Source organism: Sapajus apella, unplaced genomic scaffold (assembly GCF_009761245.1).
Source record: "Sapajus apella isolate SASKATOON/1434 unplaced genomic scaffold, GSC_monkey_1.0 scaffold8, whole genome shotgun sequence".
In the NCBI taxonomy this organism is placed as follows: Eukaryota; Metazoa; Chordata; class Mammalia; order Primates; family Cebidae; genus Sapajus; species Sapajus apella.
This window is the reverse complement of record NW_022436948.1, coordinates 4,296,761-4,368,272: the sequence shown is the minus strand read 5'-3', so window position 1 is coordinate 4,368,272 and position 71,512 is coordinate 4,296,761. Positions and strand designations below refer to the sequence as shown.

At 47.0% G+C, this 71,512-nt stretch overlaps 1 protein-coding gene and 2 pseudogenes across 3 annotated transcripts; all 3 read right to left on the bottom strand.

Moving 5' to 3' along the window:
* LOC116551036 overlaps positions 1-9,379 on the bottom strand; it is a 12,646-nt pseudogene extending 3,267 nt beyond the window's left edge.
* A 21,443-nt stretch (positions 9,380-30,822) lies between these two features.
* ZBTB21 (zinc finger and BTB domain containing 21) lies at positions 30,823-54,280 on the bottom strand. Of its 2 annotated transcripts, XM_032276807.1 has the most exons (3): positions 54,107-54,279; positions 36,461-38,076; positions 30,823-35,857 (listed from the first exon to the last, which is right to left on the bottom strand). In XM_032276807.1, exons 2-3 carry the CDS (start codon positions 38,061-38,063, stop codon positions 34,863-34,865), a joined length of 2,598 nt encoding a protein of 865 aa, XP_032132698.1. In that variant the 5' UTR covers positions 38,064-38,076; positions 54,107-54,279; the 3' UTR covers positions 30,823-34,862. The 2 variants fall into 2 exon arrangements, with proteins under 2 accessions (XP_032132698.1, XP_032132697.1); XM_032276806.1 differs by having other exon boundaries at positions 30,823-38,076; positions 54,107-54,280.
* A 5,519-nt stretch (positions 54,281-59,799) lies between these two features.
* On the bottom strand, positions 59,800-64,965 carry LOC116551035 (annotated as a pseudogene). The gene is made up of 2 exons (XR_004268677.1): positions 64,920-64,965; positions 59,800-61,019 (listed from the first exon to the last, which is right to left on the bottom strand). The product of XR_004268677.1 is annotated as a glyceraldehyde-3-phosphate dehydrogenase pseudogene (transcript).
* Between the last annotated feature and the right edge of the window lie 6,547 nt (positions 64,966-71,512).

Here is a 71,512-nt window from a genome sequence, read left to right as displayed (position 1 = left end):
TTTCTTTCATAAAGGTCAAGACAAACAAACTCCCCCCGCCAAAAAAGGAGAAGATGTTAAAAGCCGGAAGTAGAGCCTCCATTTCCAACATCCATGCACAAAGATCTGCCTAAAGAATTGTCTTTTGTGTTCTGAAGTCTGGGAGGCAGGGACTGTCAAACCCAGAGGGGAAGTTCACTCATGGACCTTCTGTGACGTCCCAAGTCCTTTCTGGGAAAGACATGAGAGGAATCCAGCCCTGACATTTGCCATGATCAGTGACTCTGCACAGTAGGGCCTCCCAGGACGTCCACCACTCACCCTAAGAGTGAACAGCAGATACGCTGCTTCTTCAAATCCCACCCTGGTGATGGCTCGTCAGGGAGCCTGAGTCATGCCGTGATGCTGGGAGGTGGCGGGCAGCATCAGAGGCAATGCCTGCCAGCCTGCTGCGGGCCAGCCAGGCCTGCCAAGAGTCTGCCCGGGGCAACCCCGATGACGTGTCGTGCGAGTCTGTGCCCACGCCGGGCAGGTGAAGGAATGTGACCCAGATGGCTGCCCTGCCTCTGCTAGGTGGTTCAGTGAGGCCTCCCTTGGGAATGCCCAGGAGCAAGATGACTTGACATTTTTGCCTGTACCCAAGGCTGAGACCAACTTAATGAATGAAAATATTTAACCTCGATTCTTTTTTTTGTAGAGGCAGGGTCTCACTGTGTTGCCCAGTCTGGTCTTGAACTCCTGGGCTCAAGAGATCCTCCTGCCCCCTGTTTTTAAATATATTTCCAAGGAGGCAATTGCCTAAATTGCATGTTTTCTCCAACTCCAAAGAATGCTGATCCCCCACCTATGCTCTGATAACCAAAATCATGCTTTCAGAAGAATTTACCTCCTGATGGGTTCCGGGGCCAGGCTCCTGTAATCGCAGCACTTTGGAAGGAGGCCGAGGCAGGAGGATGACTTGAGCTCAGGTGATCAAGACCAGCCTGGGTAACAAAGTGTGACTCCTTCTCTATGAAAAAAAGTAAAAATCAGCCAGGTGTGGTGGCTTATGCCTGTGGTCCCAGCTACATAGGAGGCTGAGGCAGGAGGATCATTTGAGCCCAAGAGGCTGAGGCTGCAGCAAGCCATGTTTGCACCATTGCACTCCAGCCTGGGCAACAGAGCAAAGACCTTGTGAAAAAAAACAAAATGTGTTCATCAAGTAGAAATTGAGTTTGTAGGGATGTGTGAGGTGACAGCAGGCGCCTGGAGGGAGGGTGCGCTGAGGAAGAGAGAGATGACCCTGTGGGAGTGAGATGACCCCTCCCCGCTGAGACTCTCAATGGATGTCAGTGCAGGTGCCAGCGCAGGTGCCAGCTAGGGGGGCCACAGGAGGGCCTTGTCGCTGGGGACAGCCCCTGGGCGGCAGGACCGGAGCTGCTCCTAGCGTCTCAGAACCTGTGGGATCCGCTTCTGTGGCTCTAACAATGTGGCCATTCCCAGCACTGACTCTGGAATAACCCTTGATCTATAGGCAGCTCCATTAGAAAAGAGAGGGGGGAACCAGAGGGGTCCCCCCTTACCCAACACAGGACACAGAGGAGCTGCTCTTATTCCCAGCAAGGCAAGGCACATTCCTTGTAATTAGCGCTTTGCCTGTGTTCTGGACTACAGTTTTCCTTTCTGCTGTTGTTTTTATTAAACACAGTGAGTAGAATCAACTAAATATCTGGAGGGATATTTAGTATCTTTAAGAGTTGAAGGAAATCCTATTAAAGGGCTTCTAGAAACAACCGAGGAGCATGTATTTATCTACACATCACTAAATACTAATTACAAATAATTATTATCTATTCCAGTGGTTCCCCAAATACTGCAATAAAGACAAAGGGAATAATTTTGCTGCTTCAGGAAACACTCATGCCCTGTTTGCCTAGCACTTTGTAAGAAATCCTATAACAAGTAAGAGACAGGAATTATCACCCCCATCGTGCGAATGAGGGGTGGAAGCTTAGAGGCGCTGAGCGGCTCGCCAGGGTCAACACCAACGTGGATAGGGTTAGGGTTAGAGGCGGAGCTAGACCTGGATGCCAGGTGTTCGCTGCATGATCCCTCACGCCGCACCAAGCAAGTCTACACGGCGCTCCCGTGGAATTAGAGGAGAGCAACTCGTCGACACAGGTTATTGCAATGCGTCATTTCCCCTGATTTTGATGGGTCATCATCTCCTCAAGCTGCTCCTCAGAGCATGGAACTGGGACTGCACCTGTGAGCACGTGAAGTCGTTGTGTGTATTCTCTTGGTGTGTCATTTCCCCATGGAGTCACCTTCGGGAGCTCTGCCAGCTCCCACTCACAGGGCCCAGGGGAGGGATTGGCCCTGCAGAGTGGGCAGTTACCACACCGGGGGCATCCATGCTGCCTGCAAGGCCAGCGCTGCCCCAGCTTGTTCTCCCGTCCAGTCAGCTAAGGTGGCAACGAAGAGGAAGCCTGGGACCCTCAGGAAGGAAGAAGCCCGGCTCCTCCTGCAGGCTGTCCTCTTGTTAGTATTATGGCAACAACTGTGATGGCATTTGCACCAACCTATAGTAGTCCCAGGTGACAGGGAGAGGGACACTAGTAGGTCCCAGTGGGAGAGAGAAGAGAGCCTGCAGGCCTTTCTCTTTCTGTCTGGGAAGCGCATCACAGCCTTCCTCACACGTGGGTGAGGCATGGCCATCCTCATATCCTCACAACTGCGTGTCAACCAACTACCTCTGAGTCCAGCAAGGGACTGTCCTCCCCCCATCTCAGGGCGCTGCATGGAATCACAAAAGCAGCCTTCCAAATGCATGGCTGGGCTTGATTTTAAAAGGAGGAGACTCCAGTCTTTCCCCACAAATCCAGGAAAAGGGTGGTCAGGTTAGGCATGCTGGGTCCCTGATGCTCTGAAGCAGGGCAGCTTGGTGGCCTTTTTGGTGGCCTTTTGGGTGGCCTTCTGTCACTGAGGAGCAGGGGGTCTGGAGAAAGGAAAATCGCAGAAAAAGAAAACTGAAGGCCAGAACACAGGCTGGTGCTGAGCCGCTGGACGCAAGCCCCGCACGTTGAACAGGGCCCTTCGAAAGGGAACTGGAGAACGAAGGTTCCAAGACTAAAAGGTGAAGTCAGGGAAGCTGCGTGACCTCAGAAATCCATGCCAACACTCCTAGAAAGGAGGGCGTCTTAGCTCAGGCCACTACAACACAACACCATCCCGGCGGCTTGTAAACAGCATTCATTTCTCACACCCTGAAGGCTGGAAGTCTGAGATCAGGGTGCCAGCAGGGTCAGGTCCCGGTGAGGGGTTGCTGACTGCTGCCTTCTCCTCGTTTCTCCACATGGTGGGAAGACAGGGAGGGAGCTCTCTGGAGTCTCCTTTGCAATGGCACTAATCTCATTCATGGGGGCTCTGCCCTCATGACCTCAGTCACCTCCCAAAGGCTCCATCTCTTAACACCATCACATTGGAGGTGAGGACTTAACATGTGAATTTTGGGGGAACACCAAGGGTCCTTCCACTGCAGGGCATGTCAGGGCGGGAACAATCAGGGCACCTGGCAGAAGACTCTCTGCAGGGTAAGGCCCTTAGTCCATGCCCACTGACTCCTCGGCTACGCTGCTTCAAGGAACATAGATTCCAGGGAAAGTCCGCAGAAGCAACGGGGAGCCGCATTAAAGCACCTGCATCTCAGCCAGTGCGATGGACCCTGGGCTGTCAATCAGTGACTGACCAAAGACCCTTTAAAAGGAACTGAAAACATAAAAAAAGAAACTAGTTACTGCCACATTTGATTTTAGCCCTCATACAAATGGTATGAGGTAGATGCAACAGACATTATTTTATTTATTTATTTATTTATTTTTTACAAACCCTTGTGTCGAGTGCTGACTTTCAATAGATCGCAGTGAGGGAGCTGCTCTGCTGCGTACGAAACCCCGACCCAGAAGCAGGTCGTCTACGAATGGTTTAGCGCCGGGTTCCCCACGAACGTGCGTTGCATGACGGGCGAGGGAGCGGCTGCCTTGACGGGCGAGGGAGCGGCTGCCTTTCCGGCCGCACCCCGTTTCCCAGGACGAGGGGCACTCCACACCGGACCCCGGTCCCGGCGCGCGGCGAGGACGGCGGGGGACCGGCTATCCGAGGCCATCCGAGGCCAACCGAGGCTCCGAGGCCAACCGAGGCCCCGCGGCGCTGCCGTATCTTTCCGCCTGGGCAGGATTCTGACTTAGAGGCGTTCAGTCATAATCCCACAGATGGTAGCTTCGCCCCATTGGCTCCTCAGCCAAGCACATACACCAAAATGTCAGACATTATTATATCACTGTTCTGCAGGTGAGGAATCCAAAGTCCTTATCAAAGATGCTCCATTTATTACGAATTCAGCTGGGGCTGACGCAGTGTGTTTGCAGCTTGGACCCCTTTACTAGCTGAGAACACGCCTCTGTGAAGACATGACTGCAAAGCAGCGAAGCCTTGGTCCTGAGGGCATTTTTCTAAAATATCGGTTCCATCGGATGTGTCTTTGGGAATCATTTCATATTCAGCCCAAGTGTTAGAAAGAACCGGTTGGCACTATTTGCCCCAATAATAAATCTGTGCATGCTCATGTTCATCGGTGCTGCTCCATAGTCAGAAGCCAAAGTACCCAAGCCCAGCCTCCACGGCCCAAGATGACTGAAGAGTTTGTGCATCAACGTTCGTTCAGATGCAATAATCCATGATTCTTGGGAAGAACATGGTCTTTTTAAAAAAAAATTATTTTGTCTTTTTAAAAAATTGATCTACCTGGGCACGGTGGCTCACGCCTGTAATCCCAGCACTTTGGGAGGCCGAGGCGGGCAGATCACCTGAGGTCAGGAGTTCAAAACCAGCCTGACCAACATGGAGAAACCCCATCTCTACTAACAATACAAACTTAGCCAGGTATGGTGGCACACACCTGTAATCCCAGCTACTCAGGAGGCTGCGACAGGAGAATCACTTGAACCCAGGAGGATGGAGGTTGCAGTGAGCTGAGATCATACCGTTGTACTCCAGCCTGGGCAATGAGAGTGAAACTCCATCTCAGAAAAAAAAAAAAGACCTAACAAATTATGCAGAATTGAAGGAGCAACTGAGCAAAGTTCTCTTGTTGATAGAAGTGTGTTCAGTGTGCGAATGTGTCCTTTGCAGACTGGGCCAGCGTGTGGCCATCGCACAGTTCATGCACCCTTCCGCCTCGGGGCAGCCCTCCATCTGCCAGCCACAATGCACGAAGGCCTCCTGGACAGAGAGTGTCCAGTACTATGGACACGGTGGACACAGAAAATGCATCTTTTCTCTCGCAATCTCTCCAGGAGGGCTCCCTGGTGAGGACCAAGGGAGGTGATCGAGATAGCCATCTCCTCACCAGAGCCTCTCCTCCCCAACAAATGATGGAGAGAAAACGTGGAGATGCTTCCTGCTTGCAGGCTTATAAGATTCAAAGCTTCCGGTGAGAAGCAGAGACAAAAGGAGTATCCTTCTGTGTTGGGGAGAGCTGGACTGGCCACTGCTGATGCCATAGATGAGAGTCCCCTGTAGGAGCTGTCCCAGGAGGCCACAATAGGGGCTGTCCTGGTGCCTGCTGACCGTGGCAGTGCTGCGCTCCTGCTGGTCTGTCCCCAGGGTTTAATGAGCCCATCTTGAGATGATGCAGGGAAAGGGGGTGCAGGCAAAAGAAAGACTGTCCAATGTGCCAGGAGGCATCCGGCTTTCCTCCTCTAGCTCGGGACCAGCTGCAAGAAGTCCCTAACACACTGTGGCTTTATTATTAACAGATGCTAAAAGCACACTTCCCAGAACTGTGCTGAAGGTGGTGACCCAGAGGCAGCAGGGCACTACAGCTCCTTCCTCTGGGGCAGAAAGCAGGGTGCGTGGGAAGTTCAAGGACAGCAGTGGGGCGGCAGAGATCACAGCAACATTCTCAATGGCAGACAGTGGCAGGAGGGGCATGGGGCGTGGGCGAGTCCACGAGTCCAGTGACGCTGCATTCGATGCTGGATCTCGTCCCACCGCAGCATGAGCTGCAGCACCTTGAGGAGGGCACATTCCGGGTATTTCTGTTTGGTGGAGTCCTTGATGATGCTGTGCTCAGACACCTGGGAGCCAATGGCAAGGCGGCACTTGAGCTGCTTCTGGATGCAGCTCAGCTTCTCTTGGTTCTCCTGGCTGGTGAAGCCCTCCGCTCCTGACAGGGTACCGAATAAGGCAGCATCCAATGTGGGCACTTGGAAGAGCCGCTGGGCCTCCTCCACATCTGCCTCCGTGACGAAAGGCTGCAGCTTTGTCTTGCTGAGGGCACAATGGCCTGCAGCTGCTGCACAACGATGGGGATGCTGGAGCGGTGGTCACTGTCCCTCTCATGCTGACGGGCCCCGCTCTGCATGCTGATGTCGTGGTTCCTCACCTTCTCTGAGGTCTCTGCTGACAGCTGGGGGCCACGTTTCGCTAGCAGTAGGCAATAAACTTCTTCAGCTTGGCCAGGTCAATCTCACCCTCCTCGGCCCGTGTGTGCATTGGCACACTCATGTGCAGAGTGAGGACATGCTTGGCCAGCATCACGTTCCCCTCCTCACTGTGCTCGTCCTTGACAGTGAAGGTCATGTTGAAGCACGACAAGATGGTGGGCATGAAGTCAGGGTTGTCCTCCCGCTTTGTCTCATCCCAGCGACCAAATACTGAGTTGGCAGCAGCCGGGATGGAGCAGTGGGAGTTCAGGGTGGTGGTGATCCCAGCTTTGGCAATGGAGATGGTCTGCTGCTCCGTGGCTTCGCAGATGGCCACTGGGTCATCTTCTCACATCTTGTCAAACTCGTCAATACAGATGACCCCACCCCTGGCCAGGACCATGGCTCCACCCTCCATGACTAAATTCCTGGACAAAGGGTCCCTCATCACCAAGGCTGTCAGTCCGGCCGCACTGCTGCCTTTCCCAGACGTGTATACCCAAATGGGAGAACACTTCTCCACAGACTTCAGAAGCTAAGACTTGGCTGTCCCAGGGTCCCCTGGCATCAGCAGGTTGATGTCTCCTCAGCGAGTAAGTCCATCATAGAGCCCCTTTCAGGATCCTTTAAAGAGCAGGCAGGCAATGGCCTTCTTCATGTCCATGCCCCCAAAGATGCTCTTGGAGATGACCTCATTGACACTGGGGAGGGCGGCCAGGCAACGGAACTTCTCCTCCTGTGGGCTCACAGCCCCAGTAAACCTGCGGCCACTGCCATCTGTGTCCACCTGGACACCCAGGACATGGATGTAGGAGCTTTGGATGCCCACGCCCATCCTGTCACGGCCCCTGCTGGAAGTCAGGCCAAACTTCTTGATGGAGTAGATGCCCATGATGGTAACCCTGCTTCCAGGGACAACCTTGTCACACAGGTACCTGTCACAGTAGAGCTGCATGTGTCTGGGCATCTCACCGTGGGGGACTGCATCAGGCAGCTCCTGCAGCTTCAGGGTCTGCAAGTCCACACATTTGCATTTGTCAGGCATGATGAAGTAAGGGTCCGGTGGGCACTCAGGGCACCCGCCTGATCTGTGCTGCACTTCCTGGGCAGGGCAGAGCCCTCCAGGCCAGGGTGAATGGCAGTGTTGGTGAGAGTGCTGCAGCAGCTGCGGCCCTGGATAGGGATACGGTGGCCTTGGCACGGACCGGTGAGGCTGCGGTGATGATGCCGGGGAACTTCACCGACTCTGCCTCACATAGTTGTCATTTTGTGACAACTTTTTATTGTCAAACATTTTTGTCATGCCAGCCTTGAAATGAGCAGGGAGGCTCCAAAGTCCATCAGCGGATGAGTGAGCAGACAGAATGCAGTCTATCCATGTGATGGAACATTATTCAGCCATAAAAAGGAATCAAGCACTGACCCAGGCTATAATACCGGTGAACCTTGAAAACACGATGTTACGTGAAGGAAGCTGTGCACAAATGCCACACATGCATGATTCCATTTACATGAAATGCCCAGAATTCGTGAGTGGCAGGGGCAGAAAGAAGGTGAGTGGTTACCAGGGGCTGGGAGTGGGCCGACAGGGAGTGACTGCTGATGTGCACAGCATTTCTGTTCCGGAGATGAAAATGTTCTGGGAAACTAGACGGGTGACAGACAGACAGCATTTTGAGTGTGCTGAATACCATCAGATGATAAACTTTAAAAGGGTGGTAATGGTACATTTTATGTATGTGCATCTTACCACCATTTAAAACAGAGCTTGACCTGCTGGTTTAACAAATATTATGTGTGGCTTTTGTTATAGGCTGGATGTGGTGGTTCGTTCACTTTTTTGGTCACCGTTTTGGCAAGTATTTATTGAACAGCTGCTGTGTGTCAGGTGCTGGGTTAGGTGCTGGGGGTTTAGTGATGCGCTGAGTCAATTCTCATGGGGCCTGAACTCAGCAGAGGAGACAGAGAGACAGTTCCACAGGTAGTGGTGCAAAGTGCTTGGGTGGGGGTGGCAGTTGAGAGGAGACCGAGGAAAGCCCTGTGATGCCACCGGAGGGTGGGCAGGGGTTCAGGCAGGACTGTGATGAGCTTGTGGGTTTTGTTCCTACAGCAAAAGGAGTGGCTGACTTGGCAGAGAAGAGATGAGTTCGTATTTGCACTTGATCAAGATGGCCCTGGGAGACAGTAGGGGGAGGAGGTGGGTGACCGGGGAGGCTCACCTGGGATGGTGAGCCAGCCTCTCCACAGTGCACTTACAGGGGGTGGCAGGTGGGGCTGGGCTGTAGATGGTGCCATGCAGGGGTCTCCCTTAGGCAGCCTGGTGGGTGTGTGGGGCAGGACCTGTGAGGAGGGGCCACCCCAGCAAGGATAAAGTGATGCTCGTGGGAGTATCGCAATGGTCTGAGATGCAAGAAGAAATGAAGGAGAGGACCACGGAAGGGGCTAAGAAATTCTAAAGGCAAGAAACGGTCAGAGAAGAGAAAGGATTCCACGGTGGGGGTTGCAGGGGCCGAGTGCTGAGCCAGTGCTAGTTGCCCACCCCATGGGCACGTGTTATAAGGCAGCACCATGCAATGGAATGGCAAGGCTCCCAAATACAACAGACTCTAGAAACTGATGCCTGGGGGTGAACTTACTGCCTGATAGACTGAACATCACAAAACACACTGGGAAAGGATGTAATTAGTAAATTTTGGGACAGAATTATCAAATGGGAAGAGACTAATGAGGTCAACCAGAGGGGACCACCGTTCGATGGTACAGGTGAGGGAAGCTGGTGTCTTCCCAGCATGTGGGTTGCCCCCATCCTGCCTCCAGGGCTCAGGGCTCTGAGAGGACATGGGTGCCGCATGAAGGCCATGGGCTTTGCCTCCTCCACCATAGGGTGGGAGCCAGTCCGGCTGCAAAGAGCTGCCATAGGGCTGGGGGTAATGCATGTGCACAGACTTGGATGGTGCCTGGCCCACAGCGGGTGCTCCATATAGCATGGGAATAATGGCTGTTGTTACACGGAGCCAAAAATAGGAAGAATTCATTTAGCATGCCAAGCGTATTAACTTCAGATGAATATGCAGCAAAAACAAACTTTGAGTTTTGTTCCTACAGCAAAAGAAAGGAGTGGCTGACTTGGCAGAGAAGAGAGAGATCATATTTGCACTTGACCAGGATGGCCCCAGGAGACAGTAGAGGGAGGACGTGGGTGACCCTGGGGGCTCATCCGGATGGTGAGCCAGCCCCTCCACTGTTTAATTTAAACAACATTGAAAAGGAGTCAAAGGGAGAACAGAGGACTCTGCCCCTGGCTGGAGATGCTTCTTTTTGTTAAGTACGAGTGAAGAGAGTGTAGAGTCATTCATGTATTCCCTCATGCAGCACATCTGGACTGAGCACCCACTGTGTTACAGAGGCTATGTATAAATACCACTTTAAATGTTTATTCAGCAGCGAAGACCTTCCTACCTCCGACTTCTCCATCCAGGTCTCGGAATCCCACCTCTCACACGCACTCCCAGGAATCATCTCAAGCCAGTCTCCTTTTCTCTAACCCAGTCCCATCCCATCCGACCCTTCAGAAACCAAACCCCACCAGCCCTCTCTCTCTGATCAAACTGCAGCTTCTTTCTTCTGCCCCACTGGGCTCCATTTGCTGGCTCTCCAGCTGGAACCTTCTCGTCCACACCACCTCACACCCACCTGCCAGGACTTTGAAACAGACCTGGCCGTGGCTCCCCAGGTGCTTCCAAGCTGTGTGACCTTGGGCATGTTATCTCAGCTTCCTAGTGTTCATCTTCCCCATCGATAAGTCGAGCATGAGGCTGCCTAGCTCACGGGACCATGGGAGGATGGAAGATCACAGCAGCACGCGTGAAGCTCCTGTGTGGCGCCTGACACAGGTGAGAGGGCAGGTAAGGTTCCCGGGACCCACCTCACCCAAGTGTCGCCCATGGCTCCTCAGGAATCATTCCTGGCACTGGGGCTCCCCTGTGTTCCCTCCACATACACAATTAGTCAACTTCCATTCCCCATCCCCCAGACCTGTCCCCTGGGTCCTTGGCCAGTGCCCTTTGCCACGTATTATCTATATAATTTTTCTTTTTGTACTGCAAAGAGAAATTAGTACTGGGACAAAGGATCTCTCAGCAAAGCAATTCTTTTTACTTCCTGCAGAAAGGGTACTTCCACTGGCAGTCTTGCCATGAGAGTACAATGAACAAAGGAAAGCAGACATACTTATTTCTTACACATTTGGGGTTGTCCTTACTGCTGTGTCTGATCTCCATTGGCTGGAGTCAGACCTCACAATCTAAACTAAAACCCAATTGGCTAATAACTTGAAACTTTTCTAAACATGTAAAAGCAATGGAGAGCAAAAAGAAGGAAGTCCAAATAAGGAAGGGGCATAGGCTGCAAGCTGGGACATGCCTGTGAGCACGTCCAGCACAGGTATCTTGATTAACATACAAGAACATAGAATGCACTATGTACCTGTAAGCATGTCTAACAGCTACACAGGATAGAGCTTCTAGCAAGAAGGCAAGAAGGCTTTTAAAGAAAGTTCAAAACAAACTATTATTTCTTACACTTATGAATTTTTCTTAAACAAGAAAGGAAACTTTGAAGAGGAACTTTTCTACTTCCCACATTAGAGTTTCCCTTTCCTTGGGCTTCATCCTGCTGAGGACACTCCTGACCCGGCTGCTGCAGGGCCCTGCGCACCCACCCCTGCTGCTTCCTGAGCTCTCCTTAGGTGCTGTCTAGAGACGCCTCTTCTATCCCGTGGAATGTCATGGGGACCTGGATTGGGATTTAACATTCCGTGTGTGTGCCTACCACCCAAGCTGGACTCCGTTCCTTCAGGACTGGGACCAGGTCTTATACGGTCCTTTGAATTCCTCCTCCAAAATCTGCAGGTTTTCCAGAAATATCTCTTGCTTTCAGTTAGAGGTTTGTAGCTCGAGCACCGAAGTTAAGTTGGGTCTAGGGCTGCTGTTTGCAAGATGTGCTTACTAATCCAGGTGTGCACAGACCCTGCAGCGGCCAGGCCCCCGGTGCTGGCTAGGGCTGCCCTGCCCCTCCCCTCTGAGAGTCAGTTATCCCATGGAGGCCAGGTGTCTTTCTGGGGTGCAGAAGCGACCACTCACTCCCTGCCTTTGAGGCTTCAGGAGATCACAGGGAAGAGCTCAAACTCCTCAGCCTGGAAAACAATGCCGGGCTTCCCTTCTCTGATTATCCCTCTAATCCCTGTACCCCTGACCCTCCCCTGCACATCCAGCCTCCTGAGGGGCCTCCTTGAACCCCAGCCTGCCCAGTGGTTGGCATCATCCCTGCTGTTTTCTGCCTGCAGATCCCCTCCCTCCCCACTGAAAATCTCTCTCCTCCCTCCAAGAATCAGATCACAGTCACCCTTGGCAGATAAGAGATGAGATCATATTTGCACTTGACCAAGATGGCCCTGGGAGACAGTCGGCAGAGGAGGTGGTTGACCAGGGAGGCTCACCGGGGATGGTGAGCCAGCCCCTCCACAATGCACTTACAGGGGGTGGTGGGTGGGGGTGTGCCGTGGATGGTGCCATGCAGGGTGAAATGATCTGTAGGCAAAATGAGCAGTGTGAAAACAAACTCACCTGTACAAACCCAAAGAACAGACTCAGAGACCCAGAGTGAGACTTATTGATTTATTTATTTTGATTGAAAAGGAGTCTTGCCTTGTCGCCCAGGCTGGAGTCCAGTGGCGCAATCTCGGCTCATGGCAACCTCCGTCACCCGGGGTTCAAGTGATTCTCGTGCCTTAGCCTCCAGAATAGCTGGGATTACAGGCCCACGCCACCATGCCCCGCTGTTTTTTTTTTTTTTTTTTGTATTTTTAGTAGAAACGGGATTTCGACATGTTGGCCAGGCTGGTCTCAAACTCCTGACCTCAGGTGAGCCGCCTGCCTCAGCCTCCCAAAGTGCTGGGATTACAGGCCCGAGCCACTGTGCCCCGGTGAGAGTGAGGCTTTTAATGGCGGTCTTGCAAAATCGGATGTCCCAGGGGCAGGCACACCCAGCATGGTTTTAACAAGCAATTTATCCCTCCCCTGGTTCCTCATAGGCTGAGTACTGCAGCGTCACAATCTTCCCGGACATCACTTATTGGTTGTTGGGGAGGGGATTTAGGTGGTGGTGTTTTTTTTTAAGGGTTGTTTTACTGCATTTTGTGGCAGCTCACAGTGCATTGCAATCCTAGTCAGCTCAGGAGCTCTTCAAGCATTTGACTTAGGACCTAAGTAGCCGGGCAGGCTGATAAGAACAGATAAAGTGAGCTATTTTGCAGGTTAGTAAAGTTTCATCTTAGACTAAACTTCTTTGGTTTAGGTGAGGAAAACTAAGGGCGGGGGCAGCCAACAAGCAGGCGTTCACGATCCAAGCAGGGTCCTCGTATATCCTGTTTCTTCTGTAGTTTGCCGACCTAAGCCGATTCAAGGTACTTTGTCTTGGGAATGGACCACAGTGGACATTATTTCCGTCAGCAGGAAGTGTCACATGTGGATTAAGACCCCTGACTCCAGGTCCGACCGTTTGAGTTCAAATTCTGGCTACTGTGATTTTAGGCAAATCATTTCGCCTCTCTGCCCCTCGGTTCCCTCATCTGTAACGTGGGGGAATGAGAGTGCCCACTTCTTAGAGTCTCTGTGAGGACTGGAAAACTAATCAGCACATGTGCAAGCATCGGGCCTGGCACGAGGTCACTTCCATCAGCGCCTGGCGTGCAGCGGACGGTCACCCCACAACCAGGTCTGTCTCCTTCCCTCACTGTCTTGTTCAGCTTTGTATCTCAGCATGGGATGGGGAACTGGTCAGGTGGGGTAGCCTCAACAGATGGTTGTCAGATAATTGAAAGAACGGGTGAATGAATGAATGAGTGAATGAATGAAGGCAAGTGACAAAAACCAACGAGCAGGTTTTCAAGTGCAATTTTGTTTGGATTTCCAGAATTTAAAGTCACCCTGTGGTGTGAAATATGAACTTCCTCCTGCATCTTACTCAGGGCGGGGGTTAGAGCTGCAAAAACTGCTTCCAGTCTCCTGGCCAGTGCCTCTAAGAAGCAGCCCTTTTGTGAAGGGCAGAAAGGAGCATGCGTGGTTGTCAAAAATATTCAAGTGGAATCAAAGCTGAGATCACACGTGTAAATAGGCATGTGTGCCCACAGCCACCCTGGTATTGGCTGGTTCCAGCCTGTGTGCACGTGCACACACACACACACACACACACACACACACACACACAGTTGGTTGTCCCTCATTGCTGCTCTTCACTAGCATACCAGGGGGGCCCAGGGTCAACATCCTCATGGCCATTCCTCGTGGCTTTCACAGAGCAGAGATACAACAGCAATTGAGCCCTGGCAAGAGGTTTGCAGGGCAGAATTCCTCCACCCCCTGGAGCTGGGATGTTAGAATGTGTTCCCCAATTCAACATGTTACTATCTAAAATAAATACAATCTTGGCTTCAAAATCATGGGTCATGGCACTGCTGTGTCTGGGGGTCGGAAGCCTCTTCAGCACGGACAGTTTCAGGCTGTTCATCTTGCTAGTGTGGATAACACACATAAAAAGCAAAGTTCCACATATTACATTATTTTAAATCTATAAAGATGGAAAATGAGCAGAATAAAGGTGTCCACCTGTAGTTAGCTGTTTCTAGATATTCTTTTGTCCTTGGCTTGGAGGCGCCACAGTGGGAATCATTCTTCTTGCTCCATTTACTTTCTTGGAGTTAGGGGCTGTAGGTCTCCCACTCCAGATACCTGCTTCATGCCTTTTTGCACTGCACAGAGGTGGCGGCAGTGGCCCTGGAGGCTGCAGCCCCTTAGCTCTCATGACTGCTACCACCTTTGTGGTCAGTTGCTCAGGCCACTCCTTGCACAAGGACACCTGGAAGAGGGAGCCGTGGGGCTAGGGTGCCTCCTAGTGCCAGACTGCATCTGCCTGGAGGAAGGGGTGTCTTTCTAATGCAGGCAGAGGTGGCCCAGAACAGGGACTGCACCTGCGCTGAACATCAATGGTCGCCTGAAGCCTCAACAGATGGTTATTAGATAATTGAACGGGTGAGTGAATGAATGAGTGAGTGAATGAATGCAACTTACAAAAACCAACAAGCAGGTTTTCAAGTGCAATTTTGTTTGGTGTCCCAGAGTTTAGTCACCCTGTTGGTGCAAAATAGGAACTTCCTTCTGCATCTTACTCAGGGCAGGGGATTGGAGTGGCAAAAGCTGCTTTCAGTCTCCTCTGGGCCTCTGGGCCATACAATGGCCCAGGACATGCTGAGGGTCAGATGGACCCGAGGGTCTCAGCCGGCTGACCCTAACTTCCTGGGCTGTGCGGAAAGTCATTGTGCAGAGTCTTTTCTGGAAGTGGAGTCTGTTCTCTACCAAGTTATATTTTCTTTTTAACATAGGCCTTGCCCATGAGATACCTGATAGCCTTCCAGCTTTTATTTAATCTGACACTTTGATCAACTTTGATCAGTATAGAAGATGTCCATGGAGATGGGAAACCAGAGACGTTCACTGAGAGTCCGGCCAGTGGCAGCCCTGGCTCCCTCATCCTCTCCGGAGTACCGTGGCACTGCACGCAGGGCTTGTGAGGCTGCTGTGCTGGCTGTGAAGTCTCAGACCCCCCGCGATGCACAAGAAGCGAGGGCTGGGCAGTCTGTCGGCTGACCTCGGGGCAGCCGTGTTCAGGAAAGAAGGGCTTGGGAAAGTCATACTCTGTTCCATGCTGGGTAAAAGGAGCAGAGATAACCCGGGCAGGGTCGCAGATGGAGGCCATGGAGACAAACAAGGCAGAGGAAATGAGCTGGAGCCACCTCCAGCCGGAAACGCCGTGCAGAGGGGCACAGACCAAAGGTGCCTCCGTGCGCAGAAAGTCTCCCCAGGCCCTGCGAGGAGGACCAGGAGCCAATGCTGCCCTCTCCCTGCTGGGAGGAAGTGCCCGCCTGCCACCCGGGCGGGGTGGGGATTTGCTGCATTTTCCCAGGAGCAAATGCAGCACAGAATGGGGTCCCATAGGCTCCAGTCAGTGAATTCCACCCAGCATGTGGCGAGACCTCAGGAGCATTGTGGAGGACATTCGGCATCCGAGACAGGCACACGGGGACAAGGGCATTTCCAGGGACTCCGAGCAGTCTCTGCACTTGCATGAAGTTAGTTGATGAGGAGAAAAAACCCAAACCTTATTTCAGTGCTGTGTGGGAAGACTTTCCCTGAGTTGATATGAATGAAATAGCTTCTGCTTTTAATAAGGTCCAGTGTAGAGTTGATTTGTGTGAAGAATATTTTGATCTTAAAAGACTTTGTTATTTTACCAAGACCCCCTTTAGTTTAAAGTGTGGAATAAACTCCTCCTTTAATATCAGTCGGAGTTTAACCTAAGAGGTCACTGTGGTTGGCAGCCATTAGACAGTTTCCCCAGATGCCTCTTGATTCACAGCCGTTCTGCCTCAAGGGCCTGCTCCTGATTGGTTTTGATCAGTTCTTGGATTTTTATTTTTATTAATTTTTTTGAGTCAGGGTCTTTCTCTGTTGCCCAGGCTGGAGTGCGGTGGTGCCATCTAGGCTCACTGCAACCTCTGCCTCCCGAGTTCAAGTGATTCTCCTGCCTCAGCCTCCCAAGTAGCTGGGATCACAGGCGTGCACCAGCACCCCCAGCTACTTTTTGTATTTTTAGTAGAGACGGGGTTTCACTAAGTTGGACAGGCTGCTCTCAAACTCTTGGCCTCAGTGATCAGCCACTTCAGCCTCCCAAAGTGCTGGGATTACAGGCGTGAGCCACTGTGCCCAGCCAGTTCTTGGATTTTGAGTTGTTCTGGTTTATATTTGGTTTACTTTGATAAGGCTCCTGATAGAAAGACATGACATATAAACCAAAGCATCTGGATTATTACAGAAAATAAAATTAGGTAAGAGCCAAATGTTTGCTGAGAAAGGGAGTACCAGGAACCCTCCGGCTCTACAGATTGTGCCAGCGCCCCAGGGGTCACCGGCCGAGAGCTGGGCTGCACCCTGCTGCTCCTCCTGCTGCCTCTGGTCACTCCTGGCCTGCTGCATTCCTGCTCTTTCTCATCTCAGTTCAAGCGCGTTCCCGAGCCCAGCCTGCCCCCGCACCTGTGTGCCAAGACGTTGCTTCTCACACGCCTGGAAAGGTGTTTCATGTGCCTGAACACGCCGAGGGTCAGATGGACCCCACGGCCTCAGCCGGCAGACCCTAACTTCCCAGGCTGTGTGGAAAGTCATTGTGCAGAGTCTTTTCTGGAAGCAGAGCCTCTTCTCCAATAAGTTAGTGTTCCTTTTTAACTTAGACTTTGCCATGAGATAATTGATATTCTTCCAGCTTTTATCTGCCACTTTGATCAGCTTTGATCAGCATCAGCAGAACTTCAAAGTTTTTGTCAAGAAATAGACGTTGGCGTTGGACGAGGCATGGGAAAGATGAAGAGAGCTGGCTGGGAAGGTCGTGGTCCCCAGTCCCGTTCTTGAGGCCTGTTCTTTAGGGGCCGGGAGCTGCGGAGCTGAACGCCTCCTGCACGCGGCTTCGTCTGCCCACAAGTGCATCAGGACCCCGCTTGCTAAGCGACAATCATTTCCTGGGTTATCATTCTGGAAGCTGCAGCCGCAAAGAACAGGAGGCTATTTGCTTTTGCTCACACATTCATTCCTTCGTTCACTCGCCATTCCTTGGAGCGCAGCCAGCAGCCACGGGCGCAGGTGCAGTCCCTGTTCGGGGCCATGCCTGAGAAGGGCTGCAATCCTTGCTTCTTGTTGGAGGCTTTAGGCCCCACTTTGTGTCCTCCTGACCCACCTTTCTGCCTCAGCCCTGCTCTGGCACCCGGCATTGCCCAGGTGGGGCCTGGCAGCCCTGTTCCTCCACAGCCCCAGGTACATCCTGCTTCCTGCCTCGGGTTTCCCTACTGCCCCTGCGTGGGACTGGTGTCACCATTCTAGGGCACAGGTAGATCTTGAAATGATGAAACATTAATTCCCCTGGGCCAGCCTTGGCCAGTGAGTGACAGGAGATGAAGGACAAACACCTGTCGCTTGTATCTCCCTCCTCAGAGGCTTCTCCGTGGGTCCCCAGGGTCCCCAGCAGGAGGCAGCAGTGAGTCCCCTCCCTTCTCAGAGGCTTCTCTGTGGGTCCCCAGCAGGGGACAGTGAATCCCCCTCCCTTCTCAGAGGCTTCTCCGTGGGTCCCCAGGGTCCTCAGCAGGCAGCAGGGAATCCCCGCTGCCCACAGCCTAATAACCCAGTGCCAGTTCCCTTCTTCCCAGTTTCCCTCCTCCCAGCCCAGACCTGTTCCTGGAATCACTTCCCAGAACTCACCAAGCTCTTATTTGAGGAAAGTGGCTATTGCGGTCACAGGGAGCTCACAGTCCAGGGAGATGCAGCCAGGCACCCAGAACCATCTCAGCCCACGTGGTGAGGGCCACGAAGCATTTCCCAGAGCCTGTGTCATGGATGAAAGACAGCCCGGTCCCCTGGGGCAGGTCAGGGGAAGGTTGGACTGGATCTTGAAGAGGAAGTGGGGGAACCAGGGAGACAAACATTCTAGGTTGCAGGGGCAGTGAGTTCAAAGGCCAGGAAATGCCAGGAGGCTGGGCTCCGTAGAGGCTGGGCCGGTGCTTCTGGAGGATCTGACCGGATATCCAGCATGTCTGATTGGACCTGGTTGAGATAAGTTTGGAACTGAAGGCATTTCCTGGTCAAAGCACAAAGTGGCCTTGGAGAGAATTGTTTCACTCAGAGGGGATGGGGAACCCCTGCCCTGGGATCAAGTAAGGAAGAGCCACCATCAAGTTTGTGTGTTCCTGACAGCCTCACTATCTGGTGTGTGGGCCAGGACAGCAGCTTCCACACCCTCTGGGAATGTGCTGGAAATACAGAGTGTCAGGCCTCGCCCTGGCCCTGAAGAACCAAACCCTGCATTTTCATAAGGGCCCAGGGTGTTCGAATGCACATTAAAATTTGGGAAGTCCTATCCTAGGGCACTCTGCAGAGGATGCTTTAGACTGGGCTTAGGGTGGGGCAGCAGAGTTCCGTAAGGGAAAGGGTCTTTGGTGAGAGAGGAGAGGAAGATTCACAGCACTTGCTGGGAACTGGGGAGGGTGAGGCAGGGGGAGGAGCCGGGAGACGCTGCCAGGTCTCATCCATGGGTTGGGTGTGACGTGCTTCATGGAAATGCAGGCTGGGGGAGAAGGGGAGGGGGTCATGGGCTCTGCCGGGGGCTGCCACATCTAAGGTGTCCATGGAGATGGGAAACCAGACACATTCACCTGGAGCTGATTTTAGTGAATCCTCACTGACCATGAGTCCTCACTATTTTCCAAGTCTTACAAACCATCTGCTTAAAGATTAGGTCTAGGATGTTCTTAGGGATCACTGTCAACATGACCAGACTGAAATTTCTGGAATCATCTTGTAGACAATTGGGATATTTATGTTTTCCCCTTTCATTTGCAACTTATAGTAAGGTCCCTGCATGAGGCCCCAGAAAGTCGCACCCCTCTTCCTCACCTGGGTGCTGGTGACGTTGGATACTGGATAAGTTGAATAAGCTGAGTGAAGTAATGAGTACTCAGGAAGCAAACTGTCACTATTTGTCCTGTAAATATAAGTCGAGGACATGGCCTGAGATCTCCTGGTCAAATTGGGTTGTGAATCAGGTAGATCCGGGCACCCAAGCATTGGCAGGGCTGGCGGGGCTGGCTGGCTTTCTGCAGTGATCAGATTCCTAACCACGCCCATCAAATATTCTTCCAGAACTTGCCAATCAAAGAGCCACACCAGCTCCCCAGGAGCAGGGTAGACCAGGTCACTGGAGGCCGGAGATGGGTGAATAGAGCCCCTGTCCCGAGGAGATGTGGGGTTGGGGGATGCTTTTCCCCAGCTGACCTCGAGGTGAAGGTTGGGCATGTGGCAGGAAAACTCGCCACCTCCAAGCCCTGGCAGCATTTCCTGCAGGTCCACCTGGGCCCAAAGGCCTGACTCTAGTAGTGTCTGAAGGCGTCCCGGTTCTCTAGCCTCTGCTGCTCTGGTCCTTGCGGACTGATGTTACCTTGCATGCCTCTGTTTTTACTGAGGAGATAGGAGCAAAGTCAGAATAGAGGATGGAAGTCCTGAGCGCCAAGGATGCCTGTCCCCAACCTGCTGCCCCAAGCTCCTGCCCATGAGAAGATGTATGTGCTACGTGCTGGGCACTGGATGGACCTGGCCATCTCGCTGGTCCTAGGAGCCTGGATGAGTCTCCATCATCCCTGGAGCCCCGTGGGGCCCTCCTGAGGCAATGGGGGCCCAGCTGCCCTTGGGACTCCTCCAGCTGCCGCTCTCCAGGGTCCTGTCCTCTGCTTCTCTCAGGCCAGTGTGTGTCACACCTGCGAAACCCTGCTGCTCTCCGCCACCTCCCGGCTAGAAACATGTGCTTGGCCTTTGCCTGGTGATTTCTTTTTTTAATTCTCTCTCTCTCTCTCTCTCTCTCTGTTTTTTTAAACAGCTTCTGAAATCCCTGAAGCCAACTTTCTCATCTGAAGAAAGACAGTGAATGCCATGGAGCTCCTCACCATCTGATGCAGCCATTTGGAACTTGATCTGTGCTTTCAAATTTGCCTAAGAATAAACAAGGTGTTCGTTAAAAATGCAGTTCCCAGGCCCTCCTGGGGAGGCAATGGATGGTTTAACAGGGCTGCTCAGTTGAGGGCCTGCTTCTGGGCCTGACCTGGGAGCGGATTAGGAATGCGGACTCCTGGGCCCCTGCCAGGCCTGGGAAAGCAGAACCGCCCTGTAGCAAGATCCCCGGGTTCCAGCCACTTGGAAGTTTAAGAACAGGCCTTGATTGATTACCAGTTCTCAATCTTGGCTATATATTAAATTTATGGGAAACATTCAAAGAGTTACTAAAATTTTCTCATGCCTGGGGCTCACCCTGAGAAATTCTGGTTGGACCACAATGAGGCTGGGCACAAGAATACCCTATATTTACTTTTAAGCTATTTTAAGTATAATACACATAAAGAAATGGGCATGTATCATGTGTTCGGCTCAGTGAGTTTTCCCCAGTGGGTCAAACCTGTGTAGCCAGATTAGGAATTGGAAAGTGACTAGCACCCAGAACCCCTATACTGCCTCGAGTCAAGAACCCTGGCTCCCACCAAAGACTCCTTATGGCATATGTGCTTCTGTCTGCTTTTATTCCTTTTTTTTTTTTTTTTTTTTTGAGATGGAGTCTCACTCAGTAGCCCAGGCCAGATGGAGTGCAGAGGCATGATCTCGGCTCACTGCAACCTCTGCCTCCTGGGTTCAAGGGATTCTCCTGCCTTAGCCTCCCAGTAGCTGGAATTACAGGTGCCTGCCACCACGCCCGGATAATTTGTTTGAATTTTTAGTACAGACGAGACTTCACCATGTTGGTCAGGCTGGTCTCAAACCACTGACCTCAAATGATTCACCCACTTGAGCCTCCCAAAGTGCTGGGATTACAGGCATGAAGCCACCACACCTGGCCCTGTTTTTGTTCTTTACAAAACGGTATCAGGCAGCAAACGCTCTTCTGTGCCTGTCTTTTGCCCTCTGGGTGTGGGATGCAGCATGTGGCTACAGCTAACCCACCCTCCCTGCCCAGCAGGAGTCACTGTGTGAACACAGCTCTTTATCCCTCCGTCCTGCTGTTCGATGACGGATACTGGAGGGCTGCCATGTGGGGCTGTAATGAACATGGCAACTTGTGTCTCAACAGCTCCCCTGGTGGCTGTATGTAGAGCCAGGTTTGACAGCCACACACCTGCATCCAGCCACGTGATGCCCCCACACCTGCTGGACATAGCCTGTAGCTGTGTGGTGACCTGGGGCCCTTTGCCATCAGCTCCACCTTTGGAAACCACCAAGTCCCTGTGGCAGCTTGTCCTTTGTCTTTGTGCCCTGCCACCCAAAAATTACAAATGGCCACATCCAGAAGCCCCTGCATTCTTCCAGGACGGAGGGAGCTGTGGATATTTAAAGTTCTGCCTTGCTTTCTTTCAGTCACACTCAAGAGCTCCGAAGACCACTGCCTTACACGCTGGCCCGAGTCACCAGGTATCTGGCCAGGGAATGGGCTGCGCTGGGACACCCTGCCCAGGCTCCCTGCTCCCAGGAGGCAGACATCTCCAAATAGAGATGGCTGAGGGGAGTGAGGTACCTGCCTGGGTGTAAAACGGAAGGGGATGCCAGAAACTCGGTACTCAAGATAAATATTTTAATGCGGTATTTTAAAAAGCCAAAATTAATGCAAAACATCCATCAAAAACAAAAAACCCATCATTCTAACTAAAGGCCAGTGCTGAGCTGAGCCACACTGGATCACAGGCAAAAGGAAAAATGTGTACCCCTATATGCATGTTTTACATTTTGAATGGTTTTGTTTTTTTTCTAGAACATCAAAGAAGTTGAAAAATCTTGAAAAATGGAAAAGTATGTAACCCATAACATTGTTTCCAGTTTAAATATTTTACTAACACTATAAACAAATTTATTATAATTTTGTTTTTCTGGCTTTAATGGAAATAAACTCATCAATGGCATTTTCAACATCTACTTCTTTGCTTATCTCTCTCTCTCTTTCTTTCCCTCCCTCCCTTCCTCCCTTTTTTTTTCTTTTTGAGCTGACGTCTTATTCTGTCACTCAGGCTGGAGTGCACTGGCATGATCTCTGCTCACTGCAACCTTTGCCTCCTGGGTTCAAACGATTCTCCTGCCTCAGCCTCCCAGGTAGCTGGGATTAAAGATGTGTGCCACCACACCAGACTAATTTTTGTATTTTTAGTAAAGACATGGTTTTGCCATGTTGGCCAGGCTGGTCTCGAACTCCTGACCTCAGGTGATCTCCCTGCCTCGGCCTCCCAAAGTGCTGGGATTACAGGCGTGAGATAAACCCATCCTGGCTTATCTCATTTTCAATTCAGATAGCTGCAATATTTGATAATTTCTCTTGACCAAGTGATGATCTCAAATCATTTTAAGTTTATATTAGATATTCTCAATATTAATATTAAATATGAAGTATTTTTATAACTTTAAAAATTATTTAAAGTGTCAAGAGATATTACATGGCAATCTCACATTAACATTACAATTATTATTATCAAATATTAATATTAAATACTACTAAATATTTACAGTTTTACTAACATCAAAATTATTTAATACTGGGAGGCTAAGGCAAGAAGGTTCCTTGAGCCCAAGAATTTCAAGGCTGCAGTGCAGTGAGACTGCACCAGTGACTAGCCACTGTACTCTAGCTCAGGTGACATGGTGGGGCTCTCTCAAAAAATAAAAATAAAATAATTTAAAAATTGTCACTTCATCACCTCGTGTCCAATGTCTTGAGAACGATTGGTTTATATATGTTATCTGCTGTTTTAATTGTTTTGGGCAGGAAGGCATATGCAGTCTTTGTTACTCTATCTTGGTCAGAACAGAAATCCCCCATAAGTACAAACTTTTCCTTCACAGTTTTGGTACTGTCTGTGCTCATTCTGTGTAATTTTTTTCCTGATGTGTCTGCTTCTTCATTAGTTCTCTGCAGTCATATGCAATCTATTCTTTAACTCATTCATTGAGATATCTTACTTAAAACCTCTTCTTTTTCTTTTTTAGGAGGTCCCTTTGTTCCTTTCTCAAATCTGCCTGTTCAGTACTGATAATATCCAATTACTTGTCATCTTATTGTTTCAATTTTCATTTCTTTAAACGTTTCATAAGTATCTGCTGTACCTGGCACATGACAGTGGTGATGTCAGCAGTTTCTGGTGGTCTAGTTCTGTTGCTGGTTGTTTCTGCTGACACTTACTGAAGGGCTTGCTTGCTTGTTCGTGTGTTGAGTGTGAGCCCTTAGCTTGATTTGCTGGAATCAGGAAAGTCTAAATTGGCGGTGCTTCCCCAAATACAACTATTGTTGGATTCACTGCAAGCCACGGATGTCATGGACTTGAAACCATGAGTTGGGACTCGGTAGAGAGTTGCACTCCTGGGTGTGACTGATTGCAGTAAAAGGACACAAGGCAAAATCAGCAAAGAAAAAAACATGCATGAAATCTGAAAGCTTCCAAGAGCCCTCTCATAGTGAAGTCACACAGGATGCATTTAATTCCTTCAGGAACTACTTGTGGCAACATGAAATGTTGCCCCCAGGGAAGCTCGTTAGAGACTTGCTGCCAGGGTCGTTACTGGGAGCTTGTCATGTAGGTGTCTTCTGCCCAGGACGCATCAACATTCAAGACTCGGAAGGAAAGCAGCTGTTCATCATGAAATGTATGCCTTGGCCATGTTTAGGCTTATCAGGGATGGTAAGAACCTCCTGAAACCCAAGTTCCTAGGCGCCAGGCAAGTCCTAACCTTGCCTCCTTTCCCAGGGAGCTGTGGTTACTCTTCTCTGTACACCTTGTCAGCCCCCACCCACCCGGCAGGGTCCCGATTTGGTGTGAGAGTCACAGGCTCAGCTACCCTACTTTGTCACTTAGTGTGCTCAGTGACACTAGGAGTGCCCACCATCAGGCCACTGAGCTCTGCCTAGCTCACAAGTTTTGTTGGCTTCTTGGAGGAGAGTTGAGGAAGGCCTTGGAAAACTCCCTATTTTTATAAGTCTGGCATTCATCAAGAGTCTCTTATCAAGAATCTAAAGTGCTTCTCAGAGCCCCTAATTCATCCTGTGTCAGCTACAAAGGTCCCTTATTTTGTAGAGGATTAAAAAACATTTCAATAAGAATTCATAATCGCAGTTATCCAGGCTAAAAAACAAATGTGAATGCTGGGAGGTTGTCATCCACTGGACAACTTTTCCAACAGAAGCGTTACAAGCCCAAGTTTCCATTGATCTGTATTGGAATCTGTTTCTCCCTGCTGGCTGCATGCCTGGTTCACTTCTTCCTTTAATCAGGGCCAACTTATTCATTAGGCACAGTAGACATAGTGCTTATAGCCCCTGATACATTCAGGGAATCACAAAATTTTTTAAATGGATCACAACAAAGTTTTAGTTTATTTAAAATCAGAAGGGAAAAAATGAGTTGTTAAGGTTGAAGAAAAGTTTATTTTTAATACAGCCTGGATTATATTTGCTCTTATATCAATGTAGTTACAAAATATAATAATTTTACATATATTTCGTGGAGGAAATGTATCCCCCAAAGTGTCTAGGACCCACAAAAATTATGATGTGACCCTGCCTTCAAGGTATTAAAAAAGAAAAAACACTAAAACCACTTACTGGGGACATAATATGCTTCTAGTTCTGCGTCCTAGCACTGGCATTGGAAATATGGTTATTCCAAATAACAGAAATCTCAGAATTTCCAAATTATAGAAATTTTAATATTTTTCCTGAGCTCTGGTAACTCTTCAACTGTAACTCTTTGGACCATCAAGCAAGTTTCCAGAGAAGGGGCTTTAGCTCCTCAATTTTGGTAGCCTTTCCTTAGTGGCAGACTAGAGCTTTTTCCAAACTATTCACTCTGACAAATCAGGAATAGCTCCCACTCAATGTTTCTAAAATAATATGGCTGCATAGGGCCTGGACATGAAGCCTAACACTTCTTAGAGACCCAGCAGCAGTGATATAAACCATTTTACTTAAAGAGCTAGTAGGTTATTTTGCACTTAACGCTTTTACCTAACAAAAAATCAGACAGACGTGTTACTTTTATAACACCACACTTACACATTATTCAATAATCTGTCTTTGGTCTTTGGTTTTGTGAACAGAAACTGGCTCTTAATAAGTTCCATGAACTCCACTTGGAGACTAAACTTTCATGCCCATGAAAACCTACTTTTAAATAATAATGGAGACCCTCAGAACAAAATCTCTGCTTCCTTACACACCGATTTGTTTCAAGTAGTAGAAGTTAAGATCGCATCCTGACTTCTGGATGTCTTTATCACATGAGAAAGGATCTAGTGTTTCTGCCATTTTAACTACATATCATCTGTCACCCAAAACACTGAGAACCCAAAGCAATGGCCCTTCCTCCAGTCAGCAAGCTGGACATCACCCCAGCCTGGTTTTGTAGAGTCCATCCTTGCCACCCAGGTCATCTGAAGACCTGGCTAAATGCAAGGGCTGTCTGATGGCAGATTATGACCCATTATCAGCTTATAAAATCCATATACTGGATTGTGACCAAGGTTTTTCACTATGAATGAATAAAATAGGCAGATTTACTGTGAAGCTAAAGTTTCAGGTGCCTTAGTTGTCAGGAAATTTCCAAGTCACAAATATCTCATTATTTTATAATATTTTATGGTTTTATAAAATGTGACCATGCACATACCAAACAGGAGACACTTGTCTCTTTCTATTCTGACCGCTCCTCCACCATAATTACTTTCATGATGGTTGCTATTGAAGTGACCATAGGCTTTTTTAGACCTGACTAAAGGTGAGTTGAGGAAGAGATAGTTAGTCTGAACTTAGTGAGATGAATTTAGTGTAATTTTTTTTTGTTACGTTTGAGAAAATCTCTACTGAATTCTTTCATAAATGAGCTGCTTAGAATTTGGGAGAATTTTCCACTGGCAAACTTTTGGCATAGCATCCCCAGACATACAGGGCTAGGTGCTTTAGGGCACATTAGCTAACTTATCCATAACAAAATAACAACCTCAGTTCCACTTTGGACAAGATGAAATCAGAGACTCAATTTGCCATCCTGCATGAAGTGACTAAGTTCCAGACAAAGTATATGAAAGAATAGTTTCCCAAACACTGAACATAAGGCAACAGAGAACAGTGATCACCGGGAGACTAGAAAGAGAGGAGATGAAATAGCAGTGTTCCCGCATTGAGGAGCTGGGGCTGGGAGTCCAGGGAAGGAAAGGTGGCTAGGGTTCTAAGCATAGTGTACCGGAGAAGAGACAGTTTGGGGGCGGTGGGACGGGGAGAGAGAGAGAGAGAATAAGAAAGAACTCTGGAGGTCTACAGAGAGGTCCCTTGACGCTTCAACACGTAAGGAAACTTCTTGAAGCTGGTTAAAAAACAAAAACAACGAACCAAACAAAAAAAGCCAAAACACATAAGCGTTAGAGGGGACAATTCCTGGAGTTCGTACAGCGCTTGAAGTAACACAAGGGCATTGAGTACAGGGTCTACTTGTCTTAGTAATGGAACAAAATTAGCCCTCATTTAAATGCTGCTCTGATCCCATTTAATACCATTTAAAAGCAAAACCTGGATTAAATGATTTCTAAGTAAGTTAATTACATCACCCCAATAAAGCTCCAGAATATTTATAGGAATACAAAACCAACCAGCAACCATGGGGTAAAGTTCGCAATGTCTGCAATTCAACAGATCATCACCAGACATGCCAAGAGGAAACAGAAAGGTATCCAGATGAAGAGACGAATACATCAATTTAAAACAAACCCGGAAATGGACTAGATGATAGCATTAGTAGACGAGGACATTATGAAAGTGTAACAACCATATCCCACATGTTAAAGAAGCCAGAGGAAAGACGGAATGTGTTAAGTAGAGACATGGAATACATATGTAAGATTCAAATCAAACTTCTAGAGAGGAAAACTACATGTCTGAAATGAAAAATACACCAGATGGGGTCAGTGGTAGATTAGACATTGCAGAAGGTTAATGAACTAGAAAACACACAATAGAAACTATCCAAATGAAACACAGAGGAAAAAAAAGAAAAATGCCACAGAACAATAGTGATCTGAGACAACTTCAAATGGCCTGATACAATGTCATGCATCATAATCAAATTGCATAAAACTGGTAATAAAGAGAACTTTAAAAAGCAGTCAGAGTGAATAAGACATACTGTATACAGAGGAACCTGGGTAAGGACAGTAGATTTCTCATTGGAAATAAAGCTAGAAACAGTGAGAAACATCTTTTAAAGCACCAAAAAAATAATAAAAAAAAAAAAAGCTATCTAGAATTCTATGCCCATCAAAAATATCTTTCAAAGTTGGCAAAATATTTTTTATATCTACACGAGCTGAAAGAATTCAGAATCAGTAGACTTAACACTGTAAGAAACGTTTATGTCTTTTGAGCAGAAGTAAATGATATCATATGTAAACTTGAATCTGCAGCCAAAATAATGAGCGCCAGAAATGGAAACTTACATAGGTAAATATAAAGACTTTTTTTTTTTTACTAATTAAATATCGTTAAAAGACAATTGACTATTTAAAGCAAAAATAATAACAATGTATTTTATAGCTTGTTACATATGCAGAAATAAAATGGCTGGTTTCAGGGCTCTGGCAGGGAAAGGAGATGAGTCTGGAACATCTTGTGCCAAAAATTAAGAAAAAACTCAAAGTCTTTAAGCTTTTCTCTTACTTTGCAGAGAGGACATGTCAAACTTTGCCAAGAGGACATGTCAAAGCTTGCAGAAGCCTGGTTTGAAACTCCTACTACTAAATTTAGGAAAATTTGAACATAAAAAGAAGAAAAATTAAACACATGGCAATTGATTATAAACCATTGAAGAGAGTAGGAATCCATGAATCCACAACACATACACATGTAAATGAGTAAGTTAATGGGAATTACAGAACATTTTTTTCTTGCAGTAGAAAACCCACAAATAAATGAAGAGGGAACAATGGCATGAGAAAACCTCCATTTGGCAACAACTGTAGAAATAAATTATTCAGGCAAGGAACATCAAGAGATGCTAAAGTTAGTGGGTAGAATTGAAATGAGGAGTAGAATTTTACATAGTCTCAAAATATCTCCCCACAAAATATGTATTAACTACAAAGCGGGGCAAGCATAGTAGAGAAATTGGCAGAAGTCCACCTTAGTCAAATGATTAAAATGAATACCATCGGCAACAGGGCATACAGGCATTAGATGACATCCATAGGTTAAAATGAAGAGAATATAGTTTCTGTGTATTTTGACCCCAAAATGCGTAGTGCTGGTCCAGCCATGAGGAAGCATGAGACAAACTCCAACTAAGAGACACTCTACAAGATGACTGGTTCACAGTCTTCCAAATGATCAAGGCCATAAAGGCCAGAGAGAGACTAAGAAATATTCCAGATTGCAGGAGACTGGGTTACCTGAGAATGGGGAACGGGAGTAAAGAGTTAAGTAAAACAGATCTGTTAATGGTTTACAAATCCTACCACACATCTGTACCGTGCTTCACACACAATCCACTCAGCATTAGTTACTATTCCTTTTCTTAGGTTCACTGATGAGTTTATTGGGCAACTGCCTATACCTGCGTGTCTGAAGGCGGACCTTGGCAGTGCCAGTGATGCACATGGATTGGATTGTCACACATCCAAAACAATCATGGCTTCATGCAAGCGCCTGGCATTCATAAAGTTCCAGGAACTTGTCAATCTAACACCAGCCATTCAAACATTTCCATTCTTCCTTGACCTTACTGAGAATCATATGAAAATTAAAATACACTATGGGTCTCTTACTGTGTAGGTGAATCAAAATCTGGAGACTACTTGCAGAGATCTTCACTAACTTTCCTACTAATATTAGCTAAAAATAAATTGGTTGACTGTTGCCTCAGACAAAATTTCTTCACTGTGTTTATCAAATACATAATGGCACCTTCCCTGTACCAGGTCCTGCAAACACATGAACAGCCCCTGCCCTTGGGTCCCTCCTAGTCTAGCAGAATAAACCATACATGGATGAAATAGAAAGTAGCAAGTCCAATGATAGGCCAGTATCAGGGTGTTAAGGGGACAAGTAAGAGGGGCAAATGCTGTGGGCTGGGGTAAGGAGCAGATGGGAAGGGGCCAGGAAGTATTTTCTGGAGGAAATGACACCAGCCACAAGTGGGATTGAAGACACTGCACAAAAGGCGGGCTTACGTGATCATGAGGTGGATGAACTGACCAACAGCTCTCCTACTGTGGACACTGATGGCCAACAGCACAACACCCACATGCATGCTGCAGCAGGGTTTCACCGTGCTGTATTTGTAAAGTGCCTCTATGACAATATGGCAAATGTTCTCCCACATACACGATGTATGAGGAACACCTGCTACTCAACTTCCAAAGTTCAGAGAGCTCCAGTTCATACAGAATAAGCCAAGATTTTGCCTCTGGCTGGGGAAAATATTAAACACTGGGGACATGATTTTGCCACCACACTATTTACTATCTTGAGGATGTGCCAAAGATTGAGAGGATGCAGGGTGCAACAATCCTAAGCCTCACAAAGCCTGTTGTTGCTTAAAAAAAGGGAGGGGTGGGCAAACCTAAAAGCAATAAAAACAAGGCAAAAAAAAAAAAAAATCAGAAGGGCAAAATAAATAATTTAAAAAAACCCACCACCAATAATTGGTGACAAGTTAAATGACAGCGTTAAAGCAGAAGAAAAATTTAAAAACATATAATTTGTTCCTGGTACAGTGTGTTCAAGATACTTTAGACAGAGGCTCCCAAGAAAGGCAGTTTAGGATGTCAGCAAAGGACAACAGAACCGTCAGAAGCCAAGAACTGCAAGCCCAAGAAGGCGAGAATCAGCACTGATCAACCCACTGTGGATCCCTATACCTTCTAATTCCTTATTTTCCAATCAGCTTGGCGGTATTGATTATCTACAGTTCAGTTGTTTACGTTACAGGGAAAGCTAATAAAACTTTAAAAAAGTAATATACCCGTGTTACAGAGAAGCCTCATTAGAATTAAAAAAAAAAAAAAGCAATGACACTGAACTCTTTAGATTATCAAATAAAACTGGTTTATCAATTGCTATCAGAAATATCAATGCAGGGTACTTCAAATGTTTCTTTTTCTGCATTTACCTCTTCTCCATCACCTTAAAAACTGCTAGCTCAAATAAAAATGGCAGATGAGCAAAGATGGTTGGTATGTGGTTTCAATCATCACGTATTTGTGGTGCCCAATTAACTAAAAGCTTTTTTTTTTTTTTTTGACACGGAGTTTCACTCATTACCCAGGCTGGAGTGCAATGGCGTAATCTTGGCTCACCACAACCTCTGCCTCCTGAGTTCAAGCAATTCTCCTACCTCAGCCTCCCGAGTAGCTGGGACTACAGGTGCGCGCCACCATGCCCAGCTAATTTTTGTGTTTTTAGTAGAGATGGGGTTTCACCTTGTTGACCAGGATGGTCTCGATCTCTTGACCTCGTGATCCACCCGCCTCGGCCTCCCAAAGTGCAACTGAGGCTTTAATACAATCTTAATTCTATAAGCAACCTGAAACAGGGGAAAATTAAATCTCTCACAACTCCTAAGTGGCTATTCACATTACCCAAATAGGAGGATTTTATCTTGACTTTCATAAATGTAAATGCTGCAAATGGTTATTATCAAAGTACAAACCATATCACTGAGACTGACTCAAAGCAAAATACAGTACAAATTTATTGACTCCAATTGTTCTTAGTAAACATTTAAGCAAAGTAGACAGACAACAGAATTGAATACAAATAAGCAATGGATTAACATTAGATAGAAATCCTATTTTACCATGAATTTTCAGTTCGAAAAAGCTTATTCCTAAGTAAAATTGAAAAATGACTTACTCTGCTAAGGCATATGACAAAATATACAGAATTATAAAACCATTCATTTATTTTTCTTTTAACCATAAGCATATATTCAATGGAAAACTTGAAATAGCCTTGGACTAATGTTGAAAATTAGTATTAACTGAGTATAGCTGTGTGAAAAATCTGGACAGCACTAACAAATGATGAAAGAGCACTGAATTGTGTTACTTTAAAGATTTACAGTAAAATACTTTGGTTCCCAAAAGACTGTCTCTAAGAGGAACTTTTAAAAACACCTGACATTGTTAACTCATTTTTTTCTCCTCCAGAATCTAAACACCGACTTTGTTTTCTCCCCAGTCACATGGAAATGCCACAAGCCGGAGTACCCGCTGAGATGCACTGAAAGAGCCTATTAAAAATCACAAAAACATGAAACTTCTTAAAGTGCTAAAGCCACGAAAAGCCATAAATGAAAACCTATTTTTAAAACTTAAAGTTTAGTAGTCAGTGTTAAAAAACACTTTTAAAGAATGTGTTAGCATTATTTAAATTAATAATGCATTCCACAATTATTGCAGAAACATCACTGAGACATTGTAAATTGACAAACTGACTTGTAATCCAGTTAATTAGATAAAATTTATACAGAAATGTATTTGGAATTATACCTAATTACTTTTTACTAAGAAACTTCAAATAATTTTACTTCCTAAATTTCCAGATTACAGTTGTATACACACACGCATGCACGTGTGCACAAATCCAATTGGAGGGGATAAAGGCCAACTTTGGATCTGTTCATTCTTACATCTCCCCCTCACCCTGATGGGACAGTCGGCCTTGTAGATGCAATCACACTGCACCTCGGTGAACGGACACATTTTATTCCTGTCTCACAGCAGCTACTCTCATTAGCACCGATGGAGCTACATACGGATTTAAAAGGTCACTAAGTGCTGGGGCATATTTTTACAGGCAAGGCTATAAACATTCCATTCCAAACCAGAAAACCAAGAACATCATACGTCTCCCCACAAATGCAAAGAACATCACTGCTGAATTGTTAATTTTTTGGTAAAATTATAAATGCCTACTAACTAGTTTTAAAGGTGAATATTCTACAAATCTTGAAGTATTACTATTAAAACACACAATATTTGTTACCTCCATTGCTTACTTTGAGTGATAAAAACATGTTTTATGTTATTCCCTCCTTCTCCCACATAAAGAAAATGATTCAATATCACGTTCTTAGATTAACAAAGAATATATTAAAACATTTTACATTCTTTCCACAACTGCATAAAAAAGCAGGCATCCTGCATACTTACATGGAATGAGCTTTCTACATTTTCAAAATTAATTACAATCTTAAAGATATTTACATGAATATCTTCACTAGTTAATGAGTTGCAACAATTTAAGACCAACTTGTTTAACACCAAATATTTGCCTACTGGCTGAGATAAACATTCTTAAAAAACTTTACTCAATAATTAACATATCTTTCATTATTTTACTTCTTAACATTTAAAATAGTTATGAGTGGAAGCATATTTTTTGACCATCAAAATAAACTCTTTCAGCCTAATGCTTTTAAAGTACAGTATAAAAAGTAATAGAAAAACCAGAACTGCATTATAAATGCTTTTGGTTCAAAATTTTATTTGAAATCTTATATTCCTTGCCTAGACAAAAAAGTGAAGACAAAACACCAGTAATTTTTAAAATCTAAGATATGCAGAACCTATGTTTAGATCAAAAATATTTTTTTTTAGTGATTAACAATATTTTTAAAAAACTTTTGAAAATGTAGCATAAAGGTTCAAGTCCTGGGATACTAAATTTACAATGCCAAGATACTTTGTATCATGGAATTATCACTGATGGATACTCTAATGGCCATGTAGGTGATGACTACTCAGGGAAACTGTCTTCTTTTGAAGAAGTGACAGCTACCAAGATGATCAGAGTAAGAAATACCACATTATATAGGGAATGAATTCAATGTACAATAATCCTTCCTAATGTTTCATGTAAAGCCACATGCTTTAATCTTTAAAATGCATAGATTTCCTTAAGAAAACAAAGATGGCAAGAATCAATAACTGCAATTTATTTTCCCTTCTCCATCAAATTTAAGAATATGAAGTAACTACTAAAATATTGTGAGATTTTAGAGATTTTTCAAGTGAAAGAATGCAAGGCAAAATTTCGTATATAATGTCTATAAAATCAATCAGTATTTTATAAAAATGTCTGGTTCAATAAAAAATGAGAGTATCTTTCCTACCACTGGTATGGAATGTTGGTAATGAGATTGATGGGTACAGAGTTATCTTCTGCTAGAGTGCAAATTTAAAATTATTTCTTAATGATAGTTGACTTTTTTTAATCTGAAAGAACAGGTTGTGACACAAACTCAAGTCTAAATTGGTATTACTTTCTTAAAAGGATTTTGTAGTTTCATTTTTTTATACATCTAACTCCCACCTCCACAAGTAAAAATTTTCCCTTTTGAAACACCACGTTGAAGTTTGGATAACCTACTGAAAGGCTTTCAATGACAAATTTTTACGTAGTATTCTTAGAAAAGCGCAAACCCCACAGACCAAAATAAGTAGCTAAAACTAATTTTGGACCACTGATAGTGCTTTAATACCTATTTTTGACATATTGAGCAATGATGTAGAGAATGGCCTTGCCAATGATTTTAACCACCGAACTCCCAACAAATTCTAAAAAATTGTCAAAAAAGACAAGAGAGGCAGGAAAATGTGTATCGTATATATTGTTCTTGGGAAGCATGTTGAAACTGCAGTTTCCTGAATCCTCTGCTCTGAATTCTCTGGAAATGGTAATTTATTATTTTAGATCAGCTGTGCTGACTCGAGTCTGTGATCTATTTAAATATATGTCCCCACCTTATTTGTTATACTAATGTTAAAATCAAAATTAGTGCCCTATGTTAGCTTTGTTTTTTGTCCTAACTACACTCAGATTTTCAATTTGTGACAGTATAATAAATCAGAGGAAATGAAACATTTGCAGTCCTTCAAATGCTGGTCTGAATTTAGATCGTGGTGCAGTGTATGTATAACATGGCACAAGTTTTTATTACAATGTCTATCACTACTGAAGCCCTTATAAACTTGCTATAGGGAACTTCCATAAATTATGTTTTCATTTCCTAGGTCTTTCACAGAGTTTAACTATCATTTATTATATTAAGTGACTGAGAGCAAGTTTTTGTTTATAAAAATCTAAGTGTTACTATTGCTGATTTAAATTTCTCACAACTTTCATACAAAAGGAAGTTCTACATGACCACAAAATACCAAATATTTATTTTCATCAAGTGTCAGGATAACTTTTTAAAGTTGAAATTTGTTTTTTTTATTGCTAAAGTAGTCTAAGATCTAAATCAATACTGCAAACTACTCCACTTCTTCCTGATATATTTTGGACTTAAGAACATGGTTAAGATTTAACTAGAACTCAAGTGTCTAAAATAATCAAAAGAAAGAATACTTTGACAGTATTCCACTAATTACAAATCAGTAGAAAACCAGAAACCTCAATTAATGATTATACTGACACCATGGAATGAGGAACCATGCACACAATCAAGACTAATCCAATTTCAACATTAGTGAAATCAAACCATCTTGTTCTTATAATATAGGTCCAGAACCACAATATTTTAAAGGGTGTATTTCTAAAGTTGATTAAGAACATTACTAAGTAATTATCAATTTGTCTCAAACTTAATTTCAAGCATATCCATTTCCAACCTTTATTATTCTTGCAAAAAATATTTTGTTTCTCATGACACATTTCACAATTCGGGTTGAAATTTCTTAATACGTAAAAAGTGTTGGTTTTTCAATTGTGCGTTTGTTCGTGACTCCAAAGACTAAACGCAGTCTTGAATGTCCTGTGGCAAAGTTTACACATAAACTGTCTTTTAAATGTGATTGCTGAAAGGGGTGGGGCATGGTAAAAAAGGGTGTCTGATTCTTGGGGCACAAACAATTTTTCTGTGGCTGGAGTTGGGTTTTCGGATAGGCTTGTGGGGCTGTCAGGCTCCAAGGGCTGGATCTTGGGCAGTGGTGGTGGTGGTGGCAGAGGTGGTGGAGAGGGAGAGTTTGTGGGAACAGGGCACACCTCAGATTCCTTATGTGCCGGTTCCTCTGAAGCCTGAGACATATGCGACTGGAAGTGACTCCAGAGTCGAAAATTAGTACGAAAAGCTTTGTTGCACACGTGACAAATAAATGGTTTCACAGAGCACAGAAGCTCCTGGTGACGCTCCAGCTGCTTGTGTACTGTGAACATCTTCCCACACTTCTCACAGGGCCACAGGCTGGCTTCTTTGCTAGGACCTGCTTCTTTGGGGGCTGTGCTGGCCTCAGGTGCCTCTTCCTCAGCCTCCTCCACAGGCTCTTCCTTGACTTGAATTTTCAGTTGCTTGGAAAGACTAAGGTCTTCAGGGAGACAAGAGGAATCTTCCGAGTCAAAGTTAACTTGCTCTGAAGAATCACTGAACACGTTGTCATCTTTTGTGGTGACAATGTGGTTTACTTTATTGGGTTCAGGCTGGGACTGGGGCCTTGAAGAACCAGTCGCATCACCGTTGTGGTCCAAAATGGGCAAAGAAAAGTTTTCGGTGGGTGCCATGTTGTTCTGATTATGGACTTCAACCTGGTGCCGCCAGATGCTGAAAGAGGACTTGAAGGTGCGCATGCACTCGAGGCAGGTCAGCTTCTTATACTCACACTTGCTCTCGTGTTCCTGCTTCAGCTCGGGTGAGAAAAACCTGAGGCTGCAGTAAGGGCAGACGGCCGCATTCCGGCATAGCCGCTCGTGGCTTCCTTGCTCTAGGAGAGAAGAGAGCTTAGCATTACAGAGGCGGCACTGGTAAACCTCCTTGTTTTCTACTGGACTTGCAAGAGGAGCATGCTCTTTTGGTTTAGCAACTTTATTTACTCCAAGGGGTTTTTCTCCTGGATGCATTTTTATGTGCTGCTTAAATTGAGAGAGAAAGCGGTATGCTTTTCCGCAGTAAGTACAAATGTAAGCTCCTTTGGCTCGAGATCTCAAGTTCCTCTTGATGACTTGCTGTGCTTGGGAGCTACTCTGTCCCTGAAAACCAGGCTTGCCGCGCCTTAACTTAATGATCAGGGCCTTCTTAATTTCTCTCTCTCTCACTATGTCAATCAGCTTTCTTTGGAATTTTTCATCCAAAACAGCATGTGAACTAGAGGCTGGTGATGGGTTCTTCACTATGCCGTGTTGGGTCTGACAGTGTGTCCACACTTTGAAGTTGGTGTGAAACCTCTTGTGACAGATGTCACAAGCGTAGGGCTTTTCTGGGTTATGGTACATGTTAACGTGACGGTGAAGACCTGCTGTTGATCTAAAGATCTTAAGGCAATGTTTGCATTTAAATTTTTTGTTTGGTCTCGTCCCCTCCAACTCACCAAATTCATCTTTATTCAAATCAGAATCTGGAAAATCTGCATCAAGGAGACTAGGGCTTGAGCCTTCCTCAAAATTATCTTCTGACACAGGAGGCCCGTGCTCATTCACCTTTAGCTTCTTAAATGGCAATCTTCGGTCCGCCTGGAACCTCCTTTTTGCTGGGAGTCTGCTCATGTCTTTTTGGTCATCTTCTGTTTTCAGAGACAGGTCTCTCGTGACCAACGGAGATGAGGCAGCTGCTGTTGCTGCCGCATCTCCCACAGTGACGCGGATGATGTCCGAGGGGTCCGACAGCGGGCTGCTGGGCTCGGTCTTTATGCGCACCTCAGTCACAGGGGAGGCTCCCTCCCTGTCTGTTGACTGAGAAGCACTAAAGGACCTGAGGCGGTGTGGTTGTAGCACTTGAGGCCTGTCATCTAGGGCTGTTTTTTCACTACAATCTTTTAAAGATGACTTTTGAGATAAAGCACACAACACATTCCCTGGTGCATCATTGGACACCGAAGATGATCCCTGGGAAGACTTCAAGTCTATGGAGGGTGAATACACAGGAACCTGGCTATCCATCGACAATGACCGTCTGAGGAGACTCTTAACAAGCGGGCCACTCCTGTCAATGCTTTGGTTTCCAGAACCAGATCCACTGGATGGGATCACTAAGCCTAACTTTGAATAGTACAACAAGTTTCTATCTTCACCTTGACCACTTCCTTTGTTAGTTTCTTTTAATAGATAGGGAGTCTCTGATGAGCTACAAAGAGACAAAACAGGTGGCCGTGGTCTCTTCAAAGCCAGCTCTAGAGCTTTTCCTTTTGGAAGCTGACCACTCACACCTGGCTTATCATCCATAGCTTCTCTGTCTTGCAGAGGCTTTGAAGGCAATACTGCATTTCTTTTCACCAAACTGATTCTATTAGGATCATCCAAAGATCCAGAATGCTCAAGAGACTTTGCATATCCCACAGAACTATCTTTCGGCCAACTCTTTTCAGTTAATGACAAATTATGAAGTGGTTCAATTGGTTTGGGGACATGTGGCTTATTGGTATTAGCCTTGACTGCAATGCTAGGAGAGGGCCGGGAAGTATGGCTTACATCGGGTTGATTTTGACTAACAGTTTTTCCTTGTGCTTCATTTCTACTTTGACAAACAATGACACTTCTCTTTTGAGAACTGTTTTCATCATCTTCTACAAACACTTTTTTTCTATTAGGACACGTTGGAAAGGGGGCTTGAGGTGTTTTAGAAACGATGTTAGTCAGAAAGGAAATCCCAAGACTATAGCCAAGTTCTTGCACAGCAGCAAGACTGCTCTTCTCAACAAACAGAGAGGAAGAATAAATGTAGTTTAAAACATTATCAAAAGCATCTGGCTCACAGAAGTCAAGCTGAAATACAGTTTGTGACTCATTTTCCTTATTTGTGAATAAACTCTGAAAGTATTCGCTGCTGGCAGCCAAGACATTTTTATGAGCTCGGAACTTCTGGTCTCCAACAATCAGCAGCACATCACACAGCTGTCCTTTGAGACGCTCCTCATTCAGGGCACTTAGGAGAGAAATGGCGTGTGCTGGGTTGATATAATGCAGTAATCCCTCCATGGCTTGAATTTACCTAAAAGACAAAATGTAAAATTACTACAGATAATGCAGTGAAAAGTTCCCCATGGAATAAAGGGCTCCTCAAGAGCAGGAAACATCAGCTGTCTTTGCATAGGTGCTAATATTTAGCAGACCATAGGCTGACAGAAGCTTTATGAATGAACAATCTTATTTAAATAATGGTGAAAATGTAAAATAAGTCTTGTGGTTTAAGCAGGTCCTCATTAAAATGGAAGAACTGCAGGAACTATAACATAGGTATTTGTATACCATCAAAAAGGCTGCCAGAACTTGATGGGTGGATATGGAAGCAATATTTGAAAATAAAAGTTCATTATTTAGGGTCCTTATCCATATGATGCTTGGCTCTATTCCTTATCAATTCAGAAAACAAGTATGAATTATCAAAACCCCTGAAGTCTATAATTCTGAAAGAAAATTGGTTGTATTACTATATATACACTCAAACATAATGTGAACTGTTAACAATTGGTTGCAAAGCAGGTCTTGAGACCCTTATCTTTTATTTTAACGAGACAGGGTATGTCTCTGTCACCCAGGCTGGAGAGCGGTGGCACCATGATGGCTCACTGCTGCCTCAACCTCCAGGGCTGAAGCAATCCTCTCACCTCAGCCTCCTGAGAAGCTAGAACCACAAGCACATGCCACCTTGCCTGATGATATGGTTTGGTTGTGTCCCCACCAAATCTCCTCTTGAATTGAAGCTCCCACAATTCCCACGTCGTGGGAAGGACCCAGTGGAAGGTAACTGAATGACAGGGTGGGTCTTTCCCATGCTGTTCTCATGATATAAGTCTCACGAGAGTTGATGGTTTTACAGAGGAGTTCCCCTGCACAAGTTCTCTCTTCCCTGCTGCCATGTGAGATGTGACTTGCTCCTCCTTGCTTTCCACCATGATTATAAGGCCTCCCCAATATGGAACTGTGAGTCCATTGAACCTCTTTCTCTTTGTAAGTTACCCAGTCTTGGGTATGTCTTTATTAACAGCAAGAAAATGGACTAATACAGTAAATTGGTACCAGTAGAGTGGGGTGCTGTTGAAAAAATACCCAAAAATGTGGAAGCTACTTTGCAACTGGGTAACAGGTAGAGGCTGAAGCAATTTAGAGGACTCAGAAGACAGGAACATGTGGGAAAGTTTGGAACTCCCTAGAGACTTGTTGAATGGCTTTGATCAAAATGCTGATAATGATATGAACAATGAAATCCAGGCTGAGGTGGTCTCAGATGGAGAAGAGGAACTTGTTGGGAACCGAGGCAAAGGGCACTCTTGTTATGTTTTAGCAAAGAGACTGGCAGCATTTTGTCCCTGCCTTAGAGATCTGTGGAATTTTTAACTTGAGAGATGATTTATGGTATCTGGCAGAAGCTATTTCTAAGCAGCAAAGCATTCAAGAGGTGACTCAGATGCTGTTAGAGGCATTACATTTTATCAGGGAAGCACAGCATAAAAGTTTGGAGAAGTTGCAGCCTGACAGTGCGACAGAAAAGAAAATCCCATTTTCTGAGGAGGAATTCAAGCTGGCTGCATAAATTTGCATAAGTAAAGAGGAGCTGAATGTTAATCACCAAGACAATGGGGAAAATGTCTCCAGGGCACGCCAGAGACCTTTGCTGCTGCCCCTGCCATCACAGGCCCAGAGGCCTAGGAGGAAAAAATGGTTTTGGGGTCAGGCCCAGGACCCCTTTCTGTGTGTAGCCTAGGAACTTGGTGCCCTGTGTCCCAGGTGCTCTAGCTGTGGCAGAAAGGAGCCAAGGTACAGCTTGGGCTGTGGCTTCAGATGGTGTAAGCTCCAAGCCTTGGCAGCTTCCATGTGGTGTTGGGCCTGCAGGTATGCAGAAGTCAAGAATTGAGGTTTGGGAACCTCCATCTAGATTTCAGAGGATGTATAAAAACATCCGGATGTTCAGAAAAAGTTTGCTGCAGGGCTGTGTCCCCTTAATGAGGGGCAGGGCCCTCATGGAAAACTTCTGCTAGGGCAGTGCAGAAAGGAAATGTGGGGCTGAAGCTCCCACACAGAGTCCCCACTGGGGCACTGCCTAGTGGAGCTGTGAGAAGAGAGCCACCATCCTCCAGACCCCAGAATACTAGATCCACTGACAGCAGGCACCATATGCCTGGAACAGCCACAGACACTCAACACCAACCCATGAAAGTAGCCAGGAGCAGGGGCTTTACCTTGCAAAGCCACAGGGGTGGAGATGTCCAGGACTGAGGGAACCCACCTCTTACATCAGTGTGACCTGGATGTGAGATACAGAGTTAAGGGAGATCATTTTGGAGCTTTGAGATTTGATTGCCCCACTGGATTTTGGACTTGCTGGGGCCTGTAGTGTCTTTGTCTTGGCCAATTTCTCCCATTTGGAATGGCTGTATTTACCCAATGCCTGTACCCCCACTGTATCTGGGAAGTAATTAACTTGGTTTTGACTTTGCAGGCTCACAAGCAAAGGGACTTGCTTTGTCTCAGATGAGACTTTGGACTGTGGACTTTTGAGTTAATGCTGAAATTAGTTAAGACTCTGGGGGACTGTTGGGAATGTATGGCTGGTTTTGAAATGTGAGGACATGAGATTTGGAAGGGGCCAGGGGTGGAAAGATATGGATTGGCTATGTCCCCAGCCAAATCTCGTCTTAAATTGTAGCTTCCACAATTCCCCATGTCTGGGAGGGACCCAGGGAAAGGTAACTGAATCATGGGGGCAGGTCTTTCCCATGCTGTTCTTGTGATAGTGAGTAAGTCTTAGGAGATCTGATAGTTTTATAAAGAGGAGTTCCCCTGCACGAGTTCTCTCTTCCCTGCCGCCACGTGAGATGTGACTTGCTCCTTGTCTTCTGCCATCATTATAAGGCCTCCCTAGCCATGTGGTACTGTGAGTCCACTGAACCTCTTTTTGTTTGTAAGTTATCCAGTCTCAGGCATGTCTTTATTAGCATCGTGAAAATAAACTATTTTCTTTCTTTTTCTTTTTTTTAAAGAAATGGGACCTCACTATGTTGCCAAGTGGTCTCCAACTCCTGGGCTCAAGAGATCCTCCTGGCCAGGGGTGGTGGCTCACGCCTGTAATCTGAGCACTTTGGGAGGCTGAGGCGGGTGGATCACAGGGTCAGGAGATCAAGATCATCCTGGCCAACATGATGAATCCCTGTCTCTACTGAAAAAGTAGCTGGGCGTGGTGGCACGTGCCTGTAATCCCAGCTACTCAAGAGGCTGAGGCAGAAGAATCACTTGAACCAAGGAGTCGGAGGTTGCAGTGAGCCAAGAATGCGCCACTGTACTACAGCCTAGCCATACAGCAAGACTCCGTCTCAAAAAAAAAAAGACGAGATCCCCCCACTTCAGCCTCCCAAAATGTTGGGATTACAGGCATGAGCCACTGAGCTCAGCCAAGAGACCAAGCAGATCACTTGAGGTCAGAAGCTCAAGACCAGCCTGGCCAACATGGTGAAATCCCACCTCTACTAAAAATACAAAAATTAGCCAGGTTAGTGGCATGCACCTGTAATCCCAGCAACTTAGGAGGCTGACGCATGAGAATCGCTTGACCCTGTGAGGCAGAGGCTACAGTGAACCAAAATTAAGCCACTGCACTCCAGCAACAGAGCAAGACTCTATCTCCAAAAAAAAAAAAAAAAAAAAAAAAAAAAAAAAATGGGAAGTATTAAAGAATAAAGGAAACTAGCCTGGCTCTAAATTTAATTAAAGAGTTTAAACTGAGATTTCACTGAAATTCTCTTCAAATCTAAAACTAAGAAGAGGAGGCCTAGTGGCAGAGTGCAAGCTCTGGGGCCAGACACTTGAATTGAGACGCCAGCTCTTTGCAGGCTGGCTGATGGTCCTTGGGTGTTTCTATTAGCCTCTCAGTGTGGCAGGTTCCTCACGTGAGATGGGAACGACAACTGTGCCCTCTTCTTGCAGGGCTGTTGCAAAGAGTTCATCTAAAGAAAACTCAACAAATGTTATGCAGTTAACTTTCAGAAATTGCAGGATTAAAAGGCATCTAACTCAGTATCAAAGGAACAAGGCAGATTAACCTGATTATACTCTTGATACAGACAAAGCCATTTCATGCAGAGACAATGCCTGACTCCCTGCATTTGACCCTTCACTTAGGCTTCTGTTCCTCTAACACCTCATCCTTTTCATTTTTTTTTAAAGATGGGGTCTCGCCCTTTTGCCCAGGCTGGAGTGTAATGGCTCAATCTTGGCTCACTGCAACCTCTGCCTCCCAGGTTCAAGCAATTCTCCTGCCTCAGCCTTCTGAGTAGCTGGTATTACAGGCATGCACCACCATGCCCAGCTAATTTTTGTATTTTAAGTAGAGACAGGGTTTCACCATATTGGCTAGGCTGATCCTGAACTCCTAACCTCACAGGATCTGCCCACCTTGGCCTCCCAAAGTGCTGGGATTATAGGCATGAGCCATCACGCCCAGCTCATTCCTTTTATTTTACAATGCCATATTTTCTTTCAAACATTGTTAAGACATTTATTTTTAAGTTTAAATGGATCCCAAGTAACTAAGAATGTTTGTGACAGTTTTATCTTTCCCTAGAGGGCAAACTATAGATGAACTAAACTTGACTCCAGCACATTTGTAGGTTATCTTCTGGCCCTTCCTGATTACCCCAGCTGCCAGGCTCTTCAGAAGAACCCAGAGTCTCCTAGGCTGACAACCTGGGAGTGGCCACATGAGGTATACAATTTCTTCTGACTCTCTGCTAAGATGCAACTCAATTTAATGGATTCAGACACAGGACTTTGCTTCTACGGATGATGCCTTTAGCCTGTCCACAAATAACTGCTTTGCTCAGACTGTACTAAGTTTCTGTCCATTCCTGCCTACCATCCTTTCAAAGTAAACGGCAAATTTTAATTCCTCTTTTTGTTTTTTTAAATTCATTTGTGAATGCTTAATAATTTCCCTTCCTTTTTCTTCTCTGTTAGTCATTTAAGTTTTCCTTAATCCTACTATACTTTCTTTACATCTATTTGTATAAAGAAACCCTTACCATCTTTTACAGAGGTCAGCAAAAAAATAAATAAGTGTATAATGTTACACATGATTGACTCAGCTGGGCACTGAGCATTTTTCACCGCTAATAATTTTTGACAAAGCTAGTTCAGATGTTGCCACAGGGAAAAGCAACAGATACAGAATTAAAGGCTTGGGCAAGTCTTTGTCGAAAGGGGTTCTTAAACTCAATTTGGTGGTTTAAAACTAGCAATTAAAAAATAAATGACTAGGAGAGAGTAGAAAATGTCAGAAGGCTAATTATGAGCTTGAGAAACTTTTGTTTCTATTATATATATGTACATATCCACATAAACAAGCATGGACTGGATTGAGAAGTAAAATGTATTCTTTCCTGTGGGTCAATCAAGATATTTTGAGAGCCAGTGTTCTAGGCTAACCAACCTCTCTGAGCCTCGGTCTACCTCACTATAAAATAAGCTGAATACTAGCAGCCACTACATAATGCTATTGTGGGAAATAAATAAGGTATTAATAATGGTCTCTACCACTCATACACAGTACCTAACTGTACCAGGAACTTCTCACGTCATTCATTCATCAAAATGGGATCAGAGATGTGAAAGATGCGAGCGATGAGCCATAGAGATAAATGGAGGAAGAACACCACAACAAAGGGAGAAGCTAAGGCAACAGCAGAGCTAGAGCAGTGAGTGCTGGGAGTCATGCAAGAGACCATCTGAGAGGCATTAAGCAGAAAGACTGTCTAGGGCTGGGAGCCCTCCAGAAGAACTTTATTTTTCACCATGGATGAAATGGGCAGCCATTGGAAGATTCTGAGCAGAGGGATGACAAAGACCTGAATTATGTTTCTAAACAATTGCTCTGGCTCTGTTGTTGAGATTAGACAACAGAGGATAGGCTAGGGTGGAAGCTACAGGCCAGCTTGCAGTCCACTGTAATGACCCAGATGAGAGAGTATGGTGGCTGGGACCAGGGTGGTGGCAATGGAGGTAAAGTCAGTCATCAGGATGTCTAGTGGACAGACTGCAGGAGAAAACAGAAGGTGAGCAGTTAAGGATTCTGCCAAAATAACTGGAAGGGCATTCTTAGGAAAAATGGGAGTTTGACAGAAAAATCAGGAGTTCAGATTTTTTAAAGAGGTCAGTTTTGATATCCTACATGTGAGCAGCAACCTGTTCATTGATGTTCCCTTTATGAGCCTCCATCTCTGCCTTATTCTCCCTACTTCCTTTCTTGTGCTTCCTGGGATCACTTCCCAAATAAACATCTACATCTGAATCCCTGTCTTGGGGTCTGCTTTTAGGGGAATCCAAACTAAGACACAAAGAACCTGAAGCACAGGTAAAGACTAACCACTTCACACTAAAACCTCCCCTTGGTTTAGAGTGAACACTAAACCAAGGGGAGTTTTCTACATCCTTCGACATGAAGCATATGGTGCTGCATAGACCATATGCACCCTGTGGCTAAAAAGCAACATTTGTATCACTTTTGTTTAGAAACGTTCCTCTTTATACATCATTCAAAGTATCATGATCCTATTTCTGCTCTAGTCACTGCTTCAGATTTCTCGGATCACGGGTTTCTATCTTCTTTGGATGAAAACATCCATGAACTAGGGGACAATAATAAAGTCACTCAGAGTTAAGTTTTAAGAGAAATACTCACTGTCCCTGAAAATTATTGGGGACTTAAAACTTAATTTTCCTATAACCTCCATTTAGAGTCATCAATGAGACCACCTGCCTGCAAAGTGCCTCAGAATGTCCAAATTCCTGATACTCAGTGCAGAATAACTATTTTCCATTCCATTTAGTAGAACAGTAAATAGGTACTTAATAACAGCTAAAATTTGGGTATTTATTCTGTCACATACACAAAAGTAAACACTTTTTATGTATTAACTCAGTATTTACACGAACCCTAGGAGATAGATACAATTATTATCCCCATTTTACAGATGAGGAAACTGAGGTACAGAAGGTTAAGAAACATGCTCAACGTTACACAGATAATAAGTAGAAGGGCAGGATTCACATCAGCTGGCTTAGCTCCAGACGCTAAGCTCTTGACCCCTACATGATACTGCCTCCAGTTTCCACTTCCAATTCTCATATCATCTTCTGAACTAGACACTGCCATCAATCCTGTTTTACAAATGAGAAAACGGAGGCACTGAGAGGTCAAGTTATTTGCCTAAGGTCACCCAAACGGTTATAGATTTATAGCTAGCATCTGTCTGGTGTGTGTAAGAACCCTTCTAGACATGGAAGATATCAATTTAACAAGTATGGCTTGGCCTTATGGAGCTTAAGGTCTTGTGCAGGAAGAGGACAAGTCAATTTCAATTAATCAGCCTACTCCAGTATGCTGAGCAGTAGATAGGATACTGGCAGAGGTAGGGATGCAGTATGGACGACAGGCATCAGAACCAGGTAAGATGGTGGCCAGGAAGGGCTTTCTACGAACAATGTTCTATAGGGAATGACAGGTAGGAAGAATGAAGGGTATTTCAAAGAACAAGTATTTATTTTCCATTCCATTCAGTAGAATAGTAACTAGGCACTTAATAACAGCTAAAATTTGGGAGCTTATTCCGTCACATACACAAAAGTAAACGCTTTTTATGTATTAGCTCAATATTTACATCAACCCTAGGAGTTAGGTACTATTATCATCTCCATTCCACACATGAGAAAACTGAGGCACAGAGGGTTAAGTAACATGCTCAACGTCATACAGACAGTAAGTAGCAGAGCAGGATTCACATCAGCTGGCTTGGCTGCAGTACATGCAACACCACAGAGACAAGACAGAGCAAGAGGAATCTAAGGGAACCACAGGTGACTGTCTGGTGAAATCTAAGGGTACACATAGGGGAGGAAACACCTATGAGGTTGGAGGAAGATGGAGGTATGAGTGCTTTGGGGGCTAAAATAGGTCATCTACTGTTGATTCTCCCCAGTACCCCAGGATCTAGAGACTCTAGATGTCTAGAGATAGGAGAAAGAGGTAGCTGGGAGATGCAGATCCCTCACCTTCACGTTAAGGCCCTTGCTTTCACATTTTAACTCAATTAAGCTTTGAAAACAGTATACCCTTTCCTACTCTGGCTGGAAACAAACAATTAACATAGTGAATTTTTGTGTTTTAATGACGGTGTATTTATTGAGTTTAACAATTACCTAAAAATATAAAATGCTCCATTAGGAATGTTAAGAAAAAGGGGGAAATCACAACTGCTGAAGATCACGAGATAATCCAGCAAAATTCTGTGGCTGGTGGCTGTGCAGACTGAATCCTCAAAAACTTTTGATTTCTCTGCTCTTCTGCCCTCAGATAAGGCGAGCTTTGTTGCTGGGTATACTTTTCCTCAGTGTATTTTTCAAAACAAGACTCATAAGTTTGCTGGCACATCACTCCAAATTTCCATGCAGGTTTTCATTATGAGTAATCAGGGCCTCCAACTTACAGAAGCAGCACATCTTACACATAAACATGCACTGCTGCCACCACCATCTGCACCTCTCCTTTCCACGGCTCATCTCTACCTGACTCATCACGGCAGAAGTTCTGCCACTTCAGTCATGGCGGAAAAACCTTGGAGCTCTTAAAAAACAAGTGGGTGAAACTTGGAAGAAAAGGTCTATTTATGAGCAAAAGAAAAAGCTAAGAGGAAAACCCCTCAGGAAAACCAGTTTCTGAAATAGGGCCGGCTTGCTTATCACTTTGATCCTCACACACAAATAGCTTCCCAAAGCCTGCCTAGATTGTTTCTACTTCATGTTTTCTGAAATTTCAAAATGACAGAATCTTTATGGTTAACAGCTAACAGACGACCTTACAGTTCCATGGAAAAGCCTTTCAAATCAGTCTACTTGTCTCAAATCCTGGTTCTGCCAGCTATTAGGCATGTAACTTTCTAAAGATGACTCCACATTTCTGAGTACTAGTTTCCTTACCTGTTAAACATAGCTAACACTACCCACCACATAGGATTTTTATGAAGGACAAAAGAGGCAACATGTTTGAGAGCCCCAGTATGTTCAGCACTTCCCATGTGGCACACGCACATCTTCCTTTCTTCTCTTCTTCCTCTCATAGATGCTGGTGTGGGCCTGCTATTCACCATGTATCACAAGAGGTGCTGGTGCTGCGGAGATGAGTAACTGGCCTGCTTCTTGTTCTCCAGTAGCTCACATTTCCATGGTATGACAGACAATAATTAATGAAGGATGTAAAGAATGCTATGGGTACACTGATTTCAGGAAGCAATATATTTGGCCTGGGGGAAGAAGGGTGGATGAGTGAACAGTGGGAACACCAAGGAAGGCTTGGACTCATCACTCACTTGACAATTATAATACAAGCTGAATATCTCTAATCCAAAAACTCAAAACTTTCTGAGCAACAACATGATGCACAAAGGGAAGGTTCATTACAGCATTTTGGATTTTTGGATAAGGGATGCTGAACCAGTGGGTATAATGCAAATATTTCAAAAACCCAAACAATCTGAAATCTGAAACACTTCTAGTCCCAAGCATTTCAGATAAGGGATACTCAACCTGTAATACTAAAGGTTCCATTTTTTACATTTCTCCTACAGACACTTTTCAGACATGCTCATCTGACCTTGCTGGGGCTTAAAAACTTCAAGGGCTTGTTCTGGCCTCAAGTTCCAATTCCCTGGAGTGGCTACGAAACCCTTCCCAACTGGATTCCAAAAGATTATTTCATAGTACCACTTCAAATTCCTTAGGTAATAACTGCTAAGGGGGTGGGGGACTCCTTTTTTTTTTTTTTGAGACAGAGTCTGGCTCTGTCACCCAGGCTGGAGTGCAGTGGCATGACTTCAGCTCACTGCAATCTCTGCCTCCCAGGTTCAAGTAAGTCTCCTGTCTCAGCCTCCTGAGTAGCTGGAACTACAGGTGCCTGCCACCATACCCAGCTAATGTTTGTATTTTTAGTAGAGACGGGGTTTCATCATATTGGTCAGGCTGTCTCAAACTCCTGACTTCAGGTGATCTGCATGCCTCAGCCTCCTAAAGTGCAAGGATTACAGGCCTCAGCCATCATATCAGTCTCATATCTTACCATAAATTAATTCAATACAAATACTTTCCTCTTTATGCAATGTTAAATCAGTTGTATGGAATTAAGATTTTTGAGGGAGAGGGAAAGTAGGCAATTTCAAATACAGAGCATTCTAGTGACAGAAGCAGAAGAAAGTAAAGCACAAGTTGGCACTCAGAAGGATACTGGGGGTGAGTGAGGGGTTGAGAAAGAGAAATGGAAAGGGACCAAAATAATCTCACCTACTTGGATTGGTGTCATAGCTAAGGTACATTATAAATTAAGTTGGCTCCCAAACTAGCCACAAAACTGCTACTACCAGTTCTACAGGAAAATGTCTGTTTACATCCAACATCAACCTAGAATTCAACTCTGGAACAGTGGTCCTTTGGAATGCTAGGGATTGCTTCTATAGTCCTAACTATTAAACTAGAAAAAAGAATGAATGTATGTAACACAAGGCAAACACCTAGTTAAAAATCCAAAGCATCTACATTTTACTTTGGAATATAAACACACACAGACTGCTTATTCCCAAACCCTCATCTCAGGATTTAGCTGTAACACCTACCATTTGATTTTACTATTCAATGGTGATAGGAAGTTGCCTCAGTTTTGGTCTTGTCATCACCCACTTGGTAACAATGCAAATATCCTCAGATTTCAAACCTAGACTAGCTTATCCAACCCTTCAAGAGGAGTCATGTTACTATCTTGTATTCCATTTCACCACATTTTCAATCTCTACCAAGGGAGCTTGATTTTGGTTTGATGGTGTCTTCTCTGCCACATTGGGCAGAATGATTCTGCTCAAACATAGTTCAAGCTCCTTTGCACCTTAGCAGAGCAGCCTCTGGTCATAGCCTTTGCTGTTTCCTTCCAGCCACCACACAGCATTCCTACCTCCTGTTAACAGCCCCATGATTTTGCTATAGAACTGCTCTTGTCCCACTGTGTGCTACAGTCTGATGTGCTCTTCTTCCCTAGCTCTGGGCAAACCACACAACCAAAGCTAAACCAATCAGAAACTTTGTCCTTGGAACATGAATCCTGAGAAAAATGACAAAGGCAATAAATAAATTAAGCTGATTTATCTCGGTGGAGGCCTGAAAATGCAACCTTCCTAGTGCCTGCTACATAGATTACTGGAGTTAGCTTGGTTTTTATTCTTCTTCCTGGCCCAGTTTTTCAGCTTTTCTTTTATGTCCAAGAGCAACCCTGTATCTTTACAATAAACTTGAATGGAAATTCAAGCCAGGCAGTTTCTGTTCTTGTTATTAAAGAACCCTAATATATTTCCACGTGGTACTCACTGTTCCTGTCATGCCTTTCAAACCCATCCTAATACAGCTGCTAGACAGTTTCTTAGAACAAAGGTTTGATCGTTCACCCAACACACACATTAAATATTTCTATTATTAATTCAACTTATTTACTGAATTCCTATTTTGTACAAGGCAAGGTTAGATTTATTTGAAATATAGTGGTGCACCGAACAGACAAAACCTCCACCTTCTAGTGAGGTAAATCAGATGCTAACTAAGGAAACAACAAAAAAGATAACTTCAGATTGAGCTAAATGTTATGGTGGAAATAAATATGGTGCTATCGCTGGATTTAGTGCCTAGAAAGGATAGTCAGAAAGTACCCTGATGGAATATTTCAGCTGAGACCTAAGATCTGAATGAAGAGAGTAAGGTTTGATCTTTTTTAAAAACAAAATAAAAACAATTGTTCTCCATAAGGCTAAAATTGTAATAACATGACTACAGGGCTTTATAAAATCTGATTTCAAATGACTTTTAAAATTTTCTTAGCTGGGCGCAGTGGCTCATGCTAAGGGCGCAGTGGCTCATGGGATTACAATCCCACCACCCTGAGAGGCCAAGGCAGGCAGGTCACCTGAGGTCAGGAGTTCGAGACCAGCCTGGCCAACATGGTGAAACCCCCTCTCTACTAAAAATACAAAAATTAGCTGGGAATGGTGGCAGGCGCCTGTAATCCCAGCTACTCAGAGGGCTGAGGCAGGAGAATCGCTTGAATCTGGGAGGTGGAAGCTGCAGTGAGCCGAGATTGCACCACTGCACTCCAGCTTGGTGACAAGAGCGAGACTCCATCTCAAAAACAAAAAAACAAACAACAAAAAAAACTTTATTTCCCTTAGTTATTCCCTTGTGATACTTTCCTGCTCCAGATACTTTATCTTTGAGACCTAACCTACACATCTGACTTCTTCCATTCCCCAATGTGGAAAGTCCTAGAACTCACTTAAACCCCTCCTCAGTACACTATTCAGAACATTAATCACCTTTCAAAGCTCAAGTGGAGCTCCAACTCCTCTCTAAAATCTTCCACTATGGGCTGAATTGTGACCCCATTCCCTCCCAAACTTACATGATAAAGATGAGTTTGTGTCCTTTGTAGGGACATGGATGAACCTGGAAACCATCATTCCCAGCAAACTGACAGAAGAGCAGAAGATCAAACACCGCATGTTCTCACTCATAGGCGGGTGTTGAACAATAAGAACACATGGACACAGGGAGGGAAACACTACACACTGTGGTCTGTTGGGGGGAAATAGGGGATGGACGGTGGGGGGTGGGGGGTTGGGGAGAGATAGCAAGGGGAGAGATGCCAGATGTAGGTGATGGGGAGGAAGGCAGCACATCACACTGCCATGTGTGTACCTATGCAACAATCTTGCATGTTCTTCACATGTACCCCAAAGCCTAAAATGCAATAAAATAAATTAAGACAAAAAAAAAAAAAAAAGATGTAACCTCCAGTACCTCGGAATGTAATCGTATTTGGAGACAAGGTCTCCAAAAGGTAACTAAGTTAACATGAGGGCTTTAGGGTGACCCTAAACCGATGTAACTGTGTTCTTACAGGAGAGGAAGAATAACACAAAGACATGCACAGAGGAAGGACCAAGTAGGGAAAAGAAGATGCCATCTATAAGCCAAAGAGAAGTCTCTGAAGAAACCAACCCTGCTGACAACCTGATGTTGGACTTCTAGCTTCTAGAACTGTGAGAAATATTTTAGGTCATCTAGTCTACAGTACTTTGTTATAGCAGCTCAAGCAAACTAATATACCTTCCCTGACTACTTCAGCTTATAATGTGCAAATTCCTCCTTTCAACTTCAGCACCATTTACATGGTGTTTAGTTACTGCCTTTATTGTTAGTCACTTGTGTCTCCCCAGAAGACTGGAAGCTATTTAAAGACTGATAATCTATTTAGTATCTTTTGGCATTCTTATCAATGTTCAACATGTTATCTTCCACAACAACAAATATTTGATTCTTCTGTACTCTTCACTCCAACTAAATGCAGGAGTGAAAATTATGCCTGTTAGTTGTTTTGCTAAAGCTGATTACATCACTGCCCTGCTTTAGAGTACTGTACTGATTTTTCCATTCCTAAAGAAAATCCAAACTGCAGAGTGGCATACAAGACTTGTCATGCTTTGGTTACAATTCATCTCTCCACCCTTATCGGATACTCCTTACCATCTACTCTACAAACTTGCATGTCCAGTTTCTGCCACCCAAAATATCTTTCTTCCCTTTCCTTTACTTGGATAACTTCTACAGAAAGATCCAGTTGAAATGTCACCAACTCTACAAAGCTCCTATAATTTGCCCCAGCCAGCAGCTCAGTCACCTAAACTACCACAATACTTCATCTCTCTGTAGTAACACAACAACTTCTTCGATTAATCTGCTTTTACATGTGTCCCTCTGGGGACTCCCTAAAGGAAGAACCCCTGTTTGTATGCATGTATCCCTGATGCCCAGTACAAGGCCTGGCAAGCTGGGTTTGGGCAGAGAGAGAGAAATCAACAAACTTGAGGCCAGGCTCAAGACCTGGACTGGCTCACCTTTATTTCTCCAGCATCTGTTAGAGAGCCCCAGCATGTGGCAGTATTCTTCACTTTTTCTGAGACTTTGTGACTTTAATCACTACTGGACGATGACTCCCAAATCTGTGTCTCTGCTTAAGACTCTTGAGGCTCCAGCCTCTCAGGTACCTACTGAACAACTGAATCACAGTATACCCTCCGGTCCAACATGGTACTTACCCTCCACTCGCCCCTACTTCCACATCTGCTTGTCCTCACATATTCCTGATTTACTTTCGTGTGCTGTCAGCCTCTAAGGCTCCAAAACCAGAAATCTCTTCTCTTTCCTTTATAGCCTATCACTGGGACCTGGTCAAACCTAGCTCTTAAATAGCTTATAATCTGCTCTCCCTACTTCCATTGCCTTTGGGGACAACTAAAATTGTCCCTTCAATTATCTCGTTTCTGTCGAGAGACTTTAATAATTTAAACCCTATTTTGTTATTTACAATTTTTCCTTACCAGTGTACACATCTAATATTCCTCCTATATAACAGTGTAACTTCCTCGAGGGCAGGGGTTATATCTTCTTCAACTTCTATTTGCACAAAATGAAGCACACTATATTTTCAATAGTGTTAAAAAGGAAAAATTAAAAGACACTTTTAAGTAAACCAACATGTCAAATTTTGACTTTTTGACATCAAAATTTAGAGGTGCTTAAATTTAAACTTAATGACTACTAGTCCTAAGAGATGGATGATTTGCTCCTTCAAGCACAAGAGGAACACTTTAAAAAATAATTTTCCATGAGAAACCTTTCTAAAAGGGATTAACCCACTTTCTTGTCTTCTTAAACAAGGTATGCGGACCACAATGTAAGCCACTTAATTGAGTCCTCGGGGTCATCATGTGAACAATCGCTGGACTATGCTGTAATACACGCATGTCCTCGGAGGCTCGCTGCCAGAGCTGTGAGCGCTTGCACGAAAGGAAAAACCCAGCCGTGTGAAGTCTCCCTTTTCCCCTCTTCTCTGTCAGGCAAGCCCACCGGGATACCTGTCTAAACACCCCGCGCTCTCTTGCTGAATTCTCCCACACCGCGGAGCCCTCGAGGCTGGAAGCGCATAGCAACCGGGGGAAAGTGCGAGGACCCGGGGGCTGTGCTAGGATTGAAAAAAAGGAGCCTCTGAGCATGGACTACGGGGCGTGTCCCCCCAAAGCCAGGAGACGTGGCGCGGCTGCCGCGGGGGTCTGGGCCGCGACTCGACTCCTGCCCCTCCGGCCGCAGACCTCGGACAGGGGAAGGGGACTTCTCAAGCGGGAGACGGCCGCCGGCCGAGCAGCAGAGCTCCCGGCCAGCGGAGGGTGCTGTGTTCTGCGGGACCGCCGGGAGGTCCCAGACAAGGTCTGCAGGGGCTCTGGAGGGGAAGGAACGCGCCGCGAGGTCCAGGCGTCCGCGGGAGGGGCCTGGCGGGGAGGTGGGCCGGGAGCGGGGAGGGAGCGACCCGCGGGCAACGAGCGGTCACGCTCCGGCCACCGGGCCGAGGACTGGGCGGCGGGGCTGCGGCCCGGACCGGGAAGGGAGCGGCGGCGTCGCGGCAGGTGCGGGGTCCCTAAGGGCGCCGGCCAGCTCCCGCGCGCACCTCGCCGCCCGGGCCGCAGGCCCTCAACACCTGCCCGGAACGGGAGGACGCGCCCTTCTCCACGAGGCATTTCAACCTCTCCGCGTGAGGGGCGCGCGCCCAGGCCAGGCGTCTCCGCTACCCGAGGGGCTGCTCAGCCCGGACGAGGAGTAAAGCCAGTGAGAGAATGGAGCATGCGCAAACGTGAGGGCGAGGCCAAGTGCGGGCAGAGAGCATGCGCAGTGTGAAGGCACAATCGGCTACGTGGGAACCTGGGGCATGCTCGGTGAGTGCCCAAGGCCCCGCGCACGCGCAGAAGCGCTCGGAGCCCGCAACCCGCTGGTGGAGAAAAAAGAGGAGAGAAATCACCTCAGAGTTACGTCAGGAAAGGCCGCGTTTTGCGGGGAGGCTGTAGCCTCCCAGGGGGCCCTGCAGTTCTCCTAGAGCGAGGGGCGTGACAGTTACTCACCGGTCTTCAGCCTCGAGGCAGACGCCGGGCCCCTTTCCGCTCACACTCGGCTCGCGCGCGCCGCAGCCGCCGCTGCCGCTGTGATTCCATCCATCTTGAATTTGACGTCATCCCACACCAGGGATGAGGTCATCGCAGGCAGCGCTCGTCACGTGCGCGGCGCTCTGATTGGGCGCCGGGCGTCGGGGGGCGGGGCAAGGGAGGCGCGTGGCGCTGGAGGCCGGGGGAGGGTGGGCCCGCCTGGAGCCGTGCGCCTAGCGGTCGCCGCCGACCTCACCCCTCACCCTCGGTCCTTGAGGGGAGCCCGCGGCGGCCCTGAGGGGAGGTGGCCCGGCTGGGGGCCACGGCTAGGGGGCCGAGCGCCCTTGCCAGGTGGAGTCCGTCCAGGCGAGGAGCGCGTCGGTCCTCAGGGGATTTTGTCGCCTGCCGGAGGCGCCCGTGCTGCGGGGTCGCCCCGGGTCATTCCGCCGCGGTCCTGCCCGGCGGGGCCGCCCCTGGTCCCGGCTTCCGGCGCGGCGGGATGCGTGGTGCGGCCGCTCAGTCCCTCGGTGGGGAGGACGCGCTCCAGGCGGACGGCGGGCGACGCCCCGAGCCGACGACCTCGACAGACTGCCTGAGCGACGCGCGGCTTCCCGACGGGCGCGGGCGGCGAGCGGGGCCCTGCGGTCCTCGGGTCGGCGGCATTCGCTCGCGGCCTGCCGGGGAAGCGCACGGGGGCGGCGCCGGCCCAGAGTCGCTCTGCGCGCCTCCATTTCCTCCCGACGCCACCTGGCCCCTGGGCGGGGAACCCCTCCCTGCTGGGGACCTGGCGGCCGCGGCCGGGGCGTCCGGGCTCGTTCCCCGCGCAGTTGGGGTCGGTCCGAGGGTGACTCCCTTGGCCCGGCTTTGACCCCCGGTGGGCGTCCGCAGCGACCCGCAAGCAGCCGGAGACTTTCCGTGACGCGCCGCTCATCGTCTCGGGGGGCTGTGATCTTTTTCCTGCATAAATGTTACAACTCCGTTGATGAGAAAACTTGCTTCGCTTTCAGTCAGAACGAGAGATTAGGTAACAGAAATGCCGCACTGTCAGCACCGACGGGGGGAAAGCCGCGCGGCGGAGACGGCTGAACAGAGCCTCCCTCCGCACGTTCTCCCAGCGCGGGCCGCAGGTGCAGGGCGAGTGCCTCCCGCAGACTCTCCAACGCCGGGGTGAAGCCCCTGTTAATGATTGTCAAGGGTCTGCTGATTTCCAAATACAGTCCTTGAAAGTTGGATGTATGCACTAGGTAAAATGTATGAAATGTTTGGGAAGTACGTGAAAGAGCATTAGATTGACACAAAAGTTGTTCCCGAAGAGTTAACAGCTCTGTTGTCGATTGTTTTAGTTTGACTAATTTTAAGAGGACTCTTAGTCTTAAATAAAGAATCTTGCACCTAAAAATTTTCTCCTACAACTTTAAAAAATTAAAAAAAAAAATTTTTTTTTGAGACGGAGTCTCACCCTGAGGCTGGAGTGCATTGGCGCGATCTCAGCTCACTGCAGCCTCCGCTTCCTGGCTCAAGCCATCCTCCCGCCTCCGGAGTAGCTGGGACTGCAGGTGCACTCCGCCACACCTGGCTAATTTTTTTACTTTTGGTAGAGATGGGGTTTCACCATGTTGCTCAGGCTGGTCTCAAACTCCTGGTCTGAAGCAATCCACCCGCCTCAGCCTCCCAAAGTGCTGGGATTACAGGCATGAGCCACCGTGCCCAGCCTAAAGTATCCTTATATTTTGAACTGTATGGTGGAAAAGCACAAAGTTCCTTTGTTCTTAAGGTAGAAGGCAGCAGTGATTGAGTCTTAAAAGAACCTTGAATTTAAGATCCCCTGTGATGAGGGTGAGGGAGCATGTGCTCCTATCCTTGTTTTACAGGTGGGAAAACTAGTACCTTGCTGTGTAGCAGGAGCCAGAGCTAGAAGTCAGGCTTTCTAGTTCTCGCTGTACTTACATGCTGGAAGTGGCCTCCCTTGAACGACCCCTTTCTGGCCACCTGCTTACCTGGTTTTTGTTTTTTGTTTTTTTTTCCAATCTTCCTCAGGACGATACACATTGGTGTCTCTGCTTTGAGCGGTATGATCATGTCTTTGGCCTCACCATTTCACTGAAACTGACCTAACTGCCAAATCCAGCAGAAACCGTTTCATCTTGCAGTTGCCCTCTTTGATTTGTGACACGTTACCAATTCCTTTAGCCCTGATTGTTTCAGTTATGCCTCATTCCCTGGATTTCCCACCTCTTGGCTGACTGCTCCTCCTGGGCCCACTGTGTTGGCCCTTCTGCCCCTGCCCATGCTCGCACTGGGTTTCCTGGCACACACACCCTGTGCAGTCTCATCCATGCCTGGAACATATGCCCCGTTGCCTGAGCCAGGAATTTGGGCACCGTGGTGGGCTCCTCCCTCATTTCCAGTGTTGGGCCTATCGCCAAGTCCTGTCTGTCTGACCTCCTGCATGTTTCTATGGTAACGTAACCGCTTCTTCCCCTCCTGCATGGCTTCCTAAAAGCTCTCCCAGACTTCAGGTTTCCTCCTTTAATCCACCCTCACATTGCAGCCAAAGCGTTCTAAAAAGCAGAAGTCATCATGCCATTCCCTTGCTTAGGGTTTAATGGCTCTCCATTGCCTAGGTGAGAGTTGAAACCACAACGCACAGGTGCCTGAGGACTTGGCCCGGCCTTCCCCATCTCTCCCCCACCTCCACTCTAAGCCAGCCTTGCTCTGTCTCTTGCCTCTGGGCTTCTGGGCTTTAAGTGTTGTCGCCTCTGCCTGAGCTATTGCTCCCACCACTACCACCCTGTTTTAACTGGATAATTTAACCTTGATTCGTGTTTCTTCCTGCAGGATTCCACCACCTCCCCACCCCACCTGACTGGCACCTTCTCAGCTGCACCTGGGATTGATGCTCCCTCCTCTGTGTTCCCGTAACACCTGGTACAGGTTTTGTGGCTACCAGTCTTGTAGGCAGTTTTGAATTGGCCAGCTGGGACCCTCTCATCCCCCCCAACAGGCTTCTTGTTTGCCTCTGCCTGCCCAATGTCTGGTTTTCAGTCTAAATCCCTTGCCGCTTTCAGCTTCTGGTGGCTGCCAGCGTTTCTGGGCTTGCGGCTGTATCACTCCAGTCTCTGCCTCTGTGTTGACATGGCTTTCTTCTGTCAAATCTCCCTCTACTTCATTCTTTCTTTGTGCCTGGACTATAGGAAGAGCTCCACACATTTTTATTGGTGTTATCCTCACACCGAAGCACCCCAAACAGGATCGCTTGCACTGTAGACACATATGTTCATTTAGACAAAATGGACATTGTTTATTCATGGACAACCCACAGCTGTGCATACAGCAAGCTCACAGCTGAACTTCTATCAACGTTCCATCTGCCCTTGAGCCATTTTTTTCCCTCCTTGACTGTACTTAGTCCTATTTAATTAAAGATGCTGCTATCTGTCTTGCTACCCAAGCCAGAAATGTGATGATTATTTCTCAATGTCTGCATTCAACTGTCAGTAAAGCCTAGCAGCCTACCTCTTAATTGCCCCTTAACCCTGTCCTCACCAGCCTTACTTCAGCTGTTTCTGGCCTGCAGCTTCTCTGTTCAATCTGTAGCCGTCACAACCAAGTTCCTGCCTCAGTTTCACTTCCTTCCAGCCTAGACCATTTCAGTCAAGTTCATCTTTCCAAATGTAAATCGTGTTAACCTGCTCTGTTGCTGAATACCCAGCAACCCCCCCGTGTACCTTGCAGATGTCTGCAGCCTCAGTGCTAGGCGTGGCCTGTCCAGTGCTGCCAAGGTGGCTTTGCTTTTTGCTTGCCTCGCCTTTACCAACCCCTCTGGCCACACAGACTGGCACAGGCACTTGCTGGCATGGCCTTTTCCCATTCAATCTGCAGGCAAATCCAATTCAAGTGTCAGACTGAGGCTGCCTCCCTCTGCACTTCAGTTATTCCACTGTACCATCTAGTTCATCTATTCCTGTCTGCCCAACGGCCAGTTTCTCCACTAGTTTGTATGTCCCTTGGTGCAGAGACCATGTCTGTTCATCTGCATATGCCCAGAGCCTTGGACCTGTTGCTAGGGCTGTCTTGGACCATCTGTTCCCAATGGCTAGAGTTTTCTCTCAGAAACTGTTACCGTGGTATCTGATTCTTCGGTATTAATGCTATAACTCAGTTGGTTTGCATTTCTTATGCCAAACAAACATTACCCTTTCCTAAGTTGGGGGAGGGAAGTCTATATTGGGTTTAGCATATCTGCTTCTGCATATTTGGAAGTGGGAAGTTTTAATCAGCTATGATTCTCTTAACTGTCATTTCATTGGAATGGGTACCTGGCTGTCCAGATTTGCCCAATCTGTGAGTGGGGTAGTTGTCTCTTTAAAAACTCATTAGTTTCCTGTGGCTGCTATAATAACTTTCTACAGACTTGGTGGGTTAAAACAATAGAAACATATTCTTCTACAGCTCTGGAGGCCAGAAGTCTGAAATTGGCCTTATGGGACTGAAATCCAGGGGTTAGCGGGGCCACACTTTCCCTGGAGGATATAGAGAAGGTGCCTTGCTTTCAGCCTCTGGTGGCTGCCAGCATTCCTGAGCTCGTGGTTGCATCACTGTGACCTCTGCCTCTGTGTTCACATCATCTCTTTTCTGTCTGTCAAATCTCCCTCTACCTGTTCTTTATTTTTTGTTTTTTTTTGTTTTAGATGCCTGGTTTTGCTCTGTTGCCTGGGCTGGAGTATAGTGGTGCACTCATAGCTCATGTGACCTTGAACTTCTGGGCTCAAGTGATCCTCCAGCCTCAGCCTCCCCAGTAGCTAGGCCTATAGGTGTGTGCCACCACACCTGGCCTTCTCTGCTTCTCTCATAAAAGGACACTTGGGAAGGCATTTAGGGCTTACCTGGAGCATCCAGAATGATCTCCCCACCTCAAGATCTTTCAATTTAATTAAATCTGCAAAGGCCCTTTTTTTTATCTAAGGTAACACTGCAGGTTTCAGAGATCAGGACTTGCTATCTTTAAGGGTCATTATTCAGCCTACTGCAGAGAAGAACAGTATTCCTGTGCGCACGTCGCAACATGGAAAGGCCTTTGAAAGGTATGTGAAACAGAACAAGATAAAAGAGAAGAGACTGGGAAGTGGGGAAAGTGAGGAAGGTAGGAACACATTGGGTTGCTGTGTAAATAGTTTCCAACAACCACCTTCTAGGCGAATGTCACTCCACGTGCTCAGAACTGGTGAGCCTCTTCAGCGTGCTTGAAGTTGGGTGGGATTAAGTGTTGATTCCACTGGGTTATCAAGATTGAGAAGCCCTATCTGTAAACATTATCAGAAAGGAAAAGGGGTGCTAAGCTTAAGGACCTCCCAGCCAGAAGCAGTAGTGCTGGCGTCCTTTGCTCTAAAGGGCCTAATTGTCTCTTCCTCTCTCTTCTCACCACCCCATCCTCGTTCTTAAAGAGCAGATGCCTGGAGGATATCCCTCTTTCAGCAAACAGACGCCACCAATAATACTTGGATCGCTTTAGATCCACACCAGTTTCTAGAAAACCCTTTTGTCTTAAGCAAGATTGGGAGAAGACTCTGTGTGTGTGTGTGTGTGTGTGTGTGTGTGTGTGTGTGTGTGTGTGTAATAACAGTAGTAATTCTAGTTATTTGACTATAAATTTGTATGAAATAAGAATATTCTTTTTTTTTTTTGGCTGAGCACAGGGGACTTTATTGATGGTACACGACAAGGTGGGGCTCCCTAGGCCCCTCCCTCTTCAAGGGGTCTTCATGGAAACTGTGAGGAGGGGCAATTCAGCGTGGTGGGGGACTCTGTGGCAGGGACTCCCCAGCAGTGAGGGCCTCTCTTCCTCTCGTGCTCTCGCTGGGGCCGGTGGTCCAGGGGTCTTACTCCTTGGAGGCCATGTGGGACCTGAGGTCCACCACCCTGTTGCTGTAGCCAAATTCATTGTCATACCAGGAAATGAACTTGACGAAGTGGTCGTTGAGGGCAATGCCAGCCCCACCATCGAAGGTGGAAGAATGGGTGTTACTGTTGAAGTCAGAGGACACCACTTGGTGCTCAATGTATCCCAGGATGCCCGTGAGGGGGCCCTCTGACACCTGCTTCACCACCTTCCTTATGTCATCATATTTGGCAGGTTTTTCCAGATGGCAGGTCAGGTCCACCACTGACACATTGGCAGCGGGGACATGGAAAGCCATGCCAGTGAGCTTCCCGTTCAGCTCAGGGATGACCTTGCCTATGACCTTGGCAGCACCAGTAGAGGCAGGGATGATGTTCTGGAGAGCCCCACGGCCATCATGCCACAGTTTCCTGGAGGGTCCATCCACGGTCTTCTGGGTGGCAGTGATGGCATGGACAGTGATCATGAGTCCTTCCACGATACTGAAGTTGCCATGGATGACCTTGGCCAGGAGCGCTAAGCAGTTGGTGGTGCAGGAGGCATTGCTGACGATCTTGAGGCTGTTGTCATACTTCCCATGGTTCATGCCCATCACAAACATGGGGGCATCAGCAGAAGGGGCAGATATGATGACCCTTTTGCCTCCCCCCTGCAAGTGAGCCCCAGCCTTCTCCATGGTGGCGAAGACGCCAGTGGACTCCACCACGTACTCAGCGCCAGCATGACCCCACTTGATTTTGGAGGGATCTTGCTCCTGGAAGATGGTGTTGGGATTTCCATTGATGACAAGCTTCCCGTTCTCAGCCTTGACAGTGCCATGGAATTTGCCATGGGTGGAATCATACTGGAACATGTAGACCATGTAGTTGAGGTCAATGAAGGGATCATTGATGGTGACAATATCCACTTCACCAGAGTTAAAAGCAGCCCTGGTGACCAGGCCCCCAATACGACCAAATCCGTTAACTCCGACCTTCACCTTCCCCGTGGTGTCTCAGGGATGTGGCTGGCAATGGGGGACAAGATGTGGCTGTCTGGCAAACAGGAGGAGCAGAGAGCCGAAATAAGAACATTCTTACATGCTATTCCTTAAGTTGCTGTCATGAAAGGTAAGGAAGACCATTGCATTCACATCTGCACCATGGGTGTCCCTTGGTAAAGAGACATGGATTCCATAGCCACAAAGCTGTGAGGTGGGGTGAAGAGTGGCTGCTACTGTTGTTACAAGTATGTGCTACGTGTCCTCAACCGTGACCTCATCTGCACTGTGCCCCTGCTTTTTAGGAATAATAATTTCCGTGTTGTACACCAGGAAAGGGGGGCTCATGAAAGTACTACGTGGAGGAAGGGAAGTTGGAGCTATCTGACACCCGTGTCCCTGACCTTCCACATAACAGCCAGCTGCTCTGTTTCACATGTGTATGGTGGCATTCGTTAACTGGTCAGCCCTTTGTCCTATTTTTTCCTAATGGGAAGGGGTGCACGTGGAGCAAGTGCTTTGGTTAGATCATTTGGGAGGGTGAAGGTGTGTACAGCTGGGAAGAGGCTGGAAGCAGAGGGCTGCATACACCAAGTCCTGTGTCTGGTCAGTGAATTTGTTGACGCATTATTTATTCCATAAAGAGTGAGGTACTGGGGAGGTGGAGAAGGCCCACCTCTTTACCGTCTCTCCCTCTGTCCTCCTGCCTTTATCATTGTCATTCGTGTGTGTCGTGGCTCCAGGCTTTGGGACTGTAAAGGTGAATACCAGATGATCTCTACCCTCAAGGAAATGGCACCAGCTTTGTCTCCTGGAAATACAAGTGGTAAATGCTTGGAGACGTGAGATTTTAGAGCTTTACTCCTTTTGTGAAGAGTCGGCCTTGTTGACTTACGAATCGCCTTATTGAGAAAAGACGTGAATATGCATTTAAATTTGATTTAAAAAGTGTTTGCTCTATTTTATTATTTCCAAAATCGATTTTTATATCTGGCATGCTTATGTTATAACTTTGACACATTTAAATATCTTAATACATATAAACCCTCAAATTTGAATTCAAACATCCATTTTGGAACTAGATTTCATAAAACATTATAGAACTTATACTTGAAGTTTGCTTATAAAGCACTCTCACAAAACTGGGTCAAATGATTTAATCTGTTTTCTCTATTACAGAGCGGCCTTTCTCCCCCAGCCCCCAGCCCCTCCTTTTAAATGTGACTCTATTGATTTGGTATACTGTCTGCTTCGCTGATATCTGTGAAATTACTATGTCTAAAAATAGAAACTCAGCTCCCTTGATGCTTTCTTTCTGAGGTAGGCCGATTGTTAATGTTGCAGCACTTTGAAAATTGAAAATTGTTAGCTGGCGAAGACCAATGATCAAGAACCACGATGATATCATCTGAGGTTTCACAACGTTTGCATATTTAATTTGTTTTACATATTGTTGTCTATGATAACTCTACAATTTTCTTTCGTTTCTTTTTTTTTCTTCTTGAGACGGGGTCTTACTCTGCCACCCAGGCTGGAGGGCAGCAGTGTGAACATGGTTCACTGCAGCCTCCAACTCCGGGGTCAAGTAATCCTCCTGCCTCAGTACCCCCAGTAGCTGAAACCACAGGCATCCACCACCATGCCTGGCTAATTTTTGTATTTTCTGTAGAGACACGGTTTTGTCATGTTGCCCAGGCTGTTCTTGAACTCCTGAGCTCAAGTGATCCTCCCGCCTCAGCCTCCCAAAGTGCTGGGATTACAGGCGTCAGCAACCGCACTCAGCCTAAGCCTGGAATTCCCAAATGGTTCTTGGAAATATTCTCCCCAATTGTGCTTTATAAAAATCAACTACATTTGAGAAATGAGATGACTAGAGCATGTGCTCAGGGCAGTAAGGGAGAAAATGTCTGAACATCCCTGTGAAATCTGACTTCCTTTTTAACTTCAGTTGTGTCCTTGCAATCAGTGGACTGGACTGATTATTCGGTTTCATTATGATGGCCTGGTTATCAAGGTATTATCGCTACTGGACTGTATTATCAGCAATGTAATACTTCTCCTAAAAGTAAGCCCCGTGTTCTTTCTCCTGGGCTTGAAGTTAGTTCATCTGAATTCTCTGTTGAAACTAAAATCCCCGTGTCTTCATTCACTGTCTTTTACTGGCTGGTACAATGAGTGGCCTATCCTTGATTCAGGTACTAAAAACAGCAACAAGCAAAGAAACAACCAAGTGGCCACCAAGACAATAAAGTGACAGTAAAAAAAAACAAAAAACAAAAAAAACCACCAATTGTTTTATCAGGTATGAACTGCCCTTCAGAGTAACATTGCTCAGATGTTCTGAATAGGACCAAATATGTACAAAAATGTAAAAAGACCATAAACACGCAAACATTACACCAAATATATTATAAAAGACAAAATATCACAGGGCAAAATTGAACTACTGCAAAGAACTTTGAAATGGAAATGCCTTGAGGCCTGAGAATCGATACTAACTGTATCGGAAGTGAAGAAGCTTCACTTGTGCATTGTGCGATCTGAACAGGAAGTTTCCAGTGTCGTCCCCTGTGTTGTCACTGTGTGGCCCCTTGGAGCAGAGGCCCAGCAGCATGTGACTGAAGGCAGTCAGCAATACTGAGACCAAACACTACTCCGAGGCTTCACCCACTTAACCCCGATGATACTTGCTCACATAACAATCTCAAAATCACTTGTGGTAATGGAAGTCCTGACTGAATTGTAGTAAGGATTCAAATCTTGACCACAGAGTTGTAATAATGGAGGGAGGGATGTAGATTCTTTGATATTCAGGAATTCAAAATTATCTTTCAGAGTTTTGCAATACGTTAATGACTCACATGATTTTACATGCAAAAACTAGAACTCTAGGCAAGGATTTTACAGTGCAGAAGGCAGACCTTACTGTTGCCCTTCTCTGATGCTCTGGTTGGGCAGGGCAGTTACCACTAGGCAATACTAGAAGGCAGTAACATTCTAGGAGGGTAGCATCGTCCTATCTCTAGGGAGGTGGGCTGGAGAAATCCTTCATCCTTCTAGGCCACAGCAAGTGTTACTGCCTTGAAGTTCCCTCTCTGATCCCGTCAACTGGAGCAGCACCCACCAACACCTGGGGTCGCAGGACACACCACTCTTAAAGCACTGGGCTGGAATGTTGGCTTATGAGTCATCTCTACTACTAGACCGAGAGCTCCTAGGCCGGTGTGCACCTGACCCCAGGTGAGGCCTCCAGTGGTATTTGCGGGTGGAATGGGATTTGCTTTTGAGGAGAGGAGCAGACACTTTCTGTGCTTCTCTCTGGGTCTTCTCACTCCCTGCAAGGTAGTCATGATAATGACATGGCCAGCCTCCTGCCCTTGGGTAGGCTGTGTGACCAGGGGTGGCTGGTGGATTCTGAGCAGAAGTGACCTTGGTCAGCTCCTGATTGTTCATCAACGTGACATCTGTGTTTGATGAACATTCACTGAACATGTGCCAAGTGGTGGCTGCATGCTGTGCTGGCTGGTGGGGTGCAGAGAGGCACGGGGCTCAGGCCCCAACCTGAAGGAGCATACCAGCCAAGGGGCATGTAGAGACTTCAAACACAGTGTGCTGAGTCCCCTTCAAGGTTTATGTGTCCCCGTCTTGATCTCACCTCCCCAGTGCCTATCAGTCTTCTGGAGCCTCTACAACTTGTCAGGGTCACCAGTAGCCTCTGTGTGACCAAATCCAGGAGTCATGTATTTGTCTTCATTCATTCAATCATTCATGGTTCTGCACCCCTACACACACTGTGTGCTTGTTTCTATCCCTTAGGATACTTCAGTAAGCAGAACAGAGATTCCTGCCCTCGTGGAGGCTCCATGCTTGCGGATATCCACAGGTGTTGAGCCCCAGAGCCAGCCCTTGTTTACCTCCTGCAGGGAGCGTCTGCTCCAGGGGCACCCAGCCCAGGACCATGCCTGCTGTCCCTTTCACCACCTCTAGCTGCACTGTTCTCTGCTTTCCCTCCTGATCACGGGACTTGTGTGGGCTCTTTTCTCCACCTGGGCATCCTTCCTCTTTGTTCTTCTCGTGTCTCCTTCTTTCAGCCAGCTCTTCCCATCCTGCTCCTGAATTACTCATTGTAGCTTTTACCAGTATCTGCTGCATGATTGTGTCTTTGTTTACTATCAGTTACCTCACCAAATTTAAGTTCCATGTTGTATCCCTGGCACCTAGGACAGTTCTTGGACAAGTGTTCAGTGAATACTTGAAAGAATGGGCATCTGGAATGGAGCTCTCAATAGGAGACCTGGCATGGAGCTCAGAGGACACTCTGGACCTGAGGGTTTGGGGCTGAGCTGGAGCCCTGGTGCGAGGGCTGAGAATGGACAGGTGGGGGCTTCTGTGCACATGTGTCCAGGTCTGGACTCCCCTGGGGTAACAGGAACCCATGATCGGGAAAGACATGTTCATGTTTTGAGCCTGTGTGTCCTGGGGAAGGTCAAAGGAGAGGAAGGGATTAGAGGTGGGGTCGGAGGGGGGTTCTTCTGCCATGCTTGCAAGGAGGAATTAAACAGCCTGAACAAGACAGTGGTGATGGTATGGATACCAGCATCCAGGGCAGGCCTGTGGCTCATCGGACTTGGGAGGAGACTGAGACAGTGCCGGTTTGAGGCTGGGGAACCAGGTGTAACCAGAGCCCAGCCCTCAGAGAGCCGCTTCCTCACCCCCTACTTTCCTTCTTCGTGCCCTGCACCTGCCCCCGGCCCCAGCACAGCTGCCCGTTGATCCCCTGCCACAGCTGCATTAATCAATCCTGGGTATTTATCCAAAAGAATTGGAATCAGGCTCTCCAGGAGATGTCTGCACTCCCACGTACATTCACAACGGCTAAGATGTGGAGTCAGCCTGAATGTCCATCGACACCTGAACGAATAAAGAAAGCATGATGCACCCATCCAGTGAAATACTAGTCAGCCTTAACAAAGACAATTCTGCAATGCACGACAACACGATGAGTGACCTGGGCCAGTCACGGGGACAAATCCTGCAGGATTCCACTTACACGAGGTGGCCAAAGTAGCCAAACTCATAGAACCAAAGAGTGGCCAGGGGGCTGCCAGGGGGCCGGCGAGGGGAGGAGGGGAGTTGCTGCTCAGCAGGCATCAGGTTTTAGTTAAGCCAAAGGAATGAGCTAGAGATCCGCTGCAGAACGTCACACCCAGAGTCACGATGCTGCAGTGCCCACTTAGCATCTCAAGAGGACAGAGCTCTTGTGTTCTTGCCACAATAAAACCAAATAAAAAATCCTGGCATTAACATCACCAAACAGGCACGGTTGGATTACATTATATTGCAACGTATGCTAAGAAGGAGTATTTATCTGGCAACAGTGGCATACATTCTGCTATGGCGTCACCCGGCAGCTACCCAAAGCACACAGCAGTCCAGGAAATGCGCTGTGAATGCCGTACCCAGTGCTTCATGGGAAATGTGACTTTTTAAAATAGAGGGTGAATACGTGAAGTCACAAGTGTCCCTGGAAACCGGGGATGTGTAGCTATCCACATGTCTACTGGGGAGTGCCCTGTGTCAGGGATGGCCTTTGAGACAAGATGTGGACTGAGGACAAGAGAGCCAAACCAAGTCCTGCAAAAGAGGAGCAACAGGGCAGGGACCAGGTGACTAGGTGGTGACGGACCTCAGAGCCCAATGACTTTGCTGGCCAGTGGGTAACGGGCAGGAGTCAGGTTCCGGAAGCCTGGGATTCCAAGCCCCTCCAGGGTCTTTAGCTCCTGGGAGGAAGGGGACAGGCGAAGAGCTGTGGAAAGCCCCACACTGGCATTCACCTCCGGCTGATGACAGTGGCCGTGTGCAGGAGCCCTGCAGGAAGCCTGGGAAGGCGAGGTCACAGTAGGCACAATAGGGAGTGGTTGCCAAGCAACCTCGCCAGGCTTCTGTTGTGATTCTCCTATAGTTGGGTCTTGGGGGTCTCTCTGGAGAGTGGCTATAAATGCTAGTCTTTGTGCTGGCAGCAAAGCAAATCATCGGGAATAATCCAGGAGCCTCGCAGGGAAACCGCTGCCCTGTGGAGAGGATGCTTCTAGATGCAGAGAACAAATACAGTGAGGGGATGCAGCAGGTCACACCCAGAGCGCCACAGAACTGTGTGAGCTGTTCCCACGGTTGTCAGAGCCTCTGTTCCAACTGTCCTCCAGCTTGGCTCTCTCCAGTACCCAATGTGTAGGCTGGAGTGTGGCCCCTGGCAGAACCCTGGAGGCTGGCACTTCTTCCTGCCCCCTTCCAGCCTGGAGCAGCCCCGAGGGCACAGCATTCCTGGGACAGGCCTGAGCCCTGTGGTGGTCTGAGTCGTGTCCCTCAAAAGGCAGATCGCAGCCCAAACTCTCCGTGTGTGTGAATATGACCTTATTTGGAGAGTCTTTGCCTACGTATTCAGGTTCAGATGAGGTCATCCTGGATTGGGGTGGGGGGCTCCTAGATCCAACGGCTGTGACCTTATAAGTGAGGGATGTACAGGGAAAGGCTGCATGAAGATGGAGGCCAAGCCAAGGAGCACCAGAGACCGAAGACACCCACGAGGCGCTGGGCAAGGCGCAAAGGGATTCTTCTGGGGGCTTCAGAGGAGGGTGGCCCTGCCAGCACCTCACCTTTGGACTTCTACCCTCTGGAACTTTGAAATGACGCAGTTCCCTGGTTTTCAGCCACCTGGTTTGTGGGAATTTGTTATGGCAGCCCCAGAAAGCAAATACAGTCAGCATCACTTAGCGCTTAAGAAGGAGCTTGTGCCCGGGCATGGAGGATCACACCTAGAATCCCAGCACTTTGAGAGGCTGAGGCAGGAGGATTGCTTGAGCCCGGGAATTTGAGACCAGCCTGGGCAACAAAGTAAGATCCTGTCTCTACAAAAAACAAAAAAAATTAACTGGGCGTGAGTGGTGCACACCTGTGGTTCCAGCTATGTGAGAGGCAGAGGCAGGAGGATCACTTGAGTCCAGGAAGTCAAGACTGCAGTGAGCCGTGTTGGCACCACTGAACTCCAGCCTGGGTGGCAGAGTGAGACCCTGAAAAAAAAAAACTTTTGGGTCCACATCTCACATCCCGACCCTGCCAGGGATCAACTGTGTGACCTTGAGTGAGTTATTTAACCTCTCTGTGCCTCAGTCTCCCCATGGGTTGTTGAAGGGTTGAGTTGATGAGTGTAAAATATGCAGACAAGAGTCAGGTGCCCAGCATGGTGTAAGCACCACAAGAGCCCTGGGTGTGGTGAAGGGTGCCGTGTTGAAGAATTGGAGTTTTCCGATGGGTTCAGTACTAGTCCTTGCTCTTTAGAGCACAGACTTGTTCTGTACCATTTTACCTGTATCCATTTCAACCAGACTTACATCTTTCTGAAGGAAGTCCTGAGAAAATCTCACTTCTCAACTGGAGTGATGATTCCAAGCCTTCTTTCCATTCCTTTTCTTTGGGGTCTGTGTTCATTTCCTGTGGCCATGTAACTAATTACCACGAGCCGGGAGCTTCAACATCAGAATTTGTTCTTTCACAATCTGGACACCAGAAATCCAGGTGCAGGATTTTACCGGGTCACGCTGCCTCTGAGGGCAGGGTAGGGTCCCTCCTTGCCTTTCCCAGCTTGCTGTAATGCTAGCAAGGCTCGGCGTTCCTTGGCTGGCACCAGCCCTGCTCCAGTCACTGCCTCTCTTTGCGTGGTCTTCCTGTGCTTCTCTGTATCTCTCCTCCTATAAGGTCCTCGGTCATTGGATTCAGGACCCACCTGACTCTAGCATGACCTCATCTTCACTTAATTACATCTGCCAGAACCCTATTTCCAAATAAGGTTACATGCCGAGGCACTGGGGGTGAGGATGTATCTTTTCTTCGACATATCTTTTTGGTGGAATGCAGTTCAACCCATAACACTGCCTCACACGAAAATGGCTAAAAATGGTCAGGGAGGCATTTTCACTTCAAGAACTTTAACAAATTTGAGAGATTGGGATTTCACTGGTAAGCCTTGGGCAGCCACTGAAGAAGGTGTTGGGATAGGTGCTGAGTGTCGGCCACCACTGGGTGACGTTTCCTTAATGGCTAGAAGAGGGAAGGAGTTAAGTCCGAGTATGTGTGCACAAAAACTTCTTCTATTTTGACTGTATGGGTTTCTTTCATTCATTTGTTCATTTAGCAAATGTGTATTGCCTTCTTTTGTCTTCCAGAATCTATGAAAGATAAAATGTGGTGAGGACAGGGCCCAGCCCCACCCACCGTCATCTTCCGGGATGCCCTGGGTAGCACCACGCTGTGGGGGCTGCTCTCCTCTGTGTCCCAAATGACCTTGTGCCTCACTTCGTCAGGTTTTGGCTCTGACTCAAAGCCTTGCTGAGCCCCTTTTTCCTCTCTCCTACTCTCCTCTCCAGGCTGGGGCGGCTCCCCAGCCCTTCTCCCTGGCTCCTGTCTGTGCGAAGCCTTCTTTCCAGGAGGGAGGCATACTGACTTGAGCTCTGATTGGTGTTTTGTTTGTGGCTGGGCCTGGCAGCCCCTCTCACCATGGTCCTAGATCCCACTCCAGGTGACGGGACAGCCGCCCTCAACACCGGGCCTCTTTTGGAACATACCCACTGAAGGTTCCCAATCTACCCATGCCCACAGGGTGACCCAGATCTCTGGGAAATTAAAAAAAAACACTGTGAAAGGAAAAAGAGCCAATGTCATGTGGATAATGAAGTGTCAACCACCGAAAAATCTCAAACTGTTTTATAGGAAAAATAAAAACTATTTTTCCTATAGTTATAGTGTTAGGGTTCTCTAGAGAAAAAGAAGCAACAATGTGTGTGTGTGTGTGTGTGTGTGTGTGTGTGTGTGTGTGTGTACAGAGAGAAAGAAGGAGGGAGGAAGACTTATTCTAGGGAATCAGCTGATGCAATTGTGCAGCCTGGCACGCCCACAGTCTGTAGCATGGGCCGGCACACTGGAGACCCAGGAAGGAGCTGCAGCTCGGTCGGAAGGCCGTGGGCAGGAGGGTTCCTTCTTGTTCAGGGGACCTCAATCTTTAGAAGTCCTTTGGCTTATTGGATGAGCCTCACCCACACTATGGACACAAATCAGCTTTACTCAGAGTCTACTGATTTAAAAGTTAATCTCGTCTACGAAAAGTAGCTTCACAAAAACATCCGGAATAACGTTCGACCAAATATCTGGGCACTGCAGCTTAGCCAGGTGGATACATAAAATTAACCATCACCTGTGGTTAATCTAGTTTTTAATTTGCTTTTACGTACTTTAAAACAAGTTAAGTTTTTGTAAGCCTCCAAGTTAAGATTGATGATGCAAGAATGAGAACCCATAAACTTTCCTGTTGAAAGAATAGCAGGTGGATATTTTCAGAAGGATGTGTGACCATGCAGGGCTGGCCTGCTCTGAAGTGGTGCCTGCAGAAAGGTGGCCTCAGCAGCAGACAGCCTCATGTCCTCAGCCCTGCCGCTGTGCAGATCACTGTGGCGTGGAGTCATTACTCATGCCTTCTTCTTTGATCTTTGCCTTTTTCCTTATTATTTTTTTTCCTTGCTGAAGATAAAAATAAAACGGAAGCAGTAATAAAAGCACAGTTCATAACCAAAAATACCATGGAGGATTAAAGACGAATCGATGCCCAAGACATGCTCATCACACAACCGAAGCCTGTGCTCCTCCTGCCTGTCCCCAAGTCCCTGCTGTGGGTGACGTTCCATTCTACAGCTCCCTGTCCACCCCCACCCCCAGGGGCTTAGTGCCATGTGTGCCTCGAGGAAAGACGGGCCTCCTATGGAGGACGTCAGTCAGGAAGTGCTGAGGGCAGGGGTCCCAGCCTTAGCACCCTTCACACCCTATCAACATCGGGGATGGCTACACCTTGGCTGTGGGGTGGGGGCCTGTCCTGTGCACTGTAGGGTGTTGAGCAGCATCCCTGGCCTTGACCCACAAGATGCTAGCTAGTATCATCTGCCTCTAGTCACAACAAGCCAAGATAACTCCAGGCATCGGTGAGGAGGGGCAGCCAGCCCCAGCTGGGAAGCGGTGGCCTGGCCCATCTGACTGTGGGCAGCAGCAGCCAGGCTGCAAGGAGGTGGAGGGAAGCCAGGGTCATGCAGAGCTTAGGTTAGGAGGCTGAACAAACTGCGTGAGAAAAGACCGTGGACCTGGCAGAGGGCAGCAGTGGGCGCCTGTGGACAGGAGCCCAGAAGTGTCACCACAGGCAGCTGTCATGGAAGGGCCCCAGCGTGAAGCTCCACAGGCTGCTGTGGTCCACGCAGTGTCCAGCCCTGATCTTCCCATCCAGTGCCCACGGGTGGACTTGCTGACAAAGTCCCCATTGCCTTCACAGCCATGAGAAATTGGTTAAGACCCATCAAATCTGGCCACTTCTCTAGGCCCAGCTCAGGTGGACCACGGGCTCCGGATGATTCTAAATATACCAGCTGTGTGGTCACCATGCTGTCTCCCCTGCTCAGAAAAGCATGCAAGGATA

Bases quoted from the DNA above. Each gene is read 5' to 3' on its own strand.
- ZBTB21 (XM_032276806.1), bottom strand. From the start codon at position 38,063: ATGGAGGGATTACTGCATTATATCAACCCAGCACACGCCATTTCTCTC.